Source organism: Hoplias malabaricus, chromosome 10 (assembly GCF_029633855.1).
Source record: "Hoplias malabaricus isolate fHopMal1 chromosome 10, fHopMal1.hap1, whole genome shotgun sequence".
NCBI lineage: Eukaryota > Metazoa > Chordata > Actinopteri > Characiformes > Erythrinidae > Hoplias > Hoplias malabaricus.
The window spans coordinates 31,336,773-31,408,861 of NC_089809.1; the positions used below are offsets into that span (position 1 = coordinate 31,336,773).

Here is a 72,089-nt window from a genome sequence, read left to right on the forward strand (position 1 = left end):
AAATGCTGGCTATTAAACTTTATTTCAGGAATAAGCGTAATTCTGTGATATTTTACCATTCTTGTGATATTGAACATTTCTTTTCTTTTTTAAACTGACAAAATATATTTTTCTCTTACATAGTTACACATGCAACTTTTCATATATGCATATTAGGATTGATCTTCAACATATAATAATATTTAATAATCATATCATCACTGGAGATAATTATAAAAATCTTTATGAGTTACAGGTAAATTCCAGGTAAATTCCATAATAAAGGATCTATACTTACTGTACTAACATATAGCACACTGACTGCATGTGTGGCTATTTGTGTATGTGTGTGGCTTGCATACAGTAATATGTGCCTAATCCCTGTTCTTGTTCCAGCAGCTTCAGAGTCCCCTCTGGAGTTCAAAGCACTGGAGTGAAGAGGGATCAATGCAAGACATTTTTATTCAGCAGAACATAGTTATAAGAAAAGTCAATCAATGTCCATTGAAGAACTGTGAATATAAAAAAGAAAGAATAGCTCTGATAGTCAAATGAGGATATCATGAGATTACAACCATTGAAAAAGTACAGAAACACATGCAAACATTGGAACATATTATCCGGGGTTTAAAGGGGGGCAGAAGTGATGCAACTACAAGCACAGGTTAAGACTTGTATGACTGTTTTGCAAGCAGAAAAATGTGCAGATCTTGCATTCATAAGAAACAGAGAGATCCTTGCATCACGCTCTGCAATGTCCCAAAATACTTTATGGACAAGAACTTATGAATATCTATAATGAGTTCTTGATTCATGCAGCATTGCACAATATTTACACTTGACACAACACATCAACAGACATAATGTAGCAGGGGGGTGTGCACGACTGGTCCACCCCAGCAGAAGCCAATTAATGTCCTGTCTGGCACAGCACACCACATATCAGGGCATAAGCTTGTGGAAACTACACAATTCTAGAGCTGAGTCACTGTGCAATAATTGTGTAAGCCACTTCCCCCCATCTCAAACACCCCCACATCTCCTTACACATCCGAGTTGAGGCTTAGATTGGCCAGGCGTGGATCCGAGTTGATCTCGTACCTGTAGTGGTAGCCCTCCATGTGATCCCTGCATGCATCACGGATATTATAAATCCATCTCTTGATGCCCTTCCTGTTGAGGTAAAGGACTAGCAGAAATATAACCCCTATCAGGGCCAACACCATTCCCAGGAAGACATATGAGGTCTCCAGGACACCCTTCATGTCTCCAGAGTCTGCGCATTGCAGCTTCGTCTGGTCCAGCAGTATGAGAGTGGTACCTCTTAACTCTGTAGGCCCAAAACAGGTCATATTTGCTTTATCCACAACAAATTCAGATTTCTGTAGCCAAATCACCATGTCCTTTATATTGCAGTCACAAAACCATGTGTTTCCTGCCAGATGCATCTGAAGTTCAGCAAGCTGACTTAAGTCTGTTAATGTCCCATTGGGTATATTCTTCAGTGAATTATCCCTCAGGTCCAAAAAGTTCAGCACTTGACTTCTGAAAGTGACATTGTAAACTGAGACTATTGAGTTATGCCTCAAGTCCAAACTGGTGAGGTTAGGCAGGCTGGCTATGACATCTGGAATTAATATCAGGTCATTGTTGGATAGGTCGAGACGGGAAAGTTTAGGAACACTGTGCTTAAAGAGGTTGGATAACGTGTATGAGCCATTGTACAAAGATTGGCTCATGTTTAAGACCCGAAGTGTATTGTTCTCAGGAAATGCGTGTGAACTAAAATTCAGGATTCTGTTGTTGTTGAGGTCAAGTAAATGTAAATTTGGCAAGTTGTCAAAAACCCTAGCGTCCACTTGCTCTATTTGGTTTCCAGACAGATAAAGGGCTGTCAGTTGTTCTAGCAAAACTGGGAAGGAGTCCACTGTTAAATGGGATAAGTTGTTTCCAGTGAAAAAAAATGTGGTTGTGTTTTCTGGAAGACGCCGTGGAATGGACATTAAGTTCTGACTGACACATTTTACAGTTGTTGAATTGCAAACACATTTTTCAGGACAGTCCAGAGAGCTGACTGGGCCAGAGCAGCACAGCAAGAGCAGCACACACAGAGTAAAGAGGTTGTGGACATTTCTCCTTCTCATTAACAGCATTTTCGCAGGTATTTTTAAATGACAAATGAAGGTGACTGAAATCAGTCCACCGAATCCCACTGAAACACTGCCGAAACGGTGTAACACAACGCCCGAAAAAAAAACTTGAACAAAGAAGCTGTCCGAAAGGTACTTTTTTTTGTGCTCAGTTAAAATTCCTGGAGATCACCCACATCACATTCCTTCCACTTCAGGACTCTTCTCTTACGTAGTTATAGACTTGAGGCGAGAAAACAAAGGAAACTCGTGAATGAGCAGTTTACTGGGGGTCAAATTCACATACCCATGAGTATTTCTTTTCTTTGTCGACTTGTAGGTGACGGCGCTGCTGCTCTTTGTTCATCACTTCGCCCAAAAGTTCAATCTGCCTCTGTCCACTTCTCCCTCGCGCGGTCCAAACCAAAACACAAGAAAAAGACGAATTTACATCCAGACCGCGAGGTGTTCGGATTTTAAACGTTTGATGGCGTTGATGTATATCCACAGCCTTCTGACTTTCTCATTTCTCGTGTGGAGTATGTCTTCTTTTCGGATTTTCATGTCAGTGAGTGAGAGCTCGGCGCGGAGACTCTTCTCGACTTGGACTCGTCTTCGTCCTGAGACCTGGGCACAGACCACTCAGCGGACCGAACCATTTCAGCAGTGAGAGGGGGTAGCACTTATAAAACGGTGTGGACGCTCAGCACATGCTCGCGTTATGTTTCTGCTTTTATTTACATAAACAAAACTTAAAGCTTTGAAACCGTCTAAAACTACTGTAATATTATCACAGCTCTGAGGGAAGTAGTCTTAGATCCTGCAAAATTCTTTAGACTATTAAAAAAGTGTCCCTGATTGTGGTGTAGGCCTTACTTTAAAGACCCCCTTGTTTTGTTTTTAGTTTATTTTTTTATTTATGGGTATGTTAGAATGCTAGATATCTTCGAATACCTTAGGATTCTATTTTAAAACTCTAGTATACTAACTGCTCCAAAAAAAACAGATTAATACAGTCAGGGTTTCTTATAAACCTAATAAACCTGTGAACCAATCAAGCTGCATACAATCCATGGAGGAGTGAATGGGGATTAGAGGGGTGGAGTGGACTAATCACAGATTTTTGAATGAAGTGCAGAGATACATCTAAGCCATTTTTGGGGCATTAAGGGATTTTTTTTATTGATAGTATCTTCATATGATGTACTTTTTTGAGAATTAACTTAATTCCTGTTTCAATCTCATCATAAAAATATTTTTTATTCACTTATTTTATACATATTTTACAAATCACTGAAATAGTAACAATTACTGATATAAAAAAACGTGACCAGTTATTTATATCAAAGGTTAGAGACCATTTGTTACAAAAAACTGAAGAGAATATTTTAACTGTTTTGTAACATAAAATTGTACATATACATATGCATCACAATAAGATATGTAACATTATTTATAATAATAAATGTTGTGTTTTTCGTACATACCTCTGTTTATATTTGTGTAGAAAGGGTGACAGAAAAAACAGTGACTTTTTCTAACCCTTTAGTTTTGCCCAGACTGTGTCATTACACTCTGTTTATCTAATTTGGATAAGCATTGAAAACCAGTGTTTGCATAGAATATTAAACAGTATGTGTACAGAATGTTTAACCTTTTTTTTAAAGCCAGATTATAGCAAAAACCTATTTTATTATTAATATGTGGCAGTGATTTAAATTTTGTAAACCTTGTTGAACATGATGTAAAATATTCAAAAGACTGAAAATAGATGCTAATTTACATGTAACATAACCATCATTATAAAGGTTTCACCACCATACAGCCGTTACCATGTAGAAAATTCTCCTATGCACTGGTGATATCACATATTTATCTTCCAGGAAATGACAGCCAAAAAAGATTTTTATAGAGTAATATCTGTACCAGAGACTCAAGGTTCTACACAGATGCATTATGTTCTTGTTTACTTTAATATTTGCTTAAATTATTTATATCTGCGTGTGATTAAACTCAAATGATTATTTGATATAATTTTTTATTTGGTCAAAGCTAAAAATGCACTCTATATATTGCTTTGCATACATGGCTAGTGTATATCCAGTTTACAAGAATTTGCTATATGCATTATGTAATTTAATGTCAAATAAACTGGAACTATGCAGTAGAATGTATGTAAGTTGTTTGTAGGTCTATGGTATGAAAGCATTATTTTGAAGCTAAAGGATAGTGTTTTCTGCCCAGTAAACTGGTTCCTGCAACCCCATACTGCTGCTTCCCCCAGCTATTTATAAATCTAGCTCTGTTAGTATAGAGTGAGCTTCAGACTCCAGCTCTAACTACTGGTCATATTTAACCATGAAACTGCAGCTTATCATCATCAGTGAGTGTGCTATATTTATACTAACGTAATGATCTGACATACATAATTACCACGACCATAAATCAATACATATTCTTTCAGTGACTGATAAATATTTCATGCACATTTTTGTGTTGTTAACTGAAATTGTAAAAAAAAAAAAAAGTCTGAATAGTGGGTAGTTTCTCAGAAGTTATTAGTTATATCCAGGGGGGGGGGGTATCTAACAAAATTAGTATTTCAAAAATAATCAGAAAACTGCCACAGCTTGTGGTGCAATACAGTATACATCCACTAGTTTAAAGATGCTCATGCCAGGTTTCTTTCAAACATATAGGGATTTATATATAGGGAATTTACTCTAACACTGAATATTGAACAGCCTTTGTTCTTCAGGAAAAGGTTACTGAATGATAGAATATTCCTGTGAGAATCCGAGTGTATTGAGCCATAAGACACCAGTTCATCAATGCTTTATACCCTTCTAACCTACACTTGGTATTGAGCATGGGGCTTAATCCAGAGCCTCCCATTTTACTGGGAACAACTTTTAAGGACATGGTACCAGGTCTGTGTAATCAGTCAGTGCACACTGAACCAGTTTGAATTTGTATTAAGATCTGAGTCAAATTGCCAAGTGCCAATTTTAAAAGAAACTGTTTTAGTGCAGTTTAACCCTAACATCTCTCTCTAAATCCCCCACAGCAGACAGTGACGCACGAAAGAGGGACACCCATGTACTATCAGTGGCACACACATGGAGGAGAGGCCTTCCACAGATCAGAGCGCCTCTGGGGCCTTTCGGCTTTAGGCTACGTGTTCACTTTCTGCAGAGGTCACTTTAAAAGGACCTTTGCAGTCTTCCACGGGAGAGCTGCTAGTGTCTCTGTCCTGAACTTCGCCACAACACCGCGTTGGAATGCAGCCTAGAGCAACCCAGCGGTCAGACTGCTGGACCAATAAGAGGGGCCCTTGCTGAAGAACCCACAGCCAATCACAGCACGCCTTGCTACTACTGCTTCAGGACTCAGCTGGGTCCGTTTGCAGCTCTGCGAAAGATTTCTGAACGCGAGAACAAGGTTCTGAAAATGTCTCTGAGGGTTTTTTTCGCCGAGTCCGACTCCAACACTTCTTTCTTTTTCATCTAACGGCAGGTGAGAGCGAGCTTCGGGTTTTAACGGAGAGAAAGAGTGAGAACGGGAGCAGCTGGTTTTGGTGATGATGTCACCATATCTGAGCTAAACAAGCTCAGACTAACTATACTTTGAGGCTGAGATAAGCTTCTTATTCCATCTTCCCTTCTGCCTTAAACGCCAACGCAGCTGCATGTAAGTGTAAGGTTTGCAGATTACATGTAGCGTTGGACTTAAGGTGGAATGGAAACCAAGGGACGCAGCTGGACAGTCGAAAACTATGGGGGACACATTGAATCCCTTTAAGAGAAAACGCTAGCAGCTCCGGGGCCCTCCCCACCTCCTGTTTGGCCAAAAGCAGTAGATATATACTGACAATTTCTATCGAAAATCTAACTTTAACGCCCTCGGTGTACGGACAGTTTTAATAACACTGTTATGGTCAGCTAACCTGTAGTGTCTGGTTACAGCTGTTAGCTTGCTGCGTTTAAACTGCAGACCTAGTAATAAGCTGGCACATCATCGCTAATATTTACTAGTTTTGGGTCAAATATAGCCTATGTTTTCCGTCGAAACTATTAAATTAATCAGTCTACTGTGTTTTAACATGAAAAATATTGTGCTATTCGATGTGAGCCTGTGTTAGCCATGATAGCCATAGCTGTTATGTAAATGCTGTCCCAGACCATTATTCCTCCCCCACCAAACATTACTCGTAGCTATATGCGTTGCTGTAGGTAGCTTTATTCTGCCACCACCAAACCCAGATTGAACACTGGGATTGCCAGATGATCCATCGCTCCAAAAAAGACGTTTACACTACTGCTGGGGCTGCGTGTTTATGCTAGCTACATAACTCGACCATTGGCATTGTGCATAGTGATCCTAGGCTGGTGTGGAAACATACTTCTCGATGCTCACAGTGCAAAGCATGTAGATATAGTAGATGCTTTGCACTGGGAGATATTCTGGGGCTGGAAATGAACAGTCAATGGATTTCTTAATTGTTTATTAAGGTAGTAGGCAAGAATACACACAGAAAGTAGTTTAAGAGCAAAGATGCCACCCTTTAACAGTTCAGTCTATATTGCCTTTTTAGTATTTTACATATTTATTTGATTACTGAACTCTCATAATAATAGGAGAGCGATAAAAAAGTTCCAGCGAAATTTCCATCCATCCATTATCTGTAAGCGCTTATCCAGTTCAGGGTCACGGTGGGTCCAGAGCCTACCTGGAATCATTGGGTGCAAGGCGGGAATACACCATGGAGGGGGCACCAGTCCTTCACAGGGCAACACACACACACTCTCGCTTACAGACACTTTTGAGTCACCAATCAACCTACCAACGTGTGTTTTTGGACTGTGGGAGGAAACCCACGTGGACACAGGACACACACCAACTCCTCACAGACAGTCACCTGGAGCGGGAATCGAACCCACAACCTCCAGGCCCCAGGAGCTGTGTGACTGCGACACTACCTCCAGCGAAATTTACATGGTCAAAAGAAAAAAAACTATCCTTTGCTTATATGTATTTATGAGAATTTGAAAGCAGAGCAGCCTTGTTTACCCAGAAACTGCCAGCTGCATAGGCCAAAATGTTTGTATTTTGTTTATATATTTGGCCTTTTTTTTTAGAAATGGTTTTAGGCCAAATTCAAGACCCAATGAAAACCAAAATCTAATTATGTATGAAAGCCAAACTCCAAATGCAGAAATTAAAAAAGTTAAATGCAGAAAATTGGTAAACAACCCCATTTGTAAAACATAAATTACACATGACTGTACTGTCTCTTACAGATAACACTCTTTTAAATTCAGGGTGTTGGTTCTCAAATCTTTTGCCCCCACTTGGATACCTTAGCACTTTGGCTCAATTAACAACAACACCCTCCTGAAAGACCTCACCTTATGACATGAATGTGAATAGTGGGGTAGATTGCTGCAGGATAAGTAGGTGCACATATATAAATTAGTTGGTTATTGTGATTGCACTAAATAATGTAAGTTCACAATGACCTATTTTTGAAAGGTCTGTTTTACATCATAATGGATGTTTAACACAATGAGTTTTCACAGTTTATATTTATATATATATATATATATATATATAAAAAAGATTTTACCCTATGATATAAGGCTGTTTGTTTTTAGGGACATATGGAACATTGTGAATTAGTCATTTATGTTTTTTTTTTTTTTTTTTTTCTATTCAGGTACCATATACAATTATGGAGGCTTAAATGGAAACAGGCTTGGGGGGAAGGGGTCTTTCCCCTTAACTCCATGGACTGTTCAGAAGGACAATTTTGGGTGTGTTGTAAAATATCATTGCCTTTTGCACAAGTAGCTAAACTAGACAAAGTACAAGACAGATATTTTTTTGAAAACCTTGCATATATTTTTAAACTTTTGTACAGAAAAAATTGCCAAATATTTATAATTTTTGATGCCACGTGTAGTTCTTCCAGCATTGGATAGTGTGGGTCATATTGTTAATATGGTGGACTGAGATAAAGTTAATTTTTTTGTCCCAGGGTTGCTAGAGTGCAGTGGAATTTCAACACAAGCACAATTCTAGCACCCTGAACTCTGAAGAGAGTGCTTTTCTCAGTTCTATTTCTTGTTATTTAACTTTTTTTTTATATAATTTTTTTTTTTTGCTGTTACTTAAAGCTTTGTCCTGCAAAAAAAAAATACCTTTCATTTCAAGTCGTTATTTGTTTTTAGTATATCACTGAGATAAGGCGGGGTTTATCTGGTAATTGAGGGGAAACTATTGGCTAGTTGGGAAGATGAGTATCTTGATCCCAGAATGCACATCAAAATGCCATTCTCCGCGCCATGCGGAGGAGATTGTGGCTGCTCTAACTGGCGGCTCAGAAAAACAGCTGAAGGCTTTCCTATCAGCCCACTGCCACAACGCTTCTACTTTGAGGGATGAGTTTGGCCGCACGGCTCTCCATCTCGCTGCCTCACTTGGCAAACGGGACCTGTTGGAATGGCTTCTGGACAGCAAGAACGCTGACCTACTAGTGAAGGACAAGGAGTCAGGCTGGACAGCTATGCACAGGAGTGTCTATTATGGCCAAATCCACTGCCTCATGGCCCTCATAAAGGTGACTTAATTTATTGATTAAATGTTTATTTTCACCATTCATCCATCTGTCTGTCTATCCATGCAGTTTCATTCTGATAAGAAAAAAAAATCTGTACTTTATTTTTTATTATTTAATTATTCATTAAGAATAAATGTACTTATGGTATTTACAAAACAATCACAATTGCTCTTTATATTAAATGACTGGATAAAAAAGTCTCATATATTATAATAATTATAGAATTGTAATAATAATAATAATTGTAGAATTGTATATAATTTGGGTGTTGTAAAGATTGGCATGATCTGTGTATATATATATATATATATATATATATATATATATATAAATAAATAAAAAATTGTGAAATTCAAAAAGTAACAACACTAAAAAAGTAATCGATCAATGTAATTAAAATGATTAATAACCTTAATTAAAATATTGATTCATGGCCCTAGTAATTAGTACTTGAATGTATTTTTTGATGTTGTGTCTTGTGTGGGATACAGCGGGGTGGTTCACTGTCTACTCTGGATAAGGAGGGGCTTTCTGTTCTGGACTTAACAGTGAAAGACCGCCCAGCACATGTTGTGTTCCAAAGTTCTGGTAAGAAGTGTCATATATATAATTTCTTTTCCCCCTGAGTATGTGTCAGTTTGAATGAGATATCTATGTGACTTTAAATTATAATGTGTTTTTTTATGTTGAGTAACATGCATACACTGATAGTATATTTGGTTTATGTTTTATTTGTTTTTTTTTATGTTGTATAGTGTTAAATGTTTTAATAACTGTGTTCTTTAAGATCCTACAGAAGTGTATACCTGGGGGAATAATGCCAACTTTAGTCTTGGGCATGGAAACCAGGAAAGTAGACAAAATCCTGAGATTGTGGATATGTTTCCGAGAATTGGAGTGTGTGTGAAGCAGGTAACTTTGTAGATTAGAATCTTTTTGTTGTTATTTGAATACTATTGGAACGTTTGCTGTTTTAATCCTTTTTTCCCTTTCCTTAAAATAGAGTTGCATGCACTTGTTTTTTGCATTTAATCTGCTTGTACTTGGCATTAATTTCCCTGTGCCAACATGAAAATTCAGATGACTAGTGAGTCCTGCTACAGTTAGGATAGTCCGTGTGGTCATTTATACAGGATTTTACTTCAATTTGTCACTCATCTGTAAAAATGTTGCTCAAAATCATTAAATTAAAACATTATTCCTCGCTTCCAATAACAGTGTTTATCCATTTTATAGCCCTAACCAAGCACTCATTAACGATAACAGGAGTTAGGACTCATCTGCTTGTTCAAGCGTGGTTGGTAAAACATTGACAGGGCTAAGTGTAAATCTTTTGGGATAATGGTCTTCCATTCCTCCAGCTGGGTTCAGATCAAATGTCTCTTGAACTGTGCTGGAGGAATGGAAGACCTTTATCCCAAAAGATTTACACTACACAGAAGATTTGCAGACTGTTCCCTTGTCTGTTCTGCTGTCACATACTTGTGTTAAGTTATTGCTTATTTTGTCCATCATCTGTACATCTTACAACTTTTTCAAGGCCATGTATATATTCCATCGGAAGTAGCTTGCATTTAGGTATAAAGCTGTTTGAACTGTGCCCTATTGTTAAAAAAATCTTTTATGTCAATCAATACAGAGTATAAACACTGTAATTGTCTCCGCTGTATGGATGTAATCCAGTAAACATATATAATAGTTTATTTGCTTGAATTTTTTTTATGTTCTTTGTCTTATCCTGTCTTACTGTGCACTTCCGTTCAGTTATTTCCAGAAGACATATTAATTTCTGAAAGCCACTGGCCTGGCCAGTCCTGTCAATATTATTTTCATAATGGCCCTATAAAGGGGATCATGTTCCCCATACTTTCATCAGTCCTCACTTGCCCTGTATCTAGAGAGGCTACTGTGACCAGTAATACTGTTCTGCAGGTGCGCATAAGTTAAATATTAATTCCCAAAAACATGCTTGGATTCAATAAGCCCAGCTTGTGTGACGGAGTGAGTCTGTCAACTGTGCTTTTTGGCACATGCTTTACATGGGATGCTTTAGAGTACATCTTTCTTCTGTTTGCACTCGGGTGCAACTCTTGCATTAGTAATGATATTGGCTTTGGACTCGCCTTGCCACTTACTCCATGGCAAGGTTCAATGGAGACCTATAGTACCTGTGTCCTCAACCACAGCAGGTGAGCAGGACATCAGACATACAGAGAAACACCCTGTCCTCACAGAGTCCAGCAGGCCTGCCTAATAAACTGAAAAGTTTTTTTTTTTTTTTTTTACACACCCGCTTCATTGTTATACACAGCTTACCTGTAATATTATGACAGCCCTGGCTTCTACACTCACTGTATATTATCTCAACTCCACAGACCATACAAGAGCACTTTGTATTTCTATAATTACATACTGAAGTCCACCTTTTGCTCTGCATGCTTGGTCAGTGGTAATGAGAGTGGACAGTGAGTGTACAAACAAGGAGGTGATCATAATACATATACAATGTTATGAGTCTATGTGTTGCATTTAAAATTCAGAAGCCCTAGTGTCTGTATCATATTCAAAACTATAAATGTTTTGTCTGTATTTGTACTGTTCGGTGCACAGTGTAATGTCCATATCTGACAACATGTACTAACATAATAGTTCTGTCTGAAAGAACGTAGTGTCAGTCCCCACACCTACCCTAACCCCATTTTAGTAAGACTACATATCCTTGCCTGTTGCTTATATAAAATCTTTATTTTCTTCTTTTTGTTTTTTTAATGCAGATGTAAATTAGTATTTTGTGTAAATTTGGCACATCTTGTACATGAAATAATGATGATAGTGTATTTTCCCAAATAAATAGAAAGGTATCTGCAATAATCTTTATGTATGAATGTCATTGCAGGTGGTTTTGTGCAAGTTCCACACTGTTTTCCTTACTCAGAAAGGACAAGTGTACACCTGTGGACATGGCCAAGGAGGACGTCTTGGTCATGGTGATGAACAGACATATTTGGTGAGATCTTGTTACTTCATTCTTTGTTTTAGTGCTCAATGTAATGTCAGTTTTTGTTCTAAGTTTGCTTGTGTATATTTCAGATTCCACGAGTCGTAGAGGGTCTGCTTCCCTATTACTGCACGCAGGTTGCTGCCGCGAGAGATCACACAGTGGTACTGACCGTACATGGTTCCGTCTACACTTTTGGGCTCAACACGTTCCACCAGCTGGGACTGACACCTCCTCCTGCTGCCAGTCATGTGCCAAAACAGGTTACACATACTTACATAAGACATGCTTGTGGTTTTTAATATAGTTTGAAAGAATGAACGATCCTAAACCTTATATCTACTTTTGTAAATACAGGTGACTGCTAAGTCTGTGAAAGGGAGGGGTGTGATAGGTGTTGCTGCTGGAAGGTTTCATACTGTGATGTGGACCAGGGATGCAGTCTACACTGTGGGTCTGAATGGTGGACAGCTAGGTAAGATACAGATGAAGGCCAGTATGCATTTTATATATGTGGTTAAAGGTTATGTTTAGTTTTTATAGAATTATTTTATATATTAACCATTATGTTTGCATTTCATATTTGTTATACAATGGCTTGGCATTAATGTTTTGTATATAATTATTTTATTATTTATTTATTGTTTAGTAATTTTCAGTTTCAAACTTTAGCATGTTTAGCGTTTGAAATCGGACTGTCCATGTAATAAAGCTGTAATAAAAATTGTATTTTACATGTCCGCAGGCTACCTGCTGGACCCAAATGGAGAGAAGTGTGTTACTGTGCCACGACAAGTGTCTGCTCTGTATCACAAGGATGTGACCATTGCCATGGTAGCAGCCAGTAATGGAGGCACTGTGTGTTTGACAGAGAAAAGAGACATCTACTTGCTTGCAGATTATCAGTGCAAAAAGCTAGCCTCCAGGTGAGCATGGTCATACACAACCAAATTACACAAGAGGGGTTGCGCCTGTATGAGAATTGTATTTATTGGAACTCGACCAGCAACATTGTAAAGCACTCAAAGTAAAAAAAAAAAAAAAAAAAAGCTAATTGACTGTTACGTCATGTATTGTCCCTATAAATATGTGGGTCTCTTTTTTCTTCTCCTCAGTAGCAGCTTTAGTAACTGTAGTAAATTATTTCAGGCAGTTGAATATCAAGAAAGTTCTTGTCAGTGGAGGCAGTTTGGATCATCGTGTTGAGCCCCAGCTCCTAAATGAAAGTGGAGGAGAGAAGATAACTGTCCTCGCTCTGGATGAAGCTGGGAGGGTGAATGATTTTTATTTTTAAAAATCAGTTTACCTGTCAGTTTTATAAGTAGTTGGTTAGCTTTTAGATCATAAACTAGTCATTCCTTCAAAATGATTCATCACTTATTAATATCTTAACCTTTAATGTTGTGAGTAGCTGAAAGCATGCATGCAAAGGTTGTGCTTAAAAAGATAATCTCAAACAACCCCCCCCCCTATATTTCTTAGGTGTTCTGCTGGCGCTCTTTTGGCATTTCAGTGAGACTGTGTAGGTGGGCCTATGGACGACAAGTCTTCATGTCAGACATTGCTCTTGGCAAGAGTAAAATGATGTTTGTCACACAGGAGGGTGAAGCATTTAGTGGCCAATGGCTTGTTGAACACAAGAATGTTGCTGACAAAAAAGGTAACATTTAATCCTGAATATGTTTAGCTTTTTCATTAAAAATATATTTACAGGCAAAATAAGTCCTCTTCACGTATTTCTTGAAATAAGCCCAATATATTCCTTTCGTATATAAACAAGCAAAATGGCAGTAAATACTTTAAATATTACAAATAATAATGTTGTTATAGTAATTGAACCACATTATGTAATAATATATTTTGACTATATGTAAGATAATTAATTCCCGTGTAATATATTTAAATACAAAATTCCTCAAAGTAAATCATTGTTGTGTGTCAGGTGTTTGTGCAGATGTGTGTGGCCAGTCTGAGCCCGGAAGTGTGTATGATCGAATTCGTCTCGAAAAACTCCCTTATATCCACCGAGCTGTCAGCATTACTATGGACTCAAGGGGCCGTAATTTTGGGGTGTTACAGTCTGATCCTAAAACCAGGTAATTAAATCTAAAGTATAATGTAGTTCATGATAATGCCATATAGATTTGCACTATTACATGTCTCTTTCAGTTTCATTGCCACAGGAATATAAATTATCCATTCAGTCTGTCTTTACAAACATAAAGATGTCTTTAAAAAACCTAAAGTGCTCAGTGAATTCATGAATGTATTGTAATAGGATCCAAATGTTACAAAAATCAGTCTGTGACCTTCATACTCTATGATCACCTGTGAGATGTATTATTGAAAATTTGAAGCAGGAATGCTGAGGCACACAATGCATAAGTTCCCTAATCTCTGCTGACTAAGTACATGCAGAGTTCCAAAGCCCCCCTCACTTTAAAATCAGCACAAAAACTGTGTGCTAGGAACTTCATTGCATGGGTTCCCTTACATCAGCAAGCACAATACCGTCAAATATAGTGGTGTGGTTTATGTCTTGTGGAAATGTCTTCTGTGCAGTGATGGATCATGATTCTCTATCGGGCAGTCTGTTGGATGAGTCTGGATTTGGAGAACACCAGAAAAAGCTTACCTGCTTTACTTAACTGTGTCAACTGTGAAGTTTGGTGGGGGGAGAGATAATGCTACAGGGTTGTTTTTCAGAGGTTGACCTAGGCCCTATAGTTCTAGTGGAGAGAAATCAAAACGTCACAACATACCAAGACATTTTGGACAATGGTATGCTTTGAACCATGTGGGAGTAGTTTGGGGAAGGCTCTGTTCTGTTCCAGCATAACAAAGCAAGGTCTGTAAAGGCATAGTAGGGTGAGTTTAGTTGAAGAGCTTGACAGGCCCTCAGAGCCCTGACCCTCCACCTCATTAAATACCTTTTAAAATGAACTAGAAGACAGATTTCTAGCCAGCTACTCTTATCTAACATTAGTGTCTGATCTCACGAAAAGTCCTACAGACACACAAAATCTTGTAGAAAGTCTTCTCAGAATAGTTGAAGCTGTAAAGCTCCAAAGGAGGGACAAAATTGCATATTAATATTTATGGGTTTAAAATGGGATGTCATAAAATGTCCCGTAGGTGTCCCCATTGCTTTTGTCCATATGGTATAGTCAGACAGTCAGATTAATAGTGTCTGGTCACACCCATACTGGAGTCTCATATTAGCCTATTAATATGGTAAGATTTGGCCTGCTTTTACGAAGTTCAAATATTCACTGACCTCTCCTCTCTCTGCACAGCCTGTATGAAGTACCTGCTGTTTCAACCTCCTCATTCCACCAGGATTTACAGCGGCTCCTGGATGAAGCTGACGAAACCGACAGCATCCACGACGTGACTCTTCAGGCTGGTGACCGCACCTTTCCCGCTCACAAGTACATCCTATCAATGTATTCAGAATTTTTCCGCAAGCAATTTGTCCCAGAAGCTGTGCAGGAAGATAATGGAGACTCGGACTCTGACGTGGAAGTCAGGAGGAGCGTTGATGCTGTGGGCTGTGACCTCCTGGTCTTGGAGAGTATCTCTCCTGAAATGCTGGAGCATGTTTTGCGCTTCATCTATACAGGCTCCTGTGAAATGCTAGTGCATGGGGCTAAGCCGGCCAGGCCACGTCTCAGCCCACATCCTGAGCAAAAGCAGCAGGGGCTGATCCACAGCCTGGAGGAACTTAAACTTGGTGGCCGCTCTGCCCTGGATGTTTATCGCTCCCTGCCTCTTTCAGCTCCTGAAAAGGGAGATAAACCAAAGAGCAGGAATAGGAAGAAGAAGACCATGAAGAATGTCCCACCTCCTGTACCAACTACTAATCCTGTGAAGATTCTTCAAGGAGTAGCCAAGAAACTGGGAATGAGATGTCTCACTGCAAGGTGAGTTGATGTCTGTATTTGTTCAAAACCATGCACATTTAGATTCAAAGCACCTCTAGAATTAATTTGTAACTCACTTATTCACTTTTATTTGTAGTTGTACACATGTGAACAAAATTGATGCTACCCATCAGTTACTGAAAGAAAAACCCACAATGGTCACAGAAATAATTTGAATCTGACAAAAGTAATAATAAATTCTATGAAAATGAACAGATAAAAATCAGACATTGAATTTGAACCGTGGTTCAACAGAATTATTTTTAAAAATAAACTCATTAAACAGACCGGGACAGAAATAATGGTACCCCTGAGAATAATGTGACCAAAGAGACATGTTAAATCAAGATGTGTCCACTATTTAGCATCTCAGGTGTCTACAATCTTGTAATCAGTCAGTGGGCTACAGGTAGTCACTGTGCTGTTGGGTGACATGGTGTGTACCACACTCAACATGGACCAGAGGAAACGAAGGAAAGAGTTGTCTCAGGAGATTAGAAAGAAAATTATAGACAAGCATGTTAAAGGTTAAGGTTATAAGACCATCGCCAAGCAGCTTGATGTTCCTGTGACTACACTTGCACATATTATTCTGAAATTTAAGATCCATGGGACTGTAGCCAACCTTCCTGGATGTGCCCGCAGGAGGAAAATTGATGACAAATCAAAGAGACAGATAATAGGAATGGTAACAAAAGAGCCCAGAAAAACTTCTAAAGAGATTAAAGGTGAATTTCAAGCTCAAGGAACATCAGTGTCAGATCGCACCATCCGTTGTTATTTGGGCCAAGGTGGACTTCATGGGAGATGACCAAGGAGCACACCATTGTTGAAAACAAATCATAAAAAAGCCAGACAGGAGTTTGTCAAACTACATGTTGACAAGCCCCAAAGCTTTTGGGAGAATGTCCTATGGACAGATAAGACATAAATGGAACTTTTTGCCAAGGTACATCAGCTCTATGTTCACAGACGGAAAAATGAAGCATGTCAAGAAAAGAACACTGTCCCTACTGAGAAACATGGAGGCTCTGTTATGTTCTGGGGCTGCTTTGCTGTGTCTGGCACAGGGTGCCTTGAATCTGTGCAGGGTACAATGAAGGGATTCTAAATAGAAATGTGTTGCCCAGTGTCAGAAAGCTTGGTCTCAGTCGCAGGTCATGGGTCTTGCAACAGGATAATGACCCAAAACGCACAGCTAAACCCCCCCCGAGAATTGCTAAGAGGAAAACATTGGACTATTCTGAAGTGGCCTTCTATGAGCCCTGACCTAAATCCTATTGAGCATCTTTCGAAGGAGCTGACACATGCGGTTCTGGAAAAGGCACCCTTCAAACCTGAGACAACTGGAGCTGTTTGCTCATGAGAAGTGGGCCAAAACACCTGCTGAGACGTGCAGAAGTCTCAGTGACAGTTACAGGAATCATTTGATTGCAATGATTGCCTCAAAGGTTGCGCAACAAAATATTAAGTTCCATCATTTCTGTCTAGGCCTGTTTCATGAGTTTATATTTTTAAAAAGAATGCTGTTGAAGGGTGGTTGAAAAGCAATGTCTGACTTTCATTGGTTGATTTTCATAGAAATAACTTGAATCTGACAAAATGAACAATGAATAAAAATGCTGTGACCATTGTGGGTTTTTCTTTCATTAACCGAGGGGTACCAACAGTTTTTTCCAAGTGTGTATGGAATAATAATAGTAATAACAACAAAGCTGTAATTGTTATTCCCCAGGCTTGATGGAGTGAAGTTCGAGGGGCTCAGTGGGACGATCAATGTTGTGCAAAGTAAGACTGGTAACAAACCAGTCAAATTTTTCCAAAAGAAATTGTAAGTAATGCAGAGCTTTTGTAACATTTAATGTAATGTATAATTTATTTTTAAAAATGTGATTCTGTTTTGGAGTATCATCATTATTATTATTATTTTTAATACTTTTTCAGTCCCACCCTCTGTGATGTCACCCTGAGATCTGAAGATGGGAAAGAGTTCCCTTGTCACAAATGTGTTTTGTGTGCCAGACTCGGTGAGCAGTAAATACTTTTTGCAAAGTTTTATAATTGCATTATTGAAGTTTACACAATTTAACAGAAAAATGACCAATTAGACCACCCCAAAAAATATTATTTCAAAAGAAGTCAACCATGTAGTGCAGTAATCTTTATGCAATGTAGAGCATGAGCATTAGTGATGGCCTGAATGCATAAGAGACATTTAAGTGCCTGGACCCTCTTCAGGTACTAAAACATGTGTTGATTTTAGAGAAATCTCCAGGTGTTTACATGTCTAACATGTATTTGTAACACTGGCCCTACATGTTCACTGCAAGTCTTACTTTTCCGTCTTCTCACAAAACAAAATTCCATGATTAACTACATTTCTCATATTTGTTTTCCAGAGTATTTCAACAGCATGTTGGGCAGTTCCTGGCTAGAGGTATGAACGTCAGTTGAAGACATTTATTATAATCAAAGTTACACTTATTCTCTTGCACTTGTGGTTTCTACCACTTGAAGCTTGTATCAGAGTGGTATGTAGTGCTTTTTCATGCACTTAATAATACAATCCTCATCAGCTTTCTGCAGTTATCTGATTATTCAAGTGGTTATGTAAACAGTGTACTCCAATTTCAGAGATCAAAGTAAGGAGTGGAAATTAGGTTGAGAGCTCAGTAATTTTAGCTCAGCAATCTGATTTCTCAATACAGGTATATTTATACCCCAATTTTATTCAGATTTCTCAGTTTGTACATGCGTATGATCTTAACTGGACAGATCAGAGTGTAGAACTGTTCTGAATTTTCAGATACATAATGGTGAGAACTTCAAAATATAAGTTCCACTCACGCCTACCCTTCCTTACAGCGACCATGCATCCAGCAGCTCTGTCTGTAATGGAGGGGGACATGCTGCCTCGAAGAACAGACCCTATTAAAAAAAAAAGCTTGTCTCAGCAGTATAGAGAAAGCATTGAGAAGAGCAGCACTGCATAATAGTAGAAATACAAAAAAAGAAATCCATTTGCAATCTTTGTGATACGATTTGTTGCAAAGCAGAAATCAGATTATTTCCAGACGCATGTAAACTCAGAGGTTTCCTATTATGTGATTACCCCAGTGCATGTAAACGCATTGATCACATTACTCACAAAATCTGATTGTGTACTATTTCGATTAAGTGCATGTTAATGCATTCATGGACATGTTCTGCCCTCTTCAGTCCACCTGCAGTACTGCACTGAACATGCCCACTACTGGCATGGTCTTGCAGGTCCTACTGGAATATATCTACACAGATGACTCTCGTGCTATCAGAGGTATTATTCCCTGCTGTCTTTGCTGAGATCACACATCCCTCATAATAATCTTGCATCTTGGGTGTACTCTATGAATCTTACACTTTTGTGTCTCTTGCAGAATGTCAGAGTGTGGAGTTTGTATGTAATGTGCTGATGGTTGCAGATCAGCTACTCATCACTCGGCTGAAGGAGATCTGTGAAGTTGGCATTGCTGGGAACCGTGAGTTGTGCCCACCCATTATTTTACTGTATGCCTTACTTACAGGATGGACACATTTGTGTATATCATGCTTTTGTATTTGTGTAGTGACTCTGAAGAACGCTGCAGAGCTGCTGGAGTTTGCTGTGATGTACAATGCTGATCAGCTGAAGCTGTCATGCCTGCAGTTTATTGGTCTCAACATGGCTGCCATGCTGGAGTCCAAGTGAGTTTTAATTACACTGTTCATCTTAAATAGTCTCTTTATATCTGTATTGCAGGGAAACAATATAACTTTATTAAATGTTTTCATAAGCCTCTAGTAGTAAAAATGATTTGTTGAATGAACCTTGGCATACCTTGTGCTATTTTGGATGATGTTCTGACATGCCATGAAAAATTATTAAACCCTTATTTATCCCAGGGCCCTGGAGAATTTGAGTGATGATATGTTATTTGAGCTGTCCAAAGCATATAGGAAAATGGTGAGTTCATAGCCAAATAGCTCAATTCTTTATTTCGCTCAGGATTTTGCTGAGCTTCTTAAACCATGTTGAATTTCTTCAGATTCCGGCCATGCAGAGACGACATATCGCCCCATATCTCAATGCCCCTGATCTCAGTGCCTATGAAGACATGAGCTGGGATTCAACCACCAACTGCAAAAACTACTATGAAAAAGAGCAGTCTAGCAAGTATGTCAGTCACAATTCACTATATTTGTCTTTTGGTGCACACCAGACTCTATAAAAGAGAATATAAGAAAGATATATATCTCTTTCTTTCTTTTTTGGTTCAGCGATACGCTCTTGAAGAAGGCCAAGTTGAAAGCAAAGAAGAAACCACGGAGACGCTCTGATAGTTCTGGAGGGTACAAGCTATCTGATGTTATCCAGAATTCTCCCACTAATATCATCCAGAAACCACCTCCTTCAGGTGAGCCTGCTTTAATAACATTTAAAGGAAAAACAACAGTGCAGTTGTTGGTGTTGGCTCTGTTTGTGGGATCTGTGGCGACTGCAAATTTATTTTGTCAAACCAATCTATACAATGTCTATACTGTCTGTACTACGAGGTACCCTTACTTATAATCTTATAAACTGACCATTAGTGGTGAACAAGGCTTTTAAACTTACAGGTTTGATTATGTCGGGGAAAGCTTGCTCAGTGGAGTCACTTCATGAGCTGATCACATCTGATTCTGAGGGCAGTTATACAGGGTTTGGCAGTCCTCGTGACCTTCAATCACCTGTCTTTCAGGTAAGAGCCCAGAGTAATTGTATAATGCAAAATTACAATAAGTAAAGGTTGCACTAATTATTATTATTATTTTTAATACCTATTGCTAATAAAATATGCATTTGTAATTTCAGGAAGAGAAATCAGGACATCTAGACTGGAAAACGCCTCCCAGCACTCCAACTTTAAGAAATAAACCTGTGCCTACTAAGTGTTTCACTCCTGAAAACATCCTGAAGGTTAAGTCCAGGTAAGAAGAGGGCTCAACTTCCTCAAACTTGGCTGTGTGTTAAACACTAAATATATGATTACATGTATTAAATTAACCCTACGTCTGTCTTGTTCTGTGTTCAGTCCTTCATGCTCAGCACCTGTTTTGGACCTCAGATCCATCATGGAAATGGAGGCCAATGCTCAGAACCTTGGAGCCACTCCAAAAAGTCCTGGCTCGTAAGGGTTGCTATATAATATATTTAAGTATTGTTTAATTTGTTGCAGAATGCTGATTGTAAAAAGATTTTAGAATTTACACTTTTGAATGGAACGTAAAATGTTGCCCTCCATATATTTATAGCACACTTGTTTGTTTTGACTGACAGATCTGGAAGCAACAGTAAGTCTTCAGCAACCCCCACTAAATTGTCTCAAAAGCAAAGGAAGATGATGGTCATGGCTACCAGAGAGAGCAGTGTGGAAGGACCATCTGCTAAATCACTCCCTCTGGCTATTCCAGTAAAACCTGCAAGAACCTGGTGTGTACCTATCCCCTAAACGATTTTCCATTCTCTCTGCATTATTTTACACAATCACAGTTTTGAGAAATCTGTACGTGTATTTGCTTGGCCAGGGCTACTCCGATTCAGTCCCCTCCGTCATCACTTTCCTTCCGGGATGTATTGATGGAGGAGGAGCAACGAAGTAAACCATCTGTGGCTGCTGTTGTGGCTGCTGGAAGTCCAGCAGGCCCTGGAAGCTCAGTTGTCTTTGCCAAAAAAGTGGCCTTTAAGTGTGCTAAGGCCAACAACACTGAGAAACCTGCAGGGTGAGACACTGTTCAATCTTATATACACAGACATGCTAGGATTTTTATTTGTGATTTTTTTTTTTTCTGTTTTCCTCTAGGTGGCACTGTTGCATTTGTGTGTAGGTTTATTTGTAGCTTGCATTAATAGACTTCGTTTTAGTTCAAGTGGCAATCAGTGGACTGATTAATATTCGTTCAAACATTTAAGTGTGTTCTTCAACTTTTTTTTGCACATTGGATCTGGGGGTGTGTGATGGATGAATGTTATTTTTCATGCTCTCTCATGGCCAGGATACTCAATCTTGTAGGATGGTTTTCCTAGTTTGTGCCAGCACTGATATGGTCCTCAATTTCTGGCCAGAGTAGGACGACTTCTCTGTCTGTTCCCTGTTGGAGCAAGCTACAGCACTAGTCTAAATAATATTGCCTTCTACTTCACCATGGCATTTTGTTTGTGATCATTATCTCAGTTGATACGGGCAGACCTAATGTCACAACTAATCTTTCACTTTGCTCTGTGAATTTGAGTACATCCTGAGTGGGAGTAGGCCAAGGACACAGCAGTTGGTTTATATATATATATATATATATATATCAGTGCTCATTCTGCCTCAGGAAAAGACTGATATTTAACGTCCAGCAGAAGACCTGCATGCTTGGACTAGAGCACACAGGCTTATCCAGCTCTCAGAACTCAATGATAGTGTTGTGTTGGGTACATGGCCTGTTGGTGTGCTTGCTTCTGTCATTTAATAAATTGTTTGGGAATTCTCACTTTGCACTGCATAAAAGTTTTGCCTTAAAATTACAGTTTGAAAATCATCGCTATAATGACCTGTATTCAGGTCACTGTCATTGCCACTCAGGGCTCATCACTGCAGGAACTGCACTATGTAACTTTGAGGGAAGAGCAGGAAACCACCCACTCTGTTCCTATTGCTATCAGTACAGTGCTCTCAAAATGAATTAAGCTCGTGAATCTTACGTAGTGTTTTTATTTTAGCTTCTCTTTTCTATAATATTACTCAATATTTGCAACAAGCCGTAAACAACAACAATATGTAAAATCTCACTTTTGATTAAATCAACTTTAAATTTTTCCATTAGGCCATGGCTTCTTGGGCCAGTGGGCAGCCCTCCCTCTGCTGCTGCACAGACCTTTGCATCCATTGTGGAGGAGGAGAAGCAACAAGAAGCTGCCCTCATTCGCTGTCGAGAGAAGCCTCTGGCATTGATACAGGTAAATTTGTGTTTTTGAGTAATGCTTTATTTAAAGTGTGAAACAAGAGGGAGGAATGCTTATGATCCATTACTTGCTTTATTTTTATATTGAAAATATAGCAATGACAACGTTTACCTCGTGGTCAGTGATTAACTGATCCAGTGCCATTCCTTTGATTAAACATAGTTGTGTTTGTATCTTCTGTTGTAGATTGAGGAGCGAGCAATTCAGGACTTGCAGCTTCACTACAGAACCTTGAACAACCCAGAGGAGTTCATTTTGGTAGAGAGGTCACCACAAGTCCCTATTGCCACACCAAAGTGGAAAAAACACTCACATTAGCATAACTGCAACAAAGTCATAACACTTCAATATATTTTGTGGGCTCCGCTGTGTTAGTGTTAACTCGTAGCTAAATCTCTCTTGGTTGTGGAAATTAGTTCATCAGTATCTTGGCTTTATGCTCTTGTTGGGCATTCTGATGCTGCTTTTTATTTATCATATAAATTAATTTTTAAGAGATTTACAATGAAGGATTGAAAGTTTGAATCATGGCAAGAGTTTTGTATCTGCCCCAATTCAGAAAGGAAAAAGTCATTGTCAGTGATCTAACATGCAGAGTAGAGTATTTGCCAAAGATTTTCATTTTATGAAAGAGCCTTTTACCTAGTTACCTGGTGTATGACATAAGAGAATTGAGTGGTCTAGTACATGGGTGTATGAGAAAGCACTAAGCACATGTCTACATGGAAAAATATGGGTCTATACTGGAAATATGAGATTGTAAACTAAGCCTTCTTTAGTTTTAGTTAATGCTGATTTATGGGGTTTTTTTCCTCCCCCCTCCTGTTGTCTTGGCTAAGGTCAAAACTTGTTGTTAATTTACATTTCCGCTCATCTCGCAAATGCTTAACAGCAGACCTATGAACTGCTATGCACAAGTGCACAATCCCATGAAATGTTGACTAGTAACTTTTTGTTTCAGACGGGGAGAAGGATTTTATTTGAAAGATCAGTTTGAAAATGGCATGCAATAAAGAACTTGTGTGCATCAATTCTGGTTTCTTTTGTTCCATTGGGCAATGGTTTAATTTAGGGACTCCACACTGCAAGTGTCATTTAAACAAACTCGCCCATAGTTACAGAATTTCAGACCATTCCATATTGAAAAATACACTGAGACAATGCTCAACCAATTTGGATTTGCAGGAATGCTGTATAATCTATCTTACTAAAATGGTGTTCCCCAAACCACCTAAATTGTAACCAATTTAAAGTTAAAAAGCCGGGCGGCGTATTAATGCTAATGGGCACTTTTCACACAGATGGCTTCTATATAAATTATTCTCCAAGCAAGATCTTTGCCCATTTCAGTATTTTAGGTGCAAAATGAAACAAAAGCCCTGAATAATTGTGCAGCTAAGAACTTGTATAATTGAGGAATAGCCAATGGTTCAGTTTGTGTTTTTAGTCTGCAAATCTTTATGTATTTTTTTTCATTGGCGTAGGAACCGCGGGGGATAGTGGGACGTTTAACCTGCAAAATTGGATACAGCTGCATTTGTCCCCCCAAAGATTATACAGATGAGAGAAAAAATATGCTTTATTTTGGCAAACTTTTTTTATTTTGAACGTGCGCCACCGAGGCTAACGCGTTTTGGCGGCAAATCAGAGAAGGTGGGCCTGCTGTTGGCCTTCTTTAAGGCGCCTGTTCAAACGTAGCGCTGCTCTAATCATCGGCTTCATAGCCTTCGATTCTACGTCAGAGTCTGGTTTATAAAGTGAGTTTTTACCAGCTCCGGGCTTGAGGTCAGTAACGAGAGCACAACAGATAACTGTAATTAGCCCTCACAGTTATGAAAGCGGCTTGTATAGGGAAAGCGCGAGGATTTGAGAGTTGGTGAACGTTAGTATTATCTGTTTCGAGGCTGTGAGAAAGCGCTCTAAACAGGCAGCAAGTTAAGGTTAGTCGCTAGTGATGTGTCGGTCGCGAACGAACCGGTTCAAAGAGCCGGCTCTTGTAAGTGAACGATGAGAGCCGGTTCCCGTCTAAGACCGAGCCATTTTTTCCAAGGCTTGTCCTTCAACCAATCAGAGAACAAGCAAGCTCCAACCCTCCGAGCTGAGACACTTGGTTTTTCTGAATGCCAATCTGCCTTCCAAAAAATAGTTGAAGAAAATGTTAAATCAGTTAAATGTTTGTTGACAGTTGTGGTTGTTTTAATCACTACCGTTGAATGCTGCTGTTGTGCACTTTGCAGAGTATTTGTTTATTTTATTTCCCAGAAATGGATGATTGTTTAATTTAATAAGCTATTTTGTAATACCTACCTTTTGGGTTCCATTGGCTGTATTTCAGAGTTTACAAGTGGTTTTTTTATTAAGGTGTTTAAATAAAAATCCAGTTATTTATACAATTGAATGTGTGAGTGCAATCAGTGAGTTATTACAAGACAGCCATAAAAAACAATTGGCCATTTCAACACTATTATTTTTAATATTGAACAATAATATTTTGTCCATATAGTCATGTAAAATGTAGGTAATATTGTTCTGTACCAGTGGAAATAAGTGGTAAAACAAAGAGCCATTTAGGAGCCGAAAGAGCCGGCTCTTCATGAAGAGCCGAGCCAAAAGAGCCGGCTCTTCATGAAGAGCCCAGCCAAAAGAGCCGAAATTCCCATCACTAGTCCCTAACTGCACACTGCTGCTCTGAATAGTGTGTTAAAACAAATATATACCACCCTTAGCGGTGCTCTCTGTAGTGTAGTATGTAAAGAAATATGTTGTTTGGGACACAGCCTCACTGTCTAATTTATTGTTAATCAAATGCGGTTCCACGTGATTATAAATGCAGTATTTTACATATCTACGTAGAAACCAGCTTATAGCTAGCTAATATATTGGGTATGGGTTGGGTTTTTGACTCCGCCAATATGAGTCGTTGTTGTCGACCCCCCCCCCCCCCACTTACAGATAGGAGCTCATTCAAACCCCAGCCAACTCTTCTCTTATCGCAGCTGTACTTTAAGGTGACAGTAGAAAATGCCAAGCACAAGGCTGCCAGTCAAACTAATGAGCAGAAAAACCTGAAACAAACTTTTCTTTTTCCATTTTACAGCAAAGATTAATTCTCTTGGTAATCTTGTCTGTCATGGTGACACAATGTCTGTTTATAGCTTGCAATTTGTTTTCAGTGATGAGATTGAACTATATATATATATATATATATAATTTTATTATTATTATTTTTTTAACTTGCCTCTGTGATCAAATTTTTTTACAGATATTTATTACATGACGTCTGATTGGCCTGGGTTAAACAATGTGGATGACCCATTCATATGTAAATGTCACTGAGGTCAATATAGGTCATCAGCTTCAAACCTGTGCATGAGATTAAATTTACTTGAATGGAGCTTATCTGTATTATGGACTGCTAAATGTCATGTACTTGTGAATCACCGTTCCACCGTGCCTATTTTTGTCAAAAGGCTCAAAACGACCTGTTATGTGTCATATTAGGAGGCAGATGAGACCCTATCAATTATTTTGAGTGATGTCAGATTCCTTCCAGTTACATGTTCATTCATGTGCTGATGTTTAATCTCCTGCTGATGACTCTGATGTGTGTGAGTTAAAAAGGTAGATGACTCCTCTCTAACAGATTCCTCTCTGTGCATGCTGAAGTTCCATTATAGCATTGAAAAGGTGTGACTCTGAGAGCAGACTGGATAACCCCTCCATCAAAAAGTGCATCCTGATTAAAGGCCTTAATAAGCAGTAATTACTGACACTGTGACATTTAGTTATCAGCCATGGGTCCTGTGGAGGGAATAGCAATTAGCTGTTTGACTCGATTAGTGTGAGAGCAGACGTTTTATGATTCTGACAAAAAAATATTAGGGGGTCGCACAGACATCTTGCAATCCATGTATGGCAAAGTGTATTTCATGATTAGGAGAGTTACAGCCCATAAAGAAAGACTATCCTCTGTCCTAACACAACCCAGCTCACTCGTTTTCATCATAGTAAATGGATTTATGGACCTCACTGTTAGCAATGTGATAAAGTCAGTGTAAGCTTCATGGTATTTATGGCTTCAAAGGAGAAGCTGGAACTTTCTGTTCTGTTAAGCACTGTCAGAGCTCTTTTGTTTTTGCTTCATTCAAAACGGACTGGAATGCATTTTCAGTGCATGTGGATAGTGACAGAAAACCATAAACTAAAATGAATACAACTATAGCTCAGATCAATAAAATAAGGACATGAAACACTACTCAATAAATATTTTATATATACAGCCCATATTTTACCTCCTATAAATTCAAATCTGTTTAAAATGTAGTATCCACAAATTAATCAAAGATTTCCAATAGATGTCAATAAAATAAATTACAGCACAAATTTGTTTGACTATTTAGCATATATCTGCTGTTATACATAGAGCACAAACGTATATTTAATTGACGTTGTGCAAATAATATTTATTGTAATATTTATCACCTGCATCAGGTGACTGTGTGAAGTTTAGTTGGGGTGCTGGGTTTTTTCTGGACGCTTCATTATCCTCCACAGTCCAAAAACACAGTAGGTGAATTGGCTACGCAAAACTGCCCATAGGTGTGAATGTGTGGTGCCCTTTGATGAACTGGTGACCCCTCCGGGGTGTGTTGCTTCCTTGAGCCCAGTGATTCAGTATAGGCTTCAGACGCCCAGTGTCTTAATGTCATTTATATTATTCATGTAGAATTGTAGATTTATTTCAGTGCCTGTGCAGCTATGTAGAAATGTAGACCTCCGATTACACCATGTATATATTGTGAAGCTGTATCAGCCCAATTTACTTCTGGATTTGTGCTTGTAATTCTGCAGAATTAATCTAATGTTCAAAGAAAAGGTGAAGAAGAAGCATGATAGCATTACTGTCATCCAAACATTTTGTAAAAGTGTTTGAACCTTTACAAATTATATCATAGTTCTGATACACATTAACTTTATTATTTCCTGATGTGTAGAATATGGCTGCTATCAAGTCATTAATTCTGTGTTGCTTGGCCCTCTCCACACTTCATCAACAAACAGTTATAGACGTTGGGTAATAGGATGTTGCAAAAGAAAAGGTCAGTTGATGCACACTCATGTTTTCATGCTTGGTAGGTGCTTTAAAAAACAAAAAAAAAAAACCTTGAAATGCATTATCAGATTGTTTGCATCTTCTAATATGGTCAATAAAAATTCAGACAATTTCTGTCAATGTTTGGAAACACGAAACGTGTTTTTTTCACCTCTTTAAAACAAGGCTGAATTAACACCAGTTTAAAACTATTCAAATTCACAGATCAACCATAACATCATGATCACTCACTCACTGTCCATTCTCACAGGAGCACTTTGTTGCTCTGAAATTACAGACTGTTGCTCTGCATACTTTGTTTGCCCAGATTCACCTTGTTCTTCATTGGTCAGGATCCCAACAAGATCACCACAATGCAGGTATGATTTAGGTGGTGGATCATTCTTAGAGCTGCAGTAACACTGAAATGGTGGTGTTGTATGTTAGTTTGTGTTGTAATGGTGTGAGTGGATCAGATGCAGCTGTGCTGCTGGAGTTCTTAAACCCCTCAGTGTCCCTGCTGGACTGAGAATAGTCTACTAACCAAAAATATCCAGCTAACAGCATCCTGTGCCCACTGATGAAGGACTAGAGCACAGCAAACACAAACTGTGCAGTAACAGATGAGCTACTGTCTCTGACTTTACATCTGCAGAGTGGATATTGAACGGACACAGTATTTAAAAACCTCCAACAGCGCTGCTGTGTCTGATCAACTCGTACCAGAACAACACACACACTAACACACCATCACAAGTATGTAGAGCAACAAGTGGACTACATTTTGTAATTGTAGAACTACAAAGAGGTGGTCATAATGTCATAGTTGATCAGTGTATACACATTTTAAACAATAATAATAATATTATTAATATATTATTAAATACTGGAGAGCCGTAATATTCTTAAACGTATAAAAAACAATCAGACAAAAGGTAAAACGACCTTCTTGCTTTTACACTCATTTTATCAGCTCTACTGACCATATTCTAAAGCAGGATTAGTCAGCTTGGCCAACAAGTAAATGGACCAGTGTCTCCTGTGTCTGAACAATAATACTGACAGAATAGGGACATCACAGCAGAATATGTGCTTTGCCATGCTTCCTGTTCCATCTCAGCAGCACAGTGGTTAGGCTGACCAATACTGCTTTACAGCAGTAAAGTAATGTACAGCAGTACATTATTTATTTGTGCATTCTTTTCTTTATATTTATCATTTTTTATCCCTCATAGGTTACAATTTTTTTATCTCTCATAGGCGTGTTAGGTTTATACAAAAAAGTAAGAAAAAATAAAAAGAAACAATATAAACATTAGAAAAACAAAAGGAATTTAAAGAGAAAATAACTCACTGGTTGTGGGTTCAATTCCCGCTCCGGGTGACTGTCTGTGGGAGTTGGTGTGTTCTCCCTGTGTCTGCGTGGGTTTCCTCCGGGTGCTCCGGTTTCCTCCCACAGTCCAAAAACACACATTGGTAGGTGGATTGGCGACTCAAAAGTGTCCGTGTGTGTGTGTGTGTGTGTGTGTGTGTGTGTGTATTGTCCTGTGAAGGACTGGCGCCCCCTTCAGGGTGTATTCCTGCCTTGCGCGCAATGATTCCAGGTAGGCTCTGGACCCACCGCGACCCTGAATTGGATAAGCGGTTACAGATAATGAATGAATAAATGTATGATTGAATTTTACTATTTCATTTTTGGTTGTACATGAAAAAAACAAAACAAAATCTCCAATAAAACCTTATGTAGCCAACACTAGGCTTAATCCCTAATAAACTGACTATAAATTAAGCAGACCTCAAATCATTTTCTATATCCTTTACAGAGCAGTAAGAACATGGTGTGCTTTGCTTAAAAAATATTATTTAATTGATCAAGGGAATCGCAGAGGAATGCATTCTTCCAGTACTGTGCTGGAAAGCGACTGTGAGTGTTCCCTCCTGACACATGGAGAAGCCATCCGGCTGCCCTCCAACCTCTCCTCAGGAACTCTGTGTATGAGACAAAGACGGATGGGTTATTCATCTTGAGGAATTCCCATTCCATTTTCAACCTGCTCTGATAGCTCTGGACCCTACCACCATTTCTCTATTATCTCTAAAAGCTCTGCTGACCTACCACCAGCACCTTTTAGAAGCTGCCTGTCAAAAGCTTGGTGATACCTTGGCTTCTGTTCAAATTTGTAATGCCTCCTTGTTACATTTCAGTTATGTGAGATAAAAGTTGCATCAGTTATTCCTACAGCTATTTATTTAGGGTATATTTTGCAACACAACATTTTCCTCTGCATTAGGAACTTTGTGTTGCAAAAAGCAGATATTGTTTGATTTTAATGCATTCAGCGAGAATAATTACTGGGGTGAGGAAATGCACGAAATGCATTCCAAGCTATTCCTAGCTAATATACCAAAACTAACTCCATCACTCTGGGCGGCTTATGTAGGGTGACCAGACACCATCTTTTCGCTGGATATGCCCTCCTTTTGGAACTTAAAAATGTGTCCAACTGAGATTTCTAAATTGCCAAAAATATGCTTTTCCACAGACTTTCCCCCATTCCAATCCTTGCCATGAGCCCTAAAAGCATTGTTGAAGTGTACTTTGATGACATTTTTGTAGGTTAGCTAAAGAGGTGCGAATGTTCTAATTGTCGCAGCTGAGAGCAGAACTGGGACACGTCGTCTCATGCACCTCAATGTGTTTACTTTACTATGTCTTAAACACAAATTTCAGCCGAGTTCCACCCAACATTACAGTGTTTTAATGGAGCCTTAAACAGAAATGTGTTGAAAGGTGTTAAAGTCATTTGTCACAGTTTCTTCCTCATGTTAACATTTCTGAGCCTTTCACTTTCTGCTCTGTATTTTACAAAACATAGTCATCTCATCTGTCCCCATAACAACAGGAATACATGGACACACCTGACCGTTAATGACTTTATGATGAGTTTATCTAATAATCAAATATATATTACTTCTGGCTAATAACATGCAGTGCTTGCTTTGAGTAGTCTTGCATTGCCCGACTCTCTAGGGAGGGAGTCTTGTACCTTTTGCCTCTTAATGTGGCCAAGAACCACCTACTGCTGCAGTAAAAGGTAAATGACTGACATCCAAAAAGACCAATCACAAGTCTTCTATTTTCCCATGACGTATAGAAGGAGGTAGCCAATCAAAATGCAACTGGCTGAATCCTGACAGTGAGGCAAACGTAATGCACTAAAAGTAGCAATCTCTCTGCCATGCAGTGGTCTGCTTTCTGCTTCACGATGATCAGGGTACTGGTTGGTCCAGATCCTACCCAGCACCACTGGGACAGTGATGACACAGCAGACACACAACGTGTACAGTTTCAGTATATTGAAGTGCATCCCACACTTATCCAATCACTTATAGCTGTGGACAATTTCATAAAGCTAAATGATCTCCAGAGTACCTGGAGGAGACCCAAGCAGACAAGAGCAATGCTAGTATTGATCACAAGAACCACAAATTTATGGAGCTGTGTATCAACCACTGTGCCACCCGTTTACAAATGACCTCACAATATGGCAGTCAGCAGCAGATCATGGGTGTAAGTTGCAGTCGTATAATTCTGTCTGGCATCACATTTCAGCTTTTACCTAGACGAGAGCTGGAAAAGGCACTACTCAGTTTGTACCTCTGACATAACATGTCACTTTTACTTTATAACAGGCAGAGAAAGTTAGTAAGAGGCTGTAAGTCCTAATTTCCTTTCAGCAGTCCTGAAACGTCCACTCTAGCTGCTTATTCCATCTACTGCTGATCTCATTTGGCTGTCATGGAGCCATTTAGCATGGATTACACCAGTGCGCTTCATTAGCCTCCTGCTTTGAATGATTAAGGCTACTAGTTGGTGCACGACCATGAACCCGATGCTGTGTAGGAGTAACGTCACTGATCCTTTGGCATAGTAAACGCTGCAGCCGTGTGGCTCTGCGCACGTTCTGGTCCACTGCCAGTGAGGAGGCAGTTCGGAGAGTGGCCTTCAGCTAAGGATTTAAACACGCGTGTCGCTAGGTAAGACTGAGGCAGCAGTCCACCTACAGACTGTAATGTTAAGGAAAATGCTTTTTTCTTAATTGTATTACACAGAAACGGCACTTAACCCTAGCATTTGCCTGAAAACATCTTTTCTCAATGAGTTGTAACAGTTGGCCAAGAGGTTTATTCACAGGTCCCTGAGGCATTAGACAGGTTTAAGTCTGTTGCCACTGATGGAACGCATGCCTGTTGTGCACATCACTGGCTAAAGCTCTTTAGCAGCAATGCTCTCCACTTGCACCAGTAAAGTAGGCGTCTGGACAATGAATAGCAAAATAGCCTATAATCAAGAAATCTGATCTTACAGAGGCGTACAAGTTCCTCAATTGATCAGATGTCCCTGGACAGGAGCACATGAAACAGTCACATTATGAACCTGCCATGAATGAGGAATAGAAAACACTAAAGGCACAATGACTGCTTTAGTTTTCCATCTCTCTGGCCCAACATATTTAATCACACCCTTAAGTTCCTCAAAAGCAGATTCCGCATCAGGTTGTCCCCAGTGTCAGAGCAAATGAACTGAGGAGGTATGGAAATCCCATTCTGGAGCGAGTGCTTATCTGACATTCTCCCAAAACTAACTGTGCACTTTAGCACTGCGGCTAGCAGCCCAGCAAGGCCCTCTCAAAAGATCCACCTGGTATTTCACTTGAGGATAAGTAAAGGGACACAAAAGATTGAAAGAAATATTCAGCATTATTTGTAAGACTTCTTTTCTGTGTTCATTGAGAATAGCTTTTATCATTATGAACAAAGTATGTCCTGTGCTGGTCAAGAGGCAACATTAAAATATGTGTCTGGTGATAGAGAATATTGTTAAACTTTAGAAAAGAAGTATGAATCTTAAACATCTTTTAGTGACTTGCAAGTATTGTTTTTGTATCGTATCAAACTGAGTCACTCAGACAGGAAATAAGCTGACTTTCACCATTCAGTGGGTTACCAACACTGTTGAAACTCTGTCATAACACTTTGTACTGGTCAAACACTACCCTTATGTGGAAGATGAATTTAAAACCATATATAGTATGTACTGCAGTGTGCAAAATCAGAGATCACCCTTCTATTAAATTTAACATCAGTAAAACATCTATTAAATTCACTTACTTTTTTTTTGATGAGATTTCTTAAGGAATTAGATATAAGAAAAATAGTATATCACATTTTTGTCATGTTCATTTGCAAGGTCTTTAAAATAAGTGGTTTGGTGTACAGTAGGGTGAAATGTGTCAGCTCACTGTGGTATAACAGCTACATTTGTTCTGCAATGGCCAAGATGTGATGAAAGTCAGGGACGAAGAGTACTATAAAAAAAATTGCACCTTTGCATTCCATTTTTAATTTATTTTTTGACCTCAGATAGCAACTTAAATCATTACGTTGTCTACCCATTATATTTCTGTTGAGTATATTATTTGCAGTTAATTCACTACATGACATGTATGATCCTTCTCTTTTCACTGTGCGATCAGCAGCTGTCTCTGTCTCTTGAAAAAATACTGGAGAGTGAAGCAAACTCATAAATGCGAATGAATCCACTCTGACAGCTTGGATATGACACAGCAGTTTAGGATTTTGTGCCCATAAAATTCCCAGTGTTGTCAGTTCACTGGCAGAGTGGACTCTCTGCTTTTGGTTTATTAGCCTGTGTGCGATCAGGGCTGGTCAGGAAACTGTGCTCTCTGGGGCCACAAAAGAACTTTGTTTTATGATCTGAAGGCAAGAGGTCCTGTCTTAAGTTATAAAGTGTCTGATCATGCCAGTCATTTTTGATTGCTGATAAGTATGGTTACATTCAGATACAGTGACTGAGTTGTAAGTCACTATAGCCTTTACCTTCTATGCTACAGAAATATCCTAGTATTCAGAACTTTGTTGTATGCTTTAATGCTTTCTAAACATTTCTGCATTTAAACAGTCATTCAGAGCGATCAGATCATTCAAAGTGAAATGATATTAACATTGGAAGGGAGGGATATTATTAGATAACCCTGGAGTGAAGGTTTAACAGGCGTTATTCTTAACTTTAAAATGGCTTTAAAGATTTAATTGAATTGCAGATGATTTACATACAAGCAGGCTGGGGTCATCACTTAAGGTAGGTGCCCAGGTCCTCCTCTCTAGGCTAAGACTGCGTTAGAGTAAATGGGATAAGCTGGATTTAAAGGGCTGGGTGGCTGTAGTGACGCAGACCTTGTGTCTTGATGGATCCTGACAGATGCCCCACCCTGACACTGCACCCAATCTCTGACTCTTTACTTCAGTCCAGAAAGCACCTGCACCTCAGCTTATCTTCTGCCTTCAGAGGGTCTGACGTACATGTCTCACAGTGGAATGATGTCAGTGAGAGGCAGTGATGCCAGTTGGCATTTAATAAAATGCAGAAGGTACATTTTTAGTCGAGAGTGGAGCAGAATGTGCCCCAATTCAAAACTCCATACAATCCTAATAAATAGACTCCCTCTGTCACTATTGGAAGTGTGTTTGTTACACGTAGTATATGGAATATGGACGTATGTGCTTTGGACACATCAATTAGTAAAAATACATCTACACTTTGGATATCTCTAGGTGGTATTAACATACTGAATGATGTGTGACAGGGGTCTTATCCTGAACTGTCTGGTGTAGCTGCTGGTATTCTTTCCAATCAAATAGAAGCACACCTAATTCCTCTTGTTTAATAATTCCAGGATAAGAATAGAAGCCTGCCATCACACCAAGTTTCATTGTAGGTCAGACTGGCACCTTTTGATGATGTGGCAACATCAATTTCAGATGAAACTGTTATTTTCACCTCAGCACCAAGCGGCGATAAACACAATGTGTAGTTTTAAGTGAAAAATCTAAAGGAAAATATCATTGTATGTTGTCATTCATGGCTCAGGACGTCATTTCTCCTATAATCTGTTTGCAGAAATAGCATTAAACATAGAGATGATATCACATGCTTCTTGCCCAAATAAAAGTCAAAAATTATTTCCAGCATCAGAAATGTAACAGGACGGAAAGGAATTCCCAGATAAGAAATGGTCTGTACTGACATTCCTGCCTTTAGTTTATTTGTAGATGAACATGTATGGTTATTTTGGCAAATCCAAATACAGTGAGTGACATTAAAGAGATCTCTACTGAAAATCAGGATGAGACACGTGAGATTACTGGAGTCTTTCGCTTCGGAGAAATGTCAGAACAGCAGTAGACTTAATCAAAACGCTCCTCTGTCTGATTTAACTGTCGGCTTGGAGAAACTTTAAGGGTCACAAGATCTCTCTCTATAACACTATGTATATATATTATAGGACAGGCCAACAGAAGATTAGAAAGTTCTGGGCTCTGTGGTAAGAAATAATCTTGACAGTCAACTACTTTATGAGTCATAAGTACAACAGGTATTTCTCTTTTATTGATTAAACAAATCACACTATTTTTAAGGAATATGATGTATGTAGACTATAACTGTATTTCGCCTCGCCACCACTAGGGGGCAACAATAACACCACATTCAGATCCTGGGCAAATGTCAGTGTGATTGTTAAAAAATGTTCCGTTTGTCGTGCTTATTTTTCTGGGTAAAAAAATTGTTATAGAAAACATTTCTAACAGTTAACATTCAATATTTCATATGTGGGAGTCAGCGCAGATAAGCTGCTTTCTCCTTTTGGTTGATACATATATTGATATGTTGTGGAAGGGTAAATGCGAGAGGCGCACAATAGTGCATTCATTGAGATTGAGATCAGTATACTAGGATGATTTTTTTTCTTGGAAATGGCTTCTATTTTATATATATTTAATTGTAATTAACAGAGAGAAGGGGTTAATCGAAGACCAGATAGGGATTTTAAATTTGCCCTTTTGTTGTTTTTTTGTTTATATGTTAACTTTATCATTTTGGAAATAAAATATATATATATAAATACAACTTTTGCATATGGCACATTTTATATTTTCTTTCCCCCGAATATGTTAAATTCAGCAGGTAAACTGTGTATTAAAATCAGAGGTGAGTCATCAACGTTAAAGGAGGTAGCTAGTCACTTTTCGCCTTGGAAATCTACAAAATGTAATTTGAACAGAAATCCCCCATCTTCTATACAAAAAGAGTGAGCATAGCTTGGAAACTGAGAAATAGACATGGCTGTCTGGACGCTGTTTGGGGAATATGACTGTATTTGTTGTAGAGTGAGAGGTGTGCCTTGAAGCAACGGAGCAGCGGGCTGGAGGCGAGAGAAAAGCCCCGCTGGAGTTTACAATGTTTGTACACCCGCATTCACACAGGCCACGCCCCCCTGCGAAGAGACTGCATGCGAGAAGCTAATCAGAGCCCGGGAGGCGAGCCACCTTTAGCCAATCAGCGCACAGGAGTCTCGGGGCTGTCTGAATACGGGTGGGAAATACACTCTTCACGAGTCGTATACAAACCGCTAGCAGACTGCCAGAGACAGAGGAGCGCTTCAGCTGTAGAGGAACGAGCACAGGGGCACTGAAATAAACAGAGAAGGGAGAGAGAGGGAGCAGTTTCCACTTTAAAAGCCCCCAACGGAGTGGGACAGACCCAGGTCTTTGGTTTTTAAAGTCGAAAGTTTTTAGACATGTACCACCATCTGTGTTCACGAGTCTGAGGACCCAACGGTTGTTTGTCTCCGATGCCGCTGGGCGCTGGCTCGTGCTCCCCGCCGCTGAGAAAGTAGAGCCCCGCCGCGGAGAGAGCCCAGAATCCGGCCAGGCCGTTACCTCGCGGCGGCAATGTCCGAGGAGGCTAATGAGACGGTGATGCCTGCGGAGGCTCAAGGGCCGCCGCAGGGAGGAGGTAACTACAGTGTTCTGAGCTGGGAGCAGGTGCAGAGGCTCGACAGCCTCCTGACCGACAGCATCCCTATCCACGGCCGCGGGAACTTCCCCACGCTGCAGATGAGGCCACGGCAGATAGTGGAGGCGGTGCGGCGGCGCATGGAGGAGCGCGAGCTACGCGTGAGGGACGTGCGACTGAACGGGTCTGCGGCCAGCCATGTGCTCCACCAGCACAGCGGGCTGGGGTACAAAGACCTGGACCTGATCTTCTGCGCCGAACTCAAAGGAGAGGCTGAGTTTCAGACCGTCAAAGACATCGTGCTGGACTGTCTGCTGGACTTCCTCCCGGAGGGGGTTAATAAAGAGAAAATCACACCCCTCACTTTAAAGGTATTTTTAAAAATGTCTTCTTCTGTTTAGTTTTTTCCCCTTTTTATATTCTTCTTCTTGTTATTATCATACAAACTACTGCATTTATTTATATTCCCCCCAATAAGTTTTCCTCTTATTGTTTGTTATTTATATATAGAGAGAGTCATATACAAAAATGTTAGACTCCCAGGTCATTTTCTAAATTAAACTTTTTTTAGGGAGCAAACTTAAATATGGCAAATAAATTAAGAGCATATTTAATTGCTGACTTCAAAACAACATAAAACATTAATAATTTATGCGCCACAACTTTTGAGAAAAGGCCATATTATAGCCATGTTTGCTCAGAAAGCCCATCTCAGCAAAGTCAGTTACTTTTTCATTTTGTACACTTAGTTTTCCTATTCATGCTTAGCAAAAGCTGTGTGGCTCCAGGGTGCTGCTCATACAAAACTCTAAAATACAATTAGCCAAGTTTACTAATAGTAAAACCTTGGTTTTCGATTGCTAAGAGGATTGGGTTAAACCAATTTAAAGCCGATCCTGCTTTCTCAGCCTCTTAGACCTTACCCAGAGAAAGGAAAGGCAAAGGCACAGTCTTAGAAAATACTTTTTTTCCACACCGTTGAGTCTGTAAAACCAAACTTCGCAAATACACAAAGATGTCTTGTGAATGTTATGCAATGAAAATTTTTTGAAAGTGTTCAGGGGGTTTTATTAACAATGCATAGTCATTCAGAGTGTGTTATTTTGGTCCTGTCTCACAGGAAGCTTACGTTCAGAAGATGGTGAAAGTGTGCAATGACTCTGACCGCTGGAGCCTCATCTCGCTCTCCAACAACAGAGGCAAGAACGTAGAGCTGAAGTTTGTAGACTCTTTGCGGCGACAGTTTGAGTTCAGTGTGGACTCGTTCCAAATCAAACTGGACTCTCTCCTGCTTTTTTACGAATGTTCAGAGAACCCTATGGCCAAAACCTTCCACCCCACCATCATTGGTGAGAGCGTGTACGGGGACTTTAACGTGGCACTGGAGCACCTGCGCAACAAGGTGATCTGCACAAGGAACCCTGAGGAGATCCGGGGAGGAGGCCTACTGAAGTACTGCCACCTGCTGGTCAGAGGCTTCCGAGCCGCCTCTGAGACGGAGATGAAATCTCTGCAGCGCTACATGTGTTCACGCTTCTTTATTGACTTCTCAGACATCAACGAGCAGCAGAGGAAGCTGGAGTCTTACCTCCAGAACCACTTTGTGGGGCTGGAGGACCGCAAGTACGATTATCTGATGACTCTGCACAGGGTGGTGAACGAAAGCACTGTGTGCCTGATGGGCCATGAGCGAAGGCAGACTTTAGGGCTTATAGCCATGCTGGCTGTGCGTGTTCTGGCTGAGCAGAACGTCATACCAAACGTGGCAAACGTCACCTGCTACTACCAGCCTGCACCTTATGTAGCAGATGGCAACTTCAGTAATTACTATATTGCCCAGGTGCAGCCAGTCTTTGCTTGCCAGCAACAGACCTACTCAACCTGGTTACCTTGCAACTGAGCACATGGTGAATTTAAATTTTATATATATATATATATATATATATATATATATATATATATATATATATATATATATACACACAAAAACAGAACCAGAGGAGAGAGCATTAAACTTGCTTAACCAGTCCTGCAGTGGGTCCTGAGCATATATCAGGGAGGCCAGATCAAAAAGAAAACTTGCTTCTTACTCCGAGTTAAAAGCCCAGTGTTCTCCACACTGAATTAAAGCATACTTTGCCATTAAAACTGGGCAAATGATAGTCAACAGCTGCAGACGGTTCTCTCGTGAGACTGTCATTTTGAACGCCGTACTAAACAGACATCCCGAGGGTCAAGCTCAACCCTCACTTGTCCATTTCTGGAAGAATCTTTAGGATTTTTCCACAAGTTAACTACCAGTCATAGAGAATGCATGCAAAGAGACATCTATTAAAGACCAGGCTCAGCTTTGGCTGACTGCTGTGAATGTTAAAAGTAAGTAAGTCTGTAGCCCAAAGGCTGTGGCTGTATACTAGTGCTGTGTTTTGGAGTGTTCTCATCCTGACTGCATGCATGCAGCCACACGTTACACATGTGGTCTGCATCCAGATGGGTGGAGGACAGAAAAAAAAAAAAAAAGAGGAGGAAGAGTCTCTTTCAAACTCTTACTTCTGATCTGACAAAAGTAAGTTGAAGGCTCGACCTATTTACATTGCAAATGGAAAAATTTACTCTCAGAAAAAAAGAGATATTCTTGATAAGTGTTTACAAACCAAAGATTTTATGATTGTGTACGTTTTTATTGCCCAAATTTGGAGGTAGTGCTGTCTATATTTGTATATGTGAAACACACATTCAAAGTGCCTAATGCCAGTGCAGAACAGGAAGGGAATTACAATTTTTTTTTGGTAAATCACAAAGTCCATGATCATCATATACGACAAAGGGATTCAAAGCTTGTGAATGTATGGGATGTTTCCTGATTAACAGTGTGTCAATTTTGGTAGACTTTCAGACCTAAAGTTATCATCAGCATTGTAGGTAAGACAAGGCTATCTTTCAGTATAGAATAAGCATTTAAAACAGGACATCTCAAGATTTCTGGTGCTTTACTTTCAAAACACTGCATTGAAAGGGAAGAGAAAAATTAGTGAGTCGCATTACCTGTATCTTAATTTATTATTGCTCGCAATGAGCAGAATTTAGAGTCAAACTGATGTGACTCCCTTGACAGACCTGTTACTGTATGTATAATTAACCAGATGAATTTTTCTTTGCTCTAGCAGTATAAGTTACAGTATGAGCTTGTTAGACCTTTCGGTTATAGTTCTCAACGACTATTACGCTGGCCTTATCAGAGACATGTGGACAAATCCCCGTTGTCAGGTGAGGCAGGGAAACAGATGCTGGGGCCCAACAGAAAACAAAGGGCTGTCTTATTAAACAGAGAGAGGAGTGAGGGTTTCACTCGGCTGCCGTGACAGATGATATTTGTCGAGGCACTTCTGATGGTGGGACACTATTTGATGTAACACCCTAGCAGGGAATTCCACAGTTACAACTGAAACGGTGGAACTAAAACCGGCTGTGTTCATGCTCCCTCACTCTCCACCATTCTGTGTGCTCAGTGTTAACCCAACGTTTAGCTTGTGCTAACAGAGAGTTAACCTGTTCTTGATTAATAGCGGAGAGAGGAAGCATGTCTGGACGGCAGCACGGGTATTTAAACTCGAGGAAGAAAAGGGGAAAGGCAGCGAAGTGTGAAACTCTGTGTGGAAGAGGTGAGGAGTGTAGCGAGAGAAAGAGAGAGCTGGGGTGATGGGTGCAGCTGGTGATGGGGTTCATCTCCTTCTGCAAACACTTTTTAATCAGAGCTGCCTCTGTCATGGCTAAAAGTTATCTGGCATTGAAACGCAGTCATTTCAAGACATCCAGGCAGCAACCCAGTGTAATCAAATACCTATAACATGGAATGTAACACGGAAAATATTTGTAGATCATAAATGCTCGGTATTAGAGCGTGTTCACAAATGACTGCTTTCAATAAAAGGGCCAAGGTAAAAGCAAGCCTCCAAAGCTGAATGGGAATGGGGTCAACAAGGCCAGGTTCCAACCAAGAAAGAAATTCAGAGGAAACATCTGATTAAGGACTATTCCATGAGATTGCATTCTCTATTCTGCCAGGTTTGCAATGTAAGCTGTTTGTTTTCTACTGACAAGGTGACTTCTTCCATAGCTGCATACGCTGAGAGGGATCAGTGAGGAGCTTTTGCGTAGACTATGCTGCGTGTCCACTGCTGATTCAAGCAGTCTTAAATTTTCTGTCCTTTTTTCCCCCATGTCCTGCTATTTTATTTGCTTACGTCTCCTTTTGCATAGATTGATTTGTGGTTTGCACCCAGCCTTGTTTGATTTGTAACCGTTTATTTTGTCAGTGTTCTGTGGATGATGACCAGAGAGGCAATTCAGATTCACTCTCACACACATACACACAAACACACACACACAAACACACACACACACAAAGACACACAGAGTGAAGGCTGAAAAAGCTCAAACAGTATGTCTTCACCTGTCAGCAGGCAAAAAAATATAGTAGAAGAAGATGCCATATTGCACAGTGTTCTGAAATGTTCAAAAAGTCAGAAAATGATTTTGAAAAAGATTTTGTTTTCTCCGTGTTTTTATTATCATTCTTGTTTTTAATAAATGTATTACACACTATAATTGTCACTCTGCTTTCAGATCTGTGGTCAAGCTGCTAAATGTTGATTTCTGAACTGCTTTTTTTTTTTCAAAATATTTTCGATGTGTCCATTGGGTCGAAGATTTAAAGGATTTTTCCTCAATAAAAAGTTTCAAAACTGCCATATGTTACCCATGTTTTTTATTGTGTTATTATTTTCATTTAAAACCATGATTGTTTGTTGTTACTCGTCAAAGTAACTATCAAAAAATAACCCCGGCCAGGGAGGTATTAGCTGTATTATATTGAAAAGCTTTGAATGTCATAGGCTCTTTTCCTTGGTGGAATGATGAGAATGTCTGGGTTCACAAACTGTTGTGAAATCTAGAACATAGAGCTTTAATGTGTCTTTATTTGAAGAAAGAAAAATAACATTTGTGAAACAATATTGTTTCCATTTAAGCAAATGCACACATTGAATCTAAAAAATTTGGAAGTGGGTGTATTTTAACAACTCTAAAGTAAATATTCTTACTTTATTTTGGGCCTCGCTCTTGGTACACAAGAAAATACTGGAGTGAGTTTGCAGAGTAGAGTACAGTCCAGCCTACAGTCCCAGCACAGGGAGAGAGAGGGAAATTACCCTGTTACGATTGCTGCCAGAAATAGCTGCTGGGTCAATGGGAGGGATTTGCATCCACCAAAAACGAGACTTTAATGCTTTTGAGCTGTGAATGTCTTTGCCTGATCATCAGATTCTCCCTACCAGCTCCAACTTTGGCAAGTTTGGCTTTCAGGCTTGTACTGCATTGCTGATAAAAGTCACACTCAGGGGACTAACATCAGCCACCAGTGAAAGAGATGACATCATTGCAACATGATAAAAGCTACATTTACAGAAACAAACACAACACACACAGATACAATTACAAAAAATATTTAATAAATAAAATACTAAAAGATACACAGAACACTACAGAAGAACACAAAGTCATTAAAAAATCTTGTTAAAAATGTATTTATTCTAATGGCCAATGACCAAAAAATGAAAAATGTTCAGTATTAATACGCTAAATAGTCTTGTGTATGTCCGTGTGTTATTTTAGCATTCCCAAACATTTCCTCAAAGAATCCCAGTTTTAAGTCGTGATGTCTGAGTGGAGTCTGGTTCAAAAGACCCCCAAATTTACTGCTGAGATGTCATTTTTATGGCATTAATAGTCGTTGGTATTATTTTGAAGGTTCTAAATAAAGAGTACACAATACTGCCAAAACAAATGGTTTTAAATAAGATGCTTTTTTGGCGGTGCACAGTACTGCACTGATAATGAGAAAAGTAACCTTGAATTATAAATAAGACAATGCCTCACAGTGGATTGCTATGTGCCAGATATGAAAAGATAATACAGTTTATCAGTAATAAGTTCAAAGTGTACCCTGAATGCACAACATGTGGACAACTAAATTTTCCTAAGACAGGAAGAGCAGATCATTTGTTAAAATATCTATATGCTTTGCCAGATAGTCTTATATTTAATTAGGTGCAATGTATGAAGGCAGACTTTCAAACATCAGTACATAAAACAGAAATCTGATTAGGTTTTACTTAAGGCAACAGGCCGGTAAATTCTGATCAGTGGATGCCCAGTGCCCAGAAACACTGATCTGTGACAGAAAAACACCTAACAAGACTGTTGTAGGTCTATGCTGTTACCTGTTCACATACAGCTTTAAAAACCTTATGAAGAGTGGCAGGCCTGAGAGCTACTAATTTGCAGTGTACACACACAATCACACTTACAAAAGGTTGCTTTGTATTTATTCAAGGCAGGGCCATTGACAACTTGATTGTATTTTCAATGTTGTTTTGATAAGGAAGTTGTGTCACCAAGGGGAAAAAAGTTAAATCATCTCACATGTCGGCAAAATATCTAATATCTAATCATGAGGTTATCTTAATTCTATAATTTAATTTAACTTTATTTCTAGGTATTATATTTATATAAAATTATTATCTCAGACAATGATAATGTGAATTTGTTTTGAATATTTCACTGTATTATGTCTTGAATGATCTGCCAGTGTAGTAATATCCCTTTAAAATAAATCAAACTAATAAGTTAAATATCAAGAATAGGTTATAATCTCCTTAGACAAAGTCATAATGAGAAACATTACATATATTTGCTGTAATATCTTTTATCACCAAAACGGCATCTATAAGTTGAAGGGAAAAAAAACATTTTAATGTGTTATTTGTGCAGGGCACTGAGGAGATACTGGCTACTGGTTTCTAGTTAGTATCAGCAGAGGAATTCAGGCTTGACACTGGAAGGGAAAAATAACAGTATCTGAATGAATTTGAAATCTCACAGCATTGATTATAGCACTGAAAATGTAAGGCCAAATAAGTAAAGGATTATCATAAATGATCATAAATAACTGGATTGTTGATGTGTTTTCAATCAATAAATTCTGAATGTCCATATTTATTTTATATATTTTAATGTTTGTATGCTTACGTAAACTCCAGCTGCTGCCTTTTACATGTGTGAATACTTTATACATTATATCTCTGAAATGGTTTTCCCTTCCCCTAAAATGTAATCACTTTGAAGATTCAAGATATTTTTCCAACAGCAATGTTGAACTAATATTCGTGGGGTTGTATTCAAATTGTATCAACATGGCTTATAAACATACAAATATAATTTATAATTTATTGGACTGCTTGTCATGAAATGTCCACGTGTAAAGAGCAGATTGTTTTCAAATGGGATAAGTTAAAAGCTGAACAGAAAGGATTTATGAGGTGTGGACATGATGGTGACAGTAAACTGGCAGCAGTTAAGGTTCTTACACATACTTTGTTTGCAGATTTTTTATTTATTTATTTATTTCTGTTTAGATGCACTTGATTAGCAAAGTTCAGTTCAGGTGCATGGACATTCAAACATACATCTATGTGCTCCAAGATTAATAATCAATTGTGCCCAGTCAGGAATCAGACTTACTAGCCGCTGGTCATTGTCAGTAGGCTTTTTCACTGGGTTAATTGGTGCTAAGCGTAATCCACATGACACAAATCTGTCTGTCCTGAATTCTACAGGTTGCATAACAAACAGGAATACGATCCCTTTAAGTTTGTGAGAGCTGCATGACTAAATGCTGAACCAAAGGAAGGCCGTCCTCTCAGGAGACACGGCTTTATCTCAGTGTAGAGTGCACTGTGAAATTCAACCGAAAGGCAAATTTTTATTTAGGCTGTTTGTGCTCATGACGTCTCCACGTTTTGCTCTCAGAAGAGGTCAAGCAATCTGTCAGTGGGCACACTCAATAAGCAATAAATGGGTGCTGCTGTGAAGTGACATTTCTATAAAGCCACGCTGTACTGCATCTGTGACATCAGCAGTTGTCCAGGGCTACTTGCCATTTAAAGCAAAATTCAAAACCTAATAACGGTGCAGTGTTTCTGACTTTCCTCTTTCAGCTACACAGTAAGAGTAAGTATAAATTTCCGCCTGATTACAGTTTTGAGAAGACTACTGCATGTGGTACCACAGCTTTTTCCAGTGCCTTGTTTCATCATTAGGCCCAAAATCCCCAAAAAGGCAGATTCAAATTTCTGTCAAAGTAGATGACTGAAAAATGTTTTCTATTAGATTCTTTTTTTATATGTCTTTATTTACTTTATTTCATTAGATCTTCAGAATTAAATTCCAAATCTATTAATTACTTATATGCCTTAAACAAGCGATTTTATGGCATGCACAACATCTTAATTGCTGCAGCAGAGACTGACAGTGCCTCTGAGAGTAACCTTCTTTTAAAACTCCCAAAAAACCTATTAACTGCTGTTATCTGCTTGTTTTATGAATATTAGTGTAAACCAAACCTGAAAAAAACAGCGTTACAGAAACAGCTAACTGCCCAATTTTTATTGTAAAAAAAACAGTAGTAAAACAAACACTGATAGGCTTTCAGTGCAGAGCACATTTTTTCTCTAATTGCTTGAGTTGAATGCTATCAGCAGATAGAATTTTTTTTCATACTTTTAAATCCATCCCGCACCTTTTTCTACTAAGCTTAATGTGTTTTCCACTCATGGACAGAAGTGCAGCCGGCTAATTCATAGGTCTCTGTCTTCTCCCTTCAGTTTCCGTGAAGCATTTTTTTCCAGATGAAGAGTTTTATGGAATCAGAGAGAAAGAGAGACTGGAGGAGCATGGCAACATGGTAGTGCTGAGTTTCTTCTCAGCTGTAAGAGTTTCCTCCAACAGGATCCTCCATGGCTTGCCGGGGAGCACCACTGTAAATTACAATACAGTCAGTATGCAAACACATGCAGGCAGTTTAAAAGCACAGCAGCTATGAACGGAATTCATCCACAGAGACAGATGCCGGGAGCATTAACAACAGCCTGGAAATAGTCATCACTAGGATCTCTTTTTCTGAAAGCCATGTATGTCTTAATCATCATGAAGGAAATCCGGCCTAGCATTATTACCGTTATGGCACATGTCACATACTGCATCTTCTCACTAATATTCTATTGCAACCAAGCGTTACAGGCATTATTATCTGAAGAGAAAACTTTTAAAAGAATGGAAATAAGTTGCTAGTGTTCTCTGACCAATGGAGTGTCCTGAATATAGCCCAGATCTTAAATGCTGGGGACGTTAAAAAGAACAGATTTCTCTGCAAAACAAATCATAAAAGAGCAGACAAACGTAAAACTGAAAACTGATATTACACGGGATATTTCAAGCTTCTGTGTAATTTTCTGATAAATATATTTTCACTTTCATGATGCTACATGAAGCATTTTTCACTGAAAATTACACAGACGTCATGTGATCTCTGACATTTATTGCACTACTGTACATTCTTGAGCAATAACAAAAATGTCTAAAATGTCTTTACCAATTCAAATGTTATTAACAGTAATGTTTCTTTATAGACTGAAAAGTGATTATGACGTTGCTCAAAGAACCTTTTTTTTTTGTGGCACCTTTATTTTTTAGTGTAGGTTTTCTGCAAAGATTTCTCTCCATCAAAGAAAGATGATAGTTTAAATACTGGAGTTTTTCCAAAAAGAACCAGCCTCATGGAATATCACAGAAATTTCCCTGCTGAGAACTGACGTACTTGCCTTATGCAATCCCAGTATAAATGTCAAATTTGTGTGGATACCTCAAAGAAAGCTGTACAGAAAGTTCCAGATTGGTTTTGATGCAGATTATCAGTAAAATCTCATGCAGATTGAAGAGTCAGTGTATGGTCTTCTTAGAACAACAAAACGAAAATATTTCAATTTCTGCTGAACCACTAAAACTCTCTTTAAAAAGAGATCTAATCAAAAATATTACAAAGTAAAAATGAGCATGATAAGATGATAAGATCCTCTCAGTGAATATACCTGTTTTAACCCAATCCTTGCTCGTCATTTCTGACTAAATTCGGATTAAACATTTCAAGACCTTTTGTCATAATTTGAAGTAGATGAGGTTCACAAGGAAGTGGAAATCATTAGAGGAATTCCTGTGACCCAGAAGAACAGATCAGCACAACTGGGACAAGTTCATACAATGTGTGTAAGTCAAGTCCTCCTGTGGGACAGGAAAATGGGGAGAGACACAGAACAGGGCTTTTATGGAGTTAGGTGTGGTGCTGTTAGGTGATAATAGGTAAAAGAGAACATTGCCTTCTATGTACAAAGGTAGAAAAGTACTGTAAGCATGCATTTGTGCATATCAGGTGGGTAAGGGAAACTGCTGGAAGTGATGATGAACTAGAGCAGGAGACGTCGCAGTAAGCTGTACGACCGTATTGTGGATGTCTGTTTGTGCACAGTATGCAGCTTTTCTTTATTTGAGATCGACCCTGACAGGGCAGGATATGCTGTGTGTGTGTTTGAGAAGTATGTGAGAGTGGGGGGTGAGGGGTGGGGGTAAGGCAGAGAACGGGAGGAAGGGGGAGATGAGCTCCTTGTCTGACGGATTAGGTTCATTGGGGTTAGCAGGTTTATCTGTAATAGATATAATCACTCAGGCAGAGGGAATGGGAGAAGGAGTGCTGGATCCAGGGAGAGAGAAAGAGTTGGACTTGGTGACAGTGAGAGGTCGCTTCTCAGTACCTGCTTCACCTTTAAGTCTGAGCAAGCCGTATCAGCGTCCTCATTTTTTTAACACTGTGATCTTCTCAAACCCAGACAAAGTAAATCTGCAATGATTGACGTTCTTGTTTTCTTTGAAATCATTTAATAAGGTTATATCATAATTTCAACATCATTAATGATCTCTTTCTTTTCTTTGGACGTCTTAGAATGAAATTACATACTATGTTTACTTTCAAATATTTTTAATAATAAATAGTATGCGTTTATTCATTTTCTCTAACCACTTTATCCTGATCAGGGCTGTGCTGAGTCTGGAGCCTACTCAGAATCCCTGGGCTCAATGCAGAAACACAACCTGGAAAGAGCAACAGTCTATCACAGACAGTCACTCAAGGTGGGGCTCAAACACACCACCCCAAGACCCTTGACCTGTTGCCATACCATGCCGTCTTATACATGCATGTAGCTGAATAAAACGGAATACTCAATAGTTGCATGTAATTAAAAAAAACATCTTTTCCATGTTAATACACTTTAACAGAAATTATTATAGAGAAATCTATAAAAACTGTTCATTAATACATGTATGATTATACATTACATTAAATAAGGTTTTTTCTAGTCCCCTACAATTGTCAACATCACATCCCAAAGTAAAGTTTTAAGGCCCTCACATTATTATGCCCTAAAGCAGTGAAAAGTAAGTGAAAACAACAGTGAAGTGTTAATAAAAAGAAACGTATTATTTAGCTGAAGAAGAAAAGTAATGGACTAATAATGATATATATTTTATTGCTACTTGACTTATCCAGGTTAGCTTGAGTAAAACCCCTCTCAAAAACATTTCCACTCTCGGGTTTCCCCTGCTCATTCGTCCAAAACTGAGCGTGTCCTCCATATGCTCTACCTACAGATTCTACAGGTTGAAAAATGAAGGCAGTTGTGAAAATGAAGGCAGGAATCTAGAGGTGTTTTTGTCCAATTTTGCTGAAACACGTCGGGCAGATTGCGTGTGGAAACCTAAACACATAAAGACACACAACATTTTTTTTTCTTAGGAATGTTCACATGTACAGAGGTAGCAAAAGCCATGTGGTCAAAATGAGAACTTTCCACTCAGCCAGAGACAGAGACACAGCTCAAGCTCCAGACACACCACACTAACTCAGTAACTACACCTCAGTCAGGATAGCCACAGTCACACCATCCAACATCACACATCTGTAGATAGCCACAATCACCCCATCAGCAGTAATTCTGAGAAGAGAAGAGAAGAGAAGAGAAGATAAAAACTAAACATGCAATTACAACAGTCAAGAGAAAAGAAGAGAAGAATAGAGAAGACAAGAATAGAGATGACATGATGTCAGGAGACAAGAAGGGATGGGAACAGAAGAAAGGAGAAGTAAAAATAAAAAAAAATTGAAATATACAGAAGAGATGAGACAAAGGGAAGAAACAAAATGAGAGTAACTGAGTAATTAACTGGACTGAGAGATTCTAACTTAAAAAATTGAAAAGTTGCACTCGGTTTATTAAATCAGTTTTCGTCTTATCTTCTAACAATTTCTGCTTTTTGAGTTTGTGAAACTAAAGTTTTGATTTAGCAGAATTTATGCTGCATGACGTCTGAAGTCACAGACATAGAACCAGTGCATAATCATTTTCAGCCATGATGGCAGATGGTCTGGGGTTCACTGCTTTTAGTGAATTTCATGTGGACAGGTTCATGTACTTTATTCAGTAGGAGGGGTGGTGGTGCCACCGGTAGCATCACTGTCACTTTGTCAGAGACAGTCACTGTCAGTCCTGGTGTTGTGGGTTCAAGACTGGCATTGGGTCACTGCCTTGGGGAGCTTGGTGTGTTCTCCCAGAGTCCAACAAGAGCAAACAGAAACTAGGCAAGCCTAGTTTGGTCATACCACCATTAGCCATATAGCCATTATCACAGAGGTTTTTCTGGCATTTCAAAAACATACCCTTGTCATTGGAAGGTCTTGAGAAGCTTTTGTGTTCATATCAGTGTCTTTGGTTTTTATTATGTGAGTGTGTTGTACAGAAAATATAGAGGGCAGGACCAATAAATACAGAAATTAAAAAAGGAGCACATAGTTTTGTTCATAATCTATATTACAGGCATCAGAATTTTTCTTGTTAATTTTAATTAAAAAATAAATACTAGATGATCTACCACCAAAGAACAAAAAAGACCAAGAACATTTTGGTTTTTTTTAAATAATCATTTAAAGAATTACATAAACAAGTAGTTATTTATTCAATGTAACTTGTTACAGTAAACATGTGAAGTTTAAGGAGGCTGTGCGCAGCTATATGGAGATTTATAAAGACACTAACTTCCCCACCACTTCCCTTTACAATACTTCAGGCAAATACACACACTCACATGAAATAAAACAAATTCAGCCGTCCACGTCTCTCTGTGAGATATAACGTGTGTAAATGTTGCAGAGTTCCAAGCCGTCCTGCTGAGCTTGTGAACTAACCAACGCCGAGCTGAGACCCTAGCCAACACTCATGGTGTTGCGACACAACACAGCCCCAGAAGCACACACAAATGGAGCGGGTTCCTGTCTTATTTCCTATTATTCAGCCATGCTTCACACTGAAGAACCTACTGTTCTTTGGTTCCAGCTGGGAACTAATTTTTCTGGTTTGCGAACCAGTTTATGTCGATGGAAACGCGCCGAGTGGTTCCAAATTTAGTACATGAACTGGAATGTGGCGATGGCTAACAACAGATGGTGTAGAGAGAAAAAAAGAAATCAAATGAGAACAAGAAAATATATTAGAGATCAAACGATACAATGACATTAGAACAGACGTTAATAGAAGACAGACAACAAAAGAAAAGTAGAGGTAATGCAACTAATTTAAGGACATGAAAATATGTAGTGAAGATAAATGGAAAAACTGCTACGGACCATAAAGCTTGACTTTATTGATACAAGTTGTCATTAAGCTCACTCAGACGTATCATCTAGTGTGTAGCAGGAGTCTACATCAGGCATGAGACAAAATAGAGTGGCTGAACATAGGCGCTGAGATTAATGAGAGTGTAACCATTTACCATGGGTGTTACACCCTCACAACATGGTAATAATCACATCATTGTGGACAAACATGATGACACACCGAAAACACAACTAACAAGCCAAGCGTGCTGAGAACTTTCATTTGAGGTAGCTCATGAGGTAGAAACACAAGTAAACAAATCAAATTAATGTTTTATTTATGTGGAAAAAATGAGTAAAAAATATGACTTATTATGAATTCCCAGATAAATACTTATTGAAATCTTATTTTGAATAAGAACAGGGCTGATTCTTCTACCATCTACTAAGATATAAACATAAATTAAACCAAATCTCAGGCTAGATTTCAGTTTGAAAGGAGAATTGGTTTTGGTTTAGGCTTAATCTGAAAGTGTTTTATATTCTAAAGGATTCTGTCACAATCTGAAACTATGTGACTGCCTCCTTTGTCTGGAGAGAACTAGACTTTCTCTCCTGGCTGAAAGGATGTCTTATCGTCATTTACATCTTGCTTGTATAAAGGTTACATTCTTTTGTTAACCTAGATGCCATTGTAAGAGGTTTTCCCATAATCAGCCTTTTCTTTTGTTCTTTTCTGGGAGTGTCTAAGGTTGGATTGATCTCAGCCATGCCTATTACTACATGACAGATTTGAAGTCAACCTGTACAAGAAAAAAAATAAATAAAATGCAGGAAATGGGAGTAAAACACTTAAGGTAAAGCACAAGGGCTACATGAAGCACTGAAGAGCACTTATGCTCATAAACAAGGCAAACAGACCGCACTTCAAGTGGAACATGACCCAACAGTTGTTTTGGTGCTGTACTCAAGGACACATGATGTCAGTGAATTCAGAAGTGGCAAAATCTGACACGGATTTACACATTTGGACCTGATTTTGCCTCCTCTGATGGTGATACATTGTTAGCCAATTAATTATAACATGAGAATTACTTTTTTGGATATATTAAGAAAAGATACCTTCAAAATCAACAAGGTTATTAAGGTTTAATACTGGCCAAATACAAGCGCTGGAGCATAATCATTCATTATCTGTACCCGTTTATCCAGTTCTGGATAAGCAATTACAGATAATTAACTACCTAACTTCCTGCTGCACCACGGTGCTGCGGGGCAAAATGAATAATTAATAATTGCTTAAGCATTTGTTTGCCAAAACCCATATTATTCTATCATTGTGTCACTGTGCATCCTTAGAGGAAACATGTTATCTCTTCCGGGTTGAAAGGAGGTACCAAATTAGGAGACTACGCTTATAAACATTTATATATAATTTAAAATCTGTTTATAAAAGGTTATGATATATGTTGTAAATACACTAAACATCAATAATAATCAGCTATAACACAGATAAAAAAGGGCAACGGGGACCTGTTGTTTGCCAAAAAGTGAACCCATTTCCATCTACAGTGTTAGATCTCAGACTTTGCTGGATACTGACCTTACTTTGTCTTCTTTATCAGTCTAAATTAAGTCTGTCAGCCTCATCACATATTTATTTGTCCATTCAAGTTTAAACATTTATCCACCATGTTTAATGAACCATATACCATCAGATTGTCTTTAGACATTAATGATAATATTTTGCACTTTAACATATGAAATGACTTCAATCACATTCTCAGATCTCAGGGTTATCTTTCACTATTTAGCAAACATCAGGCCTCTGTGGAGTATTCTATACATGTGTTATAAATGAGTGTTAGAGTCATGTAAGGCGTTTACAACCAAATTATTAACGATTTAAAGGTTGATCATTTATACCAATTATCAGCCTTTATAAGTGTAGTCTTATTTTGCCATGACACAGTTGAAAGCTGTGTACCTTTGTGCATTTAATAAATACGCTCTACATAAATTTCCTAGATAAGTATATTTATCTCTTACAGATCAACCCACAACCTTCATTTTGCTGCTCTTTTGCATATCATGCTATGAATATAAAACTAACTCCTCAGATACAAAATCTCATTCGACCTAATTTTGTGACACACACACATTCATATACAGTAATACACACCCTCTGACAGATGGCCAAGGTGAAAAGGTTTGGTAGCAGACCTAGAGCTACATTGGGGTTAAGTCTCCTTCTCATATCCACTGGAATACACACACACACACACACACACACACACACAACACAATGACCATCTAAGATACCCTCCAGTAGGTTTAATTTTCATGTAGCCGGCAAGTGCATTTCTATATTGATCTAAGCATTAGGAAAGACATAAGGGGCCTGCAAATGGACATGCCTCTTTATTAATGCTTCCATAGTAATTGGCTCAGGCTTGGAAGAGGAAGACAGGCTAATGTGGATTAACTGTTATAGGTACTCTGAGTCTATTCCTGGACTCCTGAGGAGGATCCAGAGTGCCATTCGCCTGTTGTTACCTACACAAAGGACCCCTGTTTATTCAAGAACTTTCTACCCTTTTAATTCATCTCTGACTCATTGATAACAGGCAGAATGAATATGGAACTAGGCAACGTGGTGCAGTAACATGTGCCTGCAGCACCTCCAGAGCAACAGGACACCTGTTCAATTTTCATATAGTCACTTTCTAGATCCTGCTACCTTATCTCCCTTTGGAAACAAAATAGCTATGTATAAAAGCTATATGGACAAACACACAAACACACCCACCACTGGTGTGGGAGGGTGTTGACCAGTGCAGAACTCCTGTCATGTACATAACCAGCTGTGCTGAACAGCACTGGTGTGCTTTAGGAACAATGTTAAAGGGGGGATATTATGGAAATTGTTTTGTTCTTGTTTTAAAAAATTTGATGTTTGATGTAAATACTGAATGTTTCAAAATATACCATTCAATTTCCCAATCCATACAGTTTATATACTCTCAAAAAAAGGGATGGTTGGGGTACATTATTGGTCGCTAAAGATGCACATAGTGTAAATGTACCTTTAAAAGCATAACAGTGGTTTTAAGGTCCAGTTTTGTTCCCTAACGATACACTGCATTTTCTTCTTTAGATAGAGAAGCAAATATTTGTAATCTTTCTTTATAGAACTGTATAAACTAAATATTTAATAAATATGACTCCTGTAGATGAAATGGGGTGTATGAAATCAACACAATTCTAAAACCTACAGTTATAATAGGATAAGGTACACATTTGTTCCCTAACTAAAGGTGCAGTATGTATCCTTGAGGGATACCACCACAGTGAGAGCAAAAGGTATCACTACAGTGTACCATGCTGCGAAGAAGTATTTTACAGTTGTAATTTTTGTATATTATTGTATAGTTCTCACACTTATATCAGAGCTTGAAACTAAATTGAATGTAAGATGAAACTACCTGATTAAACACAAAGTACAGGTTAAAAATGATCATTTAATCTATTTATTAAAAGCATTGCAACACCAACTGTCTAAAGGGATATCATAGAGGGCCATAATCAAAAGTAATTTCTGAAGAGATGAGCTGTTGAAATATAGCATTCTGCAAAAGGCCAATAAATCTTGAACACAAAACTCTTCTGAATTATAGTCTGTGGACTGCTGGGCCTAGGGTATAAGGTTTGGGTAGGAATCGAGTCAAACCTGGCATTACTGCTAAAAATCATTTCACAATAAGAGCATCATATCAACAGTCAAACATGGTGGTGATAGTGAGATGTGTAGAGATGTAATACTGCTTCAGGGCCTGGTTGACTTTATTGGGCATTGATAATTTTGCAAGCATGCTCAGCTAGAAAATGCTGCATCTGAATCTCTGGTCATGTGTATGCTCTGATACTCAAGTTTAGTTGAGTTATCCAACAAGACAACAATCTAAATCTGGAAAGTAAGTCTAAGTCCAAATGGCTCACCAAGATTTTGGAGTGACGTATTCAAAGTCTTGATTTGAACCCTATTAATAAGCTCTGGCAAGGCTTTAAACAGAAATTCATGCTCAAAAGTCATTCAATGTGGCTAGAAAGCAATTCTGCAAAGAAGCTTGGGCCACAATTTTCAAAAGTGTTGTGAAAGACACATCTACAATTATTGGAAACGTTTGGTTGCATTTGTTGCTAATAAAGTCCCCAGTAATTCAAGGAAGGAACTGCTTTCTCACATAGGTGCAAAAAAATGTTAATGATCTTGTTTTGTGTTTCCTCTCGAGCTCATCTTACGTGTTGCATAAGTATCTAATTGAGGAAGCAAATTACTTTTTCTCAGAACTGGATATGAAAACCAATGTGTTTTGAAGTCTGTATGGTGGTGCTGACACAACCTTGACCATGTTTACCTCCTATTCATCACCCTAAAGAAGATTAGTCTATATAGTCATGTAGAAGTGATAAAGAATGAAGTTGGTGTTAACATTCAACAGGAGAGATATTGCAGCAGATATGAAACAATGTGACATTCCTTATTGTCAGATCATATCAGACAGAGCTGGACGTTCAAAAGAGCCTCAGAACCCATTTTCATTTTGACATATTGACTGACATCATGGCAGTCCATGATGGTTCATTTTTCTTTCATGGTATGCACACTACACAAATAGCCCTTGGCCAAAACTTCTAACACTAAAATTGTCTGATCAATTGCCAATGATTAGAATTGTATATCACTCTAAATAGGAGCATCTGCCTAATGCTGTAAATAAAAAAAAAGTGTGTGTGTGGATAAGATAAGAACATTTTATAGTAATTTTGGAAGATGTCTTTCGATCCTCTTATTATGAAGCGTACACACATTTTACATGACAACGGCCATTGTTTCAAATTACATAAAATATTAAAAACAGATATTTAGTGACAGAATAAATATTGCATGGCTTGCACACAAGTCTCTCAAAAGCACTTAGACTGTCACTAGGTCTGAACTGGGTTGAGTTTGGGTACTGAACCCTTAATCAGTCAACACCAAGCCCTCAAAGCCACCTAGTCAGTACGCAGGCCCTTGTAGGTCGGCATTTCTTTGTCATGTTGTTCACATGGAGCTGTGACTCTTCACAGTATATCTGTAGAATGTTTTCAGCTAGAAAACAGCTTGCATAAGAGGATAAACAAAAGCACTGATACAGTCTGCTTTAATGATATTAGCATAATAAAACAAGACACAAGTGGTCTGTTAAAAAAATAAAATGACGCTATTAAGAATCATAACTTACTATGTTTGTCATGGTAATAAATATGGGAACACAGCTGCATGTGAAGCAATACATATAAACAAGTTTAAGCTATCTGAATAAAGAAAACGTGTTTTTTCGGCACCCACTAAAAATATATTTGCCAGGCTGCCTGCTGGTGTCTGTTGGGGTGGGCCATGGTTGGGGGATGACCACTGTGCTAACTGATGCCAGATGCTGCAGCTGATAAAAGAGTAGGTCATTTCAGATGGGACCATTAAATGGCTGTTCCTTTCATTAGCTACAGCCCCAGTGCCCTGCTCACAGTCAGACCACTTTAAAAGAGCTCTTAACTCTAATTTCATCTGCAGAACGGCAATCACTAACGTAACTAAGTTAATGCACAGAAGTCACTCCACAGTGTACTGCAATAAAGATCCCCAGTATGTTTTCAAGGTGGTTTCAGTTAAGGCTTTACAAACAAGCAGACAGGTAAAGAGACAGATATCCAGGTTCTGTGTAACTGGACAGTACAGTTGTTAAACAAATCAATTCAAGTTATGAATTATCAAGTAAAATCATCAAGGATATATCAGATGGATAAAAAGAAGCCTGAAGAGTTCTCTGACATACAAGTAAGCATAGCTTCCATTTCTCATTGAATATTTTGGGGGGATTAACTTTGCATTCACAATTGAAATGTGGTGTTTTATTAAAAGCAGACGTATGAGATTTACAATAACAAGTGCAGGCCAATAAATCAGCAAATCAGGAACTGAAAAACAATGCATACTTGTGGTCAACTCAATCAAAGCGTGTGACACCTGTATAATGCATAAGGAGCTATTCCTATCAGAGAGGAATAGTATACTATAGTATATGCCATCACAAATAACTGATACCATTCATGTTTTAATTTCCAAAGAAATGTAAAGCCAAAGAACCCATACCTCTCCAGCATTTGACATATAATCATGGCTACAGTAATGGATCATTTTTTATCTGTTGCCAAAATGGCCATTAAGTAGATGTTAATACAGTTTCTTCCCTCAGGAAAAACAAATAAAAATCATATAGTGAAAAGACACCTCAAAAATGAAATATCACACAATTCACTTATTTAATAAGAATATAACTTAACCTAAAAAATGAATAGCTTGTTTTTAAAACTGTTTTAACTAGGTGTTTAATTAATGGAGTGTGGTCTCTGACTTTTACACAATATTATATATATTTACTTAAGTATATACATACTTTTTTAACTGTATAGCTGGGTTGCTCTAGAGACTCTTCTGCCTCTTGTCCTGAGTTTGGGAACAGCTGTATTCATGCAGCTGTGAAACAGCAGGGAGATACCTGGCTCTGTTCACACTCTGCCTCACCATGGGACATTTCAGATGGGGCACGCCTTGGATGTCCCATGTTTGCAGTAAAAGTCAGAAAGGGCAAAACACCAAAATGAGGCATCACAGAAGATTCTAAAATGTACAAATGAATCCGGACACAATTAGTGTTTTTCTGCCAGATTCATGCTGCAATTCAAGTTGCCTATTCTCTGTAGAGGTCTACAAAACCCGAGGATACATAAATGAGGCTTTCCTGACCACTCTGACATGAAATAGAAAAGCAGACTTGGCCTATTTGCACATGGATAACTCAGAACCCCAGCCAAACAAAAGGGAAACCAGTTTCCAGTTTCCCTCAGAGTGAAAAATAATAAGTTCAGTTTACCTACACTTTTCTAAAACACGGTCCACTGTCACTTGAGTTTCAAAGATACAATGTAAATAAACAATTGCAAATGAAGTTATTTTATTTAAATTAATATTCTCCATGATTAACATGATTTACGTGTCTTTATGTGAAACAATGTCAGCTTTTCCAAAGTGAACATAAAACTATGAGATTTCAGAGATTAAATTTTGTTGATTATAAAACTTCATATGTTTGTAAAAACATTAACAGAAAATATTTAACTGAAAAACAGCACTGCAATAATAGAAACATTGCAGCAGAATCTACTGTATTTTAAATAGAAAGCCTTATCTTATAACATGAGAAATACACAATCAGGGTTAAAACGGTGCTTGGATAATTATGTAAAATATTATAGAATTAAAAAGCTTTATATGAATGCATACATTTTATTATGTGTGTGTTTGTGCATGCTCTATTCGCAGTTTCTCTGTGGTCACCAAGATGATCACTATCACTAAATGTGCAGTGATTCACTAGACAGCTGTTTTCTTTTCTCTCGCCGTCCCCAGCAGTGTGCTTAGTGTGTAATTCCTCCCACAGGAACAGCTGGAGTGGTTTACAAATAAAAATCTCACAGAGAGGCAGCACGTCCAGCTCAACACAAGACCAGCACAGGGTTTATGTGCAGCGCTGCATACAGGCCAAATGTCCCTCTCAAATAAATACAGGCGGTTTTAACCCTGTCTTTACATGTTTGTGTCCTACCTTTAACTTACACCAATGAGCCCAAATGTTATGTCTACCTGCCGAATAGGATATTTATATAGGTGGCATGGGTCAAAATGTCCGAATGAATGCACAGATCCAGGGTTTTTAAAAGAACCAAACTATTGTTCATCACATGCAGGAAGTGTATGTACGAAGTATACCATTTGTCTTGTTCAGAATGGAAATTTGCAACACACACAAATAACAATAGGCTCATACATTCATTTTCACTTTTGTCATACTGACATTAAAGCCTGAACAATGAAAAATCTCTAATACAGGAGATTAGTAGATTGACACTGAAGGGTTCATCTCTATACATGTGCTTTTACTGACAGAAGATGACAAGTGAGTCTTAAAATGTTTGCAAAGACTTATAGGATTTGGCTTAAGCATTATCCACCCGAGCAGTGAGTATAAAAGATGAAAGGCTGGCCTTTTCCTTTAATGAAGATCCTTTAGTTAATTTTGCAACCATATCCCTGCTTTTGTGCGAGTGCTTAGCTGAGAATATGGCCCATCTGATGAAAGTGGTCACGTACACGTGTGAGCAGGCACACACTCACTCTCTCTATCTCTCTCTCTCACATACACATGCAAACAAATAACTCATAACAAAAGCACAATGCAGCATATAGTTACACCTAAGCCCAGGATCTTCTTGTGGCTTAGTGTGAGATGCGTTTTACGTCAAATTTTCTGCCTAATTTCCTGTGCCGGATGACCAAATGTATGAGATGTTGCTGGCTTGACTGTTTGGACACAGAGCAGTGATAGGAAGTCTTAGACTGTGTGCTGCACTCTCCCGTGGGGTCATCAGAGGCTGAGTGGGATTTTACCCAAATAGTAAAATAAAGCCAGAGAGAACGACCTGGATTACTGTCTCACAGTGACCTCAGCTCTGGAGGGGAAGTAAACTCCGGCTAACATGCGGTCATCCTTCCAAGAGCGGGTGAGGGTCAGGACTAAAAGAGATTATGACACAATATGATCCTGAAGCAGGCCTTAAACAGATCTCAGTGTGAACCTAGACAGAGAGATAAACATAGGTGTTTAAAGCAGCAGAAATTCACACCCATATAAAAATCTTGTTACATGAGAAAATTCTCAAGCACCTTCCCAAAACAAAACCTGAGAAGACTCTTTTTTTCCCCCCGGGTGCATGGAGGAGGTTCCATTTCATTTAAAATAAAATGGCACATATGAAATCTGAGAGCTGATGAACCACAAAGAGTCCAGCCAAACATTATATTAAACACAAAAAAAGAAGCATGTCGCTAAATGAAGATGGCAAATATGTAAAAAGTAGAATATAGGAAGTAGTAAAAATACTCTTAATTGGAAATAGGGTTCAGAATACAGTGAGTAAATGTACGTATTCATTACCCACCACTGATAAAGCATGGTTAAAAATTCAATCAGAACTATTAAATCCCACTGTAAAATATGTAAAAAATGCCCCAAGTCTAACTGTGGAGCTTAAAAACTGTTATGCTTATATATATATATATATATATATATATATATATATATACACATCACTCCAAAGAATGCATTCCATTGCTCCACAGGTCATTGCTGGGGGATTTTACAACCCTCCTGCTTTGCATTGACCATGGAGACCTTAGGTTTATGTGCCCCAAAGCATTCCAATATCTTTCATGCTTTTCTGTGGTGGTTATACAGGTAATATTCATGTATTGTGCACAATGTCTTCGCAATAGATGCACCATAAAGCAGCTGAGTTCACAAATTGTGAGAGGTGTCTACAAACTTCTGAACATGTAGCGTATATTGGATTTCGCTGCCACTGCACATTTTTAAAAGCTTTGTCTAACATCTGTTTTACAGTAGTAAACACACCATAGCACACTGGCTCTCGTGGCTTATTCAACGGTTGTGCCTTAAATTAAAACGTATGTTATTATGGACAAAGAATACGAATCAAATTAAATATAAATTAGACATAAAACAAATAAGCAACAGCAACAATGGGTCTGAGTAATGTTTTCACATTGGCTGGAGTATCATTTAATGTGGCTTTTAATGTTTTAATGGCTCTAAGCACCAATTTCTGACATACCTCTTTCTCTTTGGGTGCTCATTTAAGTTTCAATTACACTGGTTAGAGGCTTATGAAGCCTCATAGGCAGCTTTAAGGTGAAAGCACTGCACCCAGTATTCATTACACTCCTGCTGCATACGTCTCCATCTTTCCAACCTCAGCCTCCTGGAGAGGAACCAGAACCACAGAGCTACAGCTATACTTAACTCAGGGGGTGATAATAATAATTATCACCTTATCATCATCATAAGCGTGCAGATGGAATCCACAGAGACACACACCTGCGGACAGGTAAGTATAACTTTGCCGATGACAGATGCCTCCATAGAAATAATGAGCTGTTACAAAAACCTAGCCATTGGAGATACGTTTAATTTCAGCTTTCCTTCTATTTTATAGTTTTACACAACTTCACATATAACAGAGCCAGAAGTGCATGCAGTGTGGTGACAACTGTTCACTCACAACATACGCTATAAAAAAAACTACAAAATAAATCTCAGCACCAATTTCTACCAGGTTATTCTTGTTTACAAAACATCTGTACTGTCAACAATATTTATTTATTTATTTGACCATAATATTCTACTGTTTGAAGCTGGATTATTTGAGTTGCACAAAAAAAACACATTTCCATTAAATTCCATTGATAGTGTTACTGTGTCACTTTATGAGGAAACCTCCACCCAGAGAGAAAAGTCAAATGTGCTCTTTTGGGGCCTCTGAGAGCTGAGAAAACACCCGGGATGATGGAGCCAAAGCATTGCCTGCTGGGCCACATGAGAGCCTCTGTTTTGTTTTTTGGTTTAGGGATCAATTTAATTTGGTTTATGGGACCATTGCATTTCTGCTCACTGAATAAACTTAAAGCACACATTTAGTGTCAAGTTTTGTGGAAAAAATGAAGCAGCTCACTCTCTTTTTCCCTCTCCTTCTGTGTGTGTGTGTGTGTGTGTGTCAATATATAAGATTTTTAAAAACTTAATTCCTTAGTTTGTTAATTTATTATTTGTTTATTTGGGGTTTTTTTCGTAAATGCTTTTCATTCTGATTAGAGTCACAGAATCACAGGGCACAAGGCAGAGGAACCCACCCTGGACTGGGCACCAGTCCATCACTGAGTATGACACACACCCAGCCACTCACACGGCTGCACAACGTCACTCAGCAAATCCATTTAACAACATGTGGTTTTGTGTGGGAGGACACTGGATCACCTGGAGGAAACCCACACAGACACAGGAAGAACAAACCTCACAGACCTCTCATAAACTCCTCAAAGGTAGTGACTCAAGGTGAGGACTAAGCTGATTTTTTTTCCCAACTCCTGTAAAGTTCTTTTCAGAAGCTAAGAGGTGATGACATGCAATAACTAACAGGACTACACAAAAGTCACCAGATCCTCCTCTTCATTTTCCTCATTGCAAAACTGTAAATGTTGCTTCTTTTAATCCTTCTTTTTTTCCATCTGAAGTTGGACATAAAAGAGAATTATAATTCGCCCAGTTTAGATAAATTCTTTGGCAAGAAGTTCTGGCTTGTTTTCTTGCTGCATTATACACTTCTTCCAAATGAGTTCATGGGTATTTGTTGAACATGGAAAGAGAGGATGTTTTTGTACACTTCAAGATTGATTTTGCTGCTGTTCCCATCAGTAAAGGGGCATGAGTCAATTCCAGACGCAGCAGTGCAGCAAAACCACAACACGATCTAATGGTCTTACGATCATTTACAGTTCCTAACTTTCTGTACACATTTCCCTTTCAATCTTTTTGATTAAAGTATATCCTCACTTCATCTGGCCATAAAATCCTAGTCAGGAATGTGTCCGTATATTTCTTTGTGAATTTACAGTGGGGCCTCTCTGGTCTTGGTTCTGTTTTGCCTCTGTATTTCATCTGCAGTTCTTACTGTGAATGGAAACTTTACATCTATTTTGGGTAATTTAGGGGTTTTCTTCCCAGCTCTAAAGATTTTTCTGTTGTACTTGCACAGCTATTGTATTTTTACAGATGTGAAAGATTTGTTGCCTTTCACAGATGACCTGGTCACTCCCAAGTACATATACAGTAATGTCCTTCTTTTTGTGAAACATGATTTTGAAGTCCAATTGTTGTAACCCCCTCTTCAGAAATGCTTACATTTCCAAAAGCAATTCCTAATGTTTTTCTTTGATTATGTTTCATTTGTTCAATTATTTTGCACTCAGGGGCTTTCATAGGTTTATGATACACAAAAAAAAAATAAAAAAAAACTAGAGGTAATTGTGCATTAATGCATCCACAATTACATGGAATGATTGACCAATTAGACCACACACATTTGTCTCCAATCATTTTCTTAGCAAACGCTGAGGAGAAACAATTTATTAAATACACAGATCAGCCAAAATCTTAACACCTTTTCATTGTTTCTACACTATTTATCCATGCTCTCCACTGACCAGGAGCACATTGTAGTTCCATAATTACAGACTGTAGTCCATCTATCCCGCTGCATACCCCTGAAATTTTAAACCCCTCAGTGTTACTGCTGGACTGAGAATAGCCAGTAATAAAAAAAATATCCAGCCAACAGTGTCCTGTGGGTAGCATCCATTGACCACAGATGAAGGACTAGAGGACGATCAAGAGAAACTGTTTAGCAGCAGATGGGACTACATCCTGTAATGTTATATTTATATTGTCATGTGAAAAATATAGATCAAATCTCTCATTTTTTTATGTTGCTTTTGTTTATATAATTTTACTACAGGTTATACTCTGTCACAATTTAATGGCAAATGGGCCAGTAAAAATACAGTACAATGTTTTCATTGATAAATAAACATCAACTGAAAATTACAAAGATTTATTTTAACCTTTGAGAATTATATTTTGTTTTTTTCTAACAACGTCTTGCCAGTGTCATCTGTCTTTCATTTTGCTCTAGCTGACTTCAAGCAGTTACATTGAAAACAGCTCTGCTACTGTAAGAATATGCAAACATGCTCATATAGAAGTGTAATTGGGTGAACTGAAATGGGGGGGTGGGGGGTGGGGGGGAGTCAAGATCAGGCAGATACGATGGAAAAAGATCTGAAGCCATCAAACTCTAACCCAGAGGACTTTGACTGAATGAACAGGCATTGGCCAAACATCAATTCTGCCCTAGGTATTTGGGTTTGAGGCACATCTATCTCTCTTTAGTAGGAGAAGCCAGAGAGAAGTCTGAGATCCACGCATGAGTTCAGTGCTGTGGCCAAGCTTCCCCAGAACGTGTCAGCACAACAGATGAGAGAAGTATCTCCTTCAGAAACGTGTCCAAGAAGCCACTCTGTGTGCTATTTGCCCTCTTTGTATGACGAGGTGACGATTTGCTGAATGCTGGGACTGTACACTATGTTCCGCTGTTTATAACAAGATGTGTTTAATGAAATCTTGGAGTCTTTAACTGTGCGAGCAAAAAAGGTTGTGATCTCACAGCTGAAACAATAAGGAAGTTAAAGCTGTGCAGCACCATGCTGACACTGGACCTGCTCTAAACCCCACCCCCTGCCCTTTTTCTCCTTTCCTTTTGTGCCTCCATGTGTGGAGCTGAGTGAGGAAATTAATTCTGCTTCTCATTAGGCATGGCTGGCCTGACCTGCTGCAGCTCTCAGCCAGGCGCCTGATCCGAGCCAACACAGGACCAGCTTCTACACATGCCCACCAGCCACAGCCAAGCAGTGGAAAACCAACAGCACTCCAGTGAACACAATAACATTCAGCACTTGGACTTGGGGGTGCTGGGTTTCTGTTGTTTGAAAATACACCACAACATAAACGGTGTCGGCCAAATAGGGTATTCAGACTTCTGGCGCATTGTTTCTCTCCGGAAAGAGCATTAGGTGGGAAGATGGATAGATAATAGGCACTTAAAGCCTTTTTTGAGGACAACTGCATATGCAACATTACTTCTGGAATCCATTATATAACTGGCTAGTTTGCCCTCTTTTTGCTGCAGCAACCATGCAGTCATGGAGTCCACAAACGTGCATAAAAACCTTTGATGAGTCGATTAATACCTCCTGATAATCTCTGAACATACGGTGCTGATGAAAATGATAAGATTAAAATAAACTTGATTTTCAATACAAAGGCCTTTACAGGGTCACTGTCATAAGTTTGCTAAAGTTTTAATGGTGACCAAGAAAATTTGTGGACTGTGTAACTGTGTACTCAGATTCAGATTATTTTTTACATTTCTATTTTATATTGAGTTTATATTTCGCTGCTCATGCAAACACAGAGCAAACCTCGTCATGAACTTGCAACCCTACATAGCAATGTGACCCAAATCAAAGGCACATCCCCAACTAGGAAATGGCCTTTGCTGATTAATAAAAAAGATAATTTGTTTAGAAACAGCCAAAAAACATCAGAAAGCTGGCCAAGCTCAATAAGTCTCAGGCGGTGTGTGGGTGGTAAGCCAGAGCTCACAGAAAAAGGATTTCCGTTTTTTAATGTCAAGCCAATAAAGGTATGAAGCTGATGATTTATGATAAGCAGTCTTTCAAAATTATACTCTTAATTGTGATATCAAAAAAAAACATATGCTCAAGCACCTACACATTTGACATGAGGACAATTACTATCGGTTGGAAAGACAACTGTGATCATCTGTGTAAAACTGTCACATCAGATTAAAGTTAGGTTCAGTGTTAGGTGCAGAATATTGCTGTTGTTGAGAGAGAAAAGACAGGTGCTTATCTTCTATCAGCACTAAATCACAGCTGGATCCACATCAGAGAGATTTTTGTTTATTCCATGTGCTATCTATGAGGTTTGTTGAGACAAGCATTGATTTATTATTTGGCAAGCTAAATGTGGATATACGAGATTCCAAACACACACACACACAATTATGTTCATTGTTTGTCATTTACATCGTATAGCTGCTCTTTCCATTGTGTCAAAATAACAAAGCAACTAATAGAATTGCCCCCAAATTATTCAGTAATATACTGTGTTCCATTAACTAACATTTCAAGTCAACAAACTTATTCCTTCTCATGTAAAGTTACCATTTTTGAGATATGAGGTATTGGCCTGACCTGACAGCGATGATATATATATATGTGTGTGTGTGTGTGTGTGTGTGTGTGTGTGCTTCTCTGTGAGTGTGTGTTTATCTCTTACACCTACATGCAAGCAAGAGCCTGTCTTGAGAAACTTGCAGATGCATTGCCCCAGCAATTACATCAATGTTATTCAACAGCATGAATTAGAGTGCATGCTCGCTGACTGCACAACTGACTTATAGATCCCCAAGTCAACGTCTTCAGGAAGGGTGCGGTCAGGGGTTAAAAAGCCACTACTTACACTAACAAGAGCAGAGCCCGAGGTGATCAAGCCCAGCTGCTTTTCTGTTAAACAGAAAGCTGTGAAGAAGATTTTTTCTTTTGCTGCTGAACTATGCAGCATGTGGAGACACAAGAGGGAAAAGTGATATCAGTTTGGCGAGGAGCTGCTTTATTTATTATTCAACTGAAACTGCTAAAACCTCGGTCTGAACTCAATGAGACTTCTCGCATATATGCTTCCTTCTTCTATGACACATATTACATAGTGGGTTCCATTCGCCTGCTCAGGGCAGTAGGGATTTTCCATTATTACAAATTCATCTACTCAACCACACTGGACAATTATATATGAATTAATGGTAAAATATTTTAAAATTAGAAGTCACAATAACTTTTTGGTCTGGAACATCATTATTGGCAGTGCATTCAGAGACTTAAGGAATAATCTGAAGATATATCAAAAGGACAAATATGTACACATGGCCAATTATATGGATTTATGGAGAAGATACATCTTCTACGACACAACAAAAACACAGCAACAACAAAAAATAAACTCAGATTCTTTCTTATACAGTTACCTAAAAGTAGTATTTTTTTTGTATACAACACGTCACCAGCACCTCACAAGATCCCACTCTAGGACGCCTAAAACCTTTCAGTGAACGTATCCCATAAGAAACGAGAAGGGAAAATGAGCCATAATAAAAGAGCTGGGCCTACTGAGTGACAGATGATTGCGCATGCCAGCGTCCTGTCTCGTTTTTGTTTTGATTTGCCTATAATCCTCCAACCTCTTGAAAATAAAATTAGTCAACACATGTACACAGCAACAGCGGAATCATACAAAGCTAATGTGAAGGTATGACTGCTCATGCATTTATCAGTTCAATATGACTTTACTGTTTGCATGGCCGGGTAAGATTCATGGCTCTGTGAAGCAGACCATAAACACAAGGCCAAGTTGGATAGTGTCCTGCTGGATCTTGTAGTGCATTTAATAATCAGATGTAATATTTCTCCACATCAGTATTTTACCACTTCTGCTCAGCAGTATTCTACTCACATTCTTTATTCCACTCTAATTTTTCAGACACTATACATCGAGATCAGGCACATAGTCAAGGTTAATGTTTTGACTCTCCTTCAGCATATGTCTGAAGTATGGCTTCTAATCTTCATAATAAGACAATCCACTGGCTCTCACCCTGGCTCTCTCTCATCTTTGGTCTCTGTTTTTGACTGTCGCTGGATAACTGAAGGGTCTGAATTTATCACATCAATTTTATTATGAAGATCACAGCTGTTTGCCTTTTCTTTCAGTTACATAACAAATAGCCCAAGTGTCACTTCAACAATGGCGTAATGCCTTGTGCTGGACACTCTCCTACTTTGAGAATCTCCACTCTCTTATTTTTCGGTTTTGAAGTCATGGAAATTCTGATCAAGAGAAAATAAATATCTACTGGGAAAAGGAGCTTTTCCCATATACTGCTGCTGACTGACATCTTTTCCTTTAAAAAGAGGTTATGGTTTGCCATGGTAGTTTTTGGTCAAATGAAAGAGGTTTTACAGAAGCCATATAAGGATTTATGCCTTGGAGAAAAATGTGAAAGTTGGAACCTTTGGCTGTACTCGTTAAATACACTTAAGGATAGATTTGTGTGTGTGTGTATAACTTTGTAGACGTTGTTATATCAGAAGCTTTCTTTTGAATGCTCTTGTGAAGGTCTTCATGATTGTGAACAGATCGGTGTTCTTATTGGTCTTGTCTTTATCTTATTTACGATGGATAGTTTTGCTGGTGACAAATTGAGACACATTGTAATTGAAGCCACTCTAAACAAACAGCTGGGCTCTTCAAGGAAAATTCTCATTCTGTGTTTTTTCTGTGTGACAGACTGCAAGAGTGATTTATGGCAAAGTGTAAGGTGATCCATTAGCTCTGTAAGAGGAAGTGTGTTCCCTGCAGTTGTCTTTAAAGGATTGTTGACCCATGAGACAGAAAAGAAGCAAGGGTCAATGAGAGGAAAGTGATTACAGCAAGATCAAGGTTAAATATTTGAATCTGTGTAAATTTAAAGAACCCCTTAGACTTTCATGTGTTTGATTTTATGTGCTTTGTTTTAGTAATGACAACTCAACTATAAAGAGTTAATACACAACCTTATAGTGTGCAGTGTCAAAAACGTAGCCTACTGTTTGTTGAGGTGGAATACTGGACTTTGTTGTTTATTCAGGAAAGGGAAAACTTAATGCTGAAACACACCAGGGGCATCACTAGACTTTTTACATAGTTCAGGAACAGTGATGGACAAAGTACATAACCCATGTACTTGAGTAAAACTACAGCTACTCAAGGTAAAATATTGCTCCAGTAAAAGTAGAAGTTGTAGATCTTCACTTGAGTAAAATACAAAAGCATTTACCTTCAAATGTACTTAAGTATCAAGAGTAAATGTACCATGACGTATTATGGCGCTAATGTTCTATTGTAATTTTTGTAACAAGGCTCATGCTTAACACATTGTACGAGAAAAGACTCTAGTGTCACTCTTGGTTCCCCAGTCTTTTAACAGAATGACATTAATTAGTCTGGCACTGAACACAGCAGAAATGGCCAAAGATGAAATATAATGAATTATGTTAAATCAACTATTACATACACACAGGCGCTGCCCCTCCAAACCAACAGAGGTCGCTGTCCCCTGAGTATTAAGCCCAATTTATGCTTCTGTGTCGAACCTATGTCGTAGTCAGCGCGGGCTGATGCTCCCCTCCCAAGAAATGTAACTTGTTGCATCTACGCGGACCATAACGACTATGATTGGTTTGCAGTCAGATGAACATGGCTCACATTGTTCAAGTCAAGAAGTCCAGAAATATTAACTCCTCTACACTACACTCCTTAAACAGTGCACGTTAAAGATTTGCAGAACTAATACCATCACACCACTACATTGTATAATACATAGGGTTGAAGATGATGTGTGAAATTCAGCCCTATTGGTTGGCGGTGTATTTGCAGAGCAACGCAGACACCGACACTCAAGTAGAAATTTTCATAATGGCACAAAAACACTAGGTAGGATTTTTTTAGGATTTTTCTGCTTCTGGGGCTCCCCCTAATGTAATTAACTTTTACAGCACTGTACTGAATTTGGTAAGTAGGGGAAAGGAAATGGGTGGTTTCCTACCCTCCTCTAAAAGGTACATAGTGCAGTGTCTAAAGTGCTGAGTGGAGAGTAACAACAACAGAGGTGCGTGTTGATTCGTCTCCTAGCAACGGAGCCATTCTGTGTCAAGTGTTATATTACATCGTTCCGTAAATGCCTTTGGTATGTACTGTACAGCAATTGTACATTAAGATTCATCTCACAACATCATTATCTGACCTCACTAATGCCCTTGTGACTGTGAATCTCTGGAGCTATGTTACAACATGTAAGAAAGATTTTCTAGAAGTGCAATGCACTGTTTATCAACTACAAACAGATATGATGTTTTTTTTCCTGCTTCTGGGGCTCCCCCTAATGTAATTAAACCTTTACAGCACTGTACTGAATTTGGTAAGCAGGGGAACGGAAATGGGTGGTTTCCTACCCTCCTCAAAAAAAAGTACATAGTGCAGTGTCTAAAGTGCTGAGTGGAGAGTAACAACAACAGAGGTGCGTGTTGATTCGTCTCCTAGCAACGGAGCCATTCTGTGTCAAGTGGAGAGCTGTGCGGAGCAGGGACATTTCTTCAGACATTTTACGTTTTTATTCACAAATAAACCAAAAAGAACGGCAGATTTTCATTATGTAATGGAGAAACTGTAAGATATTTGACTTGAAATGTTGTGGAGTTAAAATAAAAAGTAGCCAAAAATGGAAATATGTACAGATACACCAAAAAAGTACTTAATTACAGTAAGTAACGAATTACATTTACATCGTTTACTTTGTACACAAACATTCACCAAAGGGACTACGTTTCCCTGCCCAGGCATCAATCGAAAATCATAAGCAGCTAAAACTTTCCAGTATAGTTTTTGCACAGAGTAATGGACACTCGCATATAATTAAAATAAAGTCAGACATGCAACAGACAATTTCCTACCCTCCTCTAAATGTTGAACAGTGCAGTTTCTACAGTGCTGACCCCAGATTAGCAATGAGAGAGCCTCTATTATCCCTATTACAGGTCAGTGAAGCATCACAATTCTTTTGAAACTGTAATTTTATGGTAAAAATATTACATCGTTCCGTAAATGCTTTTGGTATGTACTGTACAGCAATTGTACATTAAGAGTCATCTCACAACATCATTATCTGACCTCACTAATGCCCTTGTGACTGTGAATCTCTGGAGCTATGTTACAACATGTAAGAAAGATTTTCTAGAAATGCAATGCACTGTTTATCAACTACAAACAGATGACTTTAAGGTGTTCACATACTTTCGGTTACTTAAATGGGACATCTATGATTGTGGGTTAATGCAATTCTCTGTGGTTTGTTTATGTTCAGGATCTCTGTATCTGTGGAGCGGTGTGTTTTTAATCACTATTTGAAATACCACACAAACTTATTGTAACTCAGTGAGTTGTTTAACTGGTTTTGTAGCACTTAGCTGTTGTAATGCTGTCTCACGATTTTGGGGACATTTCCACCTTAAGTGATCCAAACAGCAAAAATAAGTAAATAAAAAAAAAAAAAAGTTTGGATTTCTTTCTAAAGGAACTGATGCCTCTGCCTTGAGCAGAGAGAGAGAAACCTAGTATACTAGACAGAGACTTTTTTTATATAATATACAGACACTGGGGCTTCGTAAACTCATTAGATTGGTTTCCAGCACATAAACAACCCGGAGAGCTAGCAAATTGCTATCCTTTAATGCATGAGATTTCATCCATCAGCTAATTAAGAATTTTATTTTTTTTTTTTGTTAAATCTAGATTTGAGAATATATTGATATGAGAACAAGAACATAGCCCTCCGAATGTAATTATTTGCAAGTTTCTTGATTGCACTAATGGTTAACTGAGGGCACTACATGCAGATTGTAAGAAAAATAATAGAAAGGGCCAGGGAAAGTGAATAAAACTGAAGGAGAAGTGAGTACGTATATGGGCTCTTCTATTTAAAAAGTAAATCAGCGAGAAGATGGTAGGAAACTAATACTTATGTTAAAATTGACTGAACAATTCCTTCAAATGAATTAAAATCAATCAATATTAAGACTAATTCTGTCTAAAATCTGTTGATTGATCCATTGATCCATTAATTATTTGATCCATTTTATGACGAGTAAAGATTAAAGAGTAAAGAAAATGCTATTTTCAAACATGCATTAAAATGCTCTTTCATAGGCTACTTTAACCTTTTATACTTAAGTATTTTCATGTTTAGTTGTAAAGAATGTTATTGATTAATTTATTTTCTTTAACATCTTCATCAGGAAATTGTGTTGTTCTATCATCTCTTGTGGAGTCATAACATGATCATGACCTACCCTAATTACCACAGATATTCCACTGCAAGCAGCATCTCCTAAAATAGCACATGGAATATGACATGAGCAGTGAAATGTCTGTCGGGTTCAGGAGAGTGTGTTCTAAAGCTGGAGGACAGGCTAAGGCTGGAGGCATGTTTGAGTATCAGAGGAGGGGTTGGGAATAGAGTGTGTGAGTGTGTGTGTGAGAGAGAGAGAGAGAATCATTGCTTAGTTATTTCCCAAAGTAACTGCCTGTTTTTGAGTGGTGTTGTGACATCACATCCACACATCCTCAGGAAGGCCGGATCATCTCCCTCACACAAATGTGCGGCATTCCCTGAGCTCAGGCCAGAGCTCATGTCATACTCTGAACTCCAAGACATTTCACAGAGAGATAAACAAAACTTGCTGAGGGGCAAAGCTTCGACGTCGGCAGATGAATCATCCTCCTGTTACACATGGGCCCTTTTTAAATCTTACCCCCACTGGGCTGACAGTGGCTGCTTAACATGTCATTGACATTTCCACCCACTAGCTAGGTATTTTTCAGTCACACAATGCTCCAATCCTGTGAGGGTAAATACAACCACAAGCTGTCTCATTTGAAACTAGCCAATGTATCTTCTGAAACAGCTGCCAAAACAAAATAACTGGAATGTTAACATGCTATAATACACCCAGAGTAGCTTGTATCATGCTCTATTTATTTATGTTATTTAGTTATGTTATTAGATATTTTTATTTATTTTAATCAAGTTTGTGTTGATTATATATTATTTTAGGGGATATATTATATCTAAAACAAATTATTTAGAGAAAAGTGATTACAAAACTTTACCACACACCCACACATTGGTAAACAGCCACATCCTTCCGTGGCACCCACTTCCCCCTGTGGCACCCACCTCCAGTGGTCAGTTTGTCACAGATGTATAGACCAAGAAATAAAATTAATGAATAAAGGCAGTTGAAAGTTCCAGGCTCATGATATCCACCCAGGAAAAATTCCATTGTTTATAACTCAAGGAATGCAGAGGATGCCAGTGCATGGCTAGTAGTTTTAAACAGAAGTTTATCCAGCCATCCAAATTCTTTTATCTGTGCAGCTCAAGCTTCAGTAAGTCATCATTTAGGAGAAAATTGAGCTGGCCTAGGAATAACTGTCCCTATAACTGCAGAGAGTGTTAAATAGATACTGGATTAAAATTTGTAAACCTGAGGGTACTCCCAGTACACAAAATATGTTTGCCATTAGGCATTTAAGTGCATAAAGGTCAACTACAGGTGTAA

At 38.6% G+C, this 72,089-nt stretch overlaps 3 protein-coding genes across 3 annotated transcripts; 2 read left to right on the forward strand and 1 right to left on the reverse strand.

The window, feature by feature from the left end:
- Positions 1 to 423: 423 nt before the first annotated feature.
- Positions 424 to 2,768, reverse strand: tpbg (trophoblast glycoprotein). The gene has a single exon (XM_066682235.1). It carries the CDS (start codon positions 2,130 to 2,132, stop codon positions 1,023 to 1,025), a length of 1,110 nt encoding a protein of 369 aa, XP_066538332.1. The 5' UTR covers positions 2,133 to 2,768; the 3' UTR covers positions 424 to 1,022.
- Positions 2,769 to 5,384: 2,616 nt separating this feature from the next.
- ibtk (inhibitor of Bruton agammaglobulinemia tyrosine kinase) lies at positions 5,385 to 25,029 on the forward strand. The gene is made up of 28 exons (XM_066682901.1): positions 5,385 to 5,624; positions 7,825 to 8,727; positions 9,219 to 9,315; positions 9,515 to 9,639; positions 11,624 to 11,734; positions 11,818 to 11,988; positions 12,083 to 12,200; positions 12,471 to 12,651; positions 12,875 to 12,998; positions 13,208 to 13,385; positions 13,668 to 13,821; positions 15,022 to 15,648; positions 17,384 to 17,479; positions 17,593 to 17,675; positions 18,048 to 18,085; positions 18,868 to 18,964; positions 19,065 to 19,166; positions 19,254 to 19,371; positions 19,570 to 19,630; positions 19,713 to 19,840; positions 19,945 to 20,081; positions 20,284 to 20,405; positions 20,519 to 20,634; positions 20,739 to 20,834; positions 20,984 to 21,136; positions 21,232 to 21,426; positions 22,516 to 22,648; positions 22,841 to 25,029. The coding sequence occupies exons 2-28, from the start codon at positions 8,404 to 8,406 to the stop codon at positions 22,970 to 22,972; spliced, it is 4,017 nt and encodes a 1,338-aa protein (XP_066538998.1). The 5' UTR covers positions 5,385 to 5,624; positions 7,825 to 8,403; the 3' UTR covers positions 22,973 to 25,029.
- Positions 25,030 to 36,270: 11,241 nt separating this feature from the next.
- On the forward strand, positions 36,271 to 38,524 carry tent5aa (terminal nucleotidyltransferase 5Aa). Its single transcript, XM_066683857.1, has 2 exons — positions 36,271 to 36,995; positions 37,745 to 38,524. The coding sequence occupies exons 1-2, from the start codon at positions 36,561 to 36,563 to the stop codon at positions 38,522 to 38,524; spliced, it is 1,215 nt and encodes a 404-aa protein (XP_066539954.1). The 5' UTR covers positions 36,271 to 36,560.
- Positions 38,525 to 72,089: the final 33,565 nt, after the last annotated feature.

Excerpts from the sequence above, each read along its gene's own strand:
- tent5aa (XM_066683857.1), top strand. The coding sequence starts at position 36,561 with ATGTCCGAGGAGGCTAATGAGACGGTGATGCCTGCGGAGGCTCAAGGG. Across the intron at positions 36,996-37,744 it reads TCACACCCCTCACTTTAAAG|GAAGCTTACGTTCAGAAGAT; the intron begins GTATTTTTAAAA and ends CCTGTCTCACAG.
- ibtk (XM_066682901.1), top strand. The coding sequence starts at position 8,404 with ATGAGTATCTTGATCCCAGAATGCACATCAAAATGCCATTCTCCGCGC. Across the intron at positions 20,082-20,283 it reads CCAGAAACCACCTCCTTCAG|GTTTGATTATGTCGGGGAAA; the intron begins GTGAGCCTGCTT and ends TTAAACTTACAG. Across the intron at positions 20,635-20,738 it reads ATCCTGAAGGTTAAGTCCAG|TCCTTCATGCTCAGCACCTG; the intron begins GTAAGAAGAGGG and ends TTCTGTGTTCAG.
- tpbg (XM_066682235.1), bottom strand. The coding sequence starts at position 2,132 with ATGCTGTTAATGAGAAGGAGAAATGTCCACAACCTCTTTACTCTGTGT.